General features: G+C 35.7%; 3 protein-coding genes across 4 annotated transcripts; 2 read left to right on the top strand and 1 right to left on the bottom strand.

Moving 5' to 3' along the window:
- Positions 1-46,667: 46,667 nt before the first annotated feature.
- On the bottom strand, positions 46,668-47,237 carry LOC138873073 (secreted RxLR effector protein 161-like). Its single transcript, XM_070151508.1, has one exon. It carries the CDS (start codon positions 47,235-47,237, stop codon positions 46,668-46,670), a length of 570 nt encoding a protein of 189 aa, XP_070007609.1.
- Positions 47,238-54,278: 7,041 nt separating this feature from the next.
- On the top strand, positions 54,279-57,452 carry LOC104217177 (zinc finger protein MAGPIE). 2 transcript variants are annotated; one of them, XM_009767343.2, is made up of 4 exons: positions 54,279-54,413; positions 54,590-54,715; positions 55,098-55,494; positions 56,343-57,452. In XM_009767343.2, the coding sequence occupies exons 2-4, from the start codon at positions 54,622-54,624 to the stop codon at positions 57,256-57,258; spliced, it is 1,407 nt and encodes a 468-aa protein (XP_009765645.1). In that variant the 5' UTR covers positions 54,279-54,413; positions 54,590-54,621; the 3' UTR covers positions 57,259-57,452. The 2 variants fall into 2 exon arrangements, with proteins under 2 accessions (XP_009765645.1, XP_009765644.1); XM_009767342.2 differs by having other exon boundaries at positions 54,279-54,715.
- An 11,356-nt stretch (positions 57,453-68,808) lies between these two features.
- Positions 68,809-69,577, top strand: LOC104223975 (uncharacterized). The gene is given in 1 exon segment (XM_009775522.2): positions 68,809-69,577. A coding segment is annotated over 1 exon segment (711 nt). The 5' UTR covers positions 68,809-68,866.
- Positions 69,578-72,089: the final 2,512 nt, after the last annotated feature.

Raw genomic sequence — 72,089 nt, 5'->3', positions numbered from 1 at the left:
GCGATCGGAGGTAGAAGAAAGATAGGCGGGAAAACCTACCACCACATCGAGCGAGTCAACGCCGTTAATAAGGACAAATGGTGGGACAACAAAATTGAAAGCATATTGAACTGGATGAGATATGAACCTGGCAAGGGACTTGGCAAGAACCTCCAAGGAATCACCAAACCTATCAAGCTGAAGAAACATGGCACCACTTTCGGTCTGGGATACGAGTATACTTGCGAAGAGATCAACAACTGGTCGCCACCATGGCACAGTCCTTACTACCCACTGGAGCAGCCGATACCCCATTTGGAATAGACTTACCAGCCAGCCGATGTCATATATGGGTCGGAAGAAGAGGAAGCACTGGCAACGATGAGGAATTTGTTCCTGGAAGACAATGACATGGATTGTTGTGTCATTTTTGAGGAGGAGGGGGAGGAAGGCCTTTCTATACAAGCCGTAAGCCGAGGAGAATGCCTCAAAAATTGGACCATCCAAACCACCAGAGCTCGGAAAGCCTCAGGGTAGCAAGGCTGAACAAAGCATCATGCACTATCTTTCATTTTTACTAGTTGATTTTCCTTTCGCATTTTTGAATTTTTGCAATAAGATCTTCAATATTCAAAACAGTTAGGGAATTTAGCAAAACATTTTCTCTATAAATCTTACTCTTATTATTTTTCTCCCATTACTTTACGCATACAACATTACTATTACTTATCTTGATGAACCAATAACTGTGACATGCAACGAGACAACGCAACAAACGGACATAGATTCAAAGGAAGATGACATACCAGAATAGATTGTTAAAGAGGTTGAAAATTTTGAGAATAGAGCTAAGTTCAACCTGGATGAGACCGAGATTGTTAACCTGGGAGATGCAGAGAACGTCAAAGAAACGAGAATCAGTGTCCACTTATCGCCATCAGAAAATAAGGAATACACAGAATTTCTAAGGGAATATGAAGACATATTTGCTTGGTCGTATGATGACATGACTGGTCTGAGTACATCTACTGTGGCTCACAAACTGCCAACCAATCCAACATGTCCGCCGGTAAAGCTAAAGCTCAGAAAATTTAAACCCGACATGACTCTGAAAATCAAGGAAGAAGTCACTAAATAGGTCAAAGCTAAGGTCCTCAGGGTAGTAGAATATCTGACATGGTTAGCCAATATTGTGCCGCTGCCGAAGAAGGATGGGAAGGTTAGATTCTGTGTCGACTACCGGGATCTCAATCGGGCCAGTCCGAAGGACGACTTCCCCATGCCGAACATACACATCCTGATCGACAATTGCGCCAAGCATGAGTTGCAATCATTTGTAGATTGCTTCGCTGGATATCATCAGATCTGGATGGATGAAGAAGATGCTGAGAAAATGGCTTTCATTATGCCTTAGGGGATGTACTGCTACAAGATGATGTCATTCAAGTTAAAGAATACAGGGGCCACCTACATAAGGGCCATGACTACTATCTTCCATGATATGATACACAAGGAGATTGAGGTGTATGTAGATGATATCATCATAAAGTCCAAGAAAGACACTGACCACATGGAAGATTTGAGGAAGTTCTTCAACAGACTGAGAAGATACAACCTGAAACTGAATCCCGCAAAATATGCATTTGAGGTTCCTGCCGGAAAACTACTTGGGTTTATTGTGAGTCGCCAAGGGATAGAACTGGATCCATCTAAGGTCAAAGCTATTCATGAACTGCCACCGCCAAAGAACAAAAAGGACATAATGAGCTTTCTGGGAAGACTTAACTACATCAGCCGGTTCATAGCACAATCTACGGTCATTTGTGAGCTAATCTTTAAGATGTTAAAGAAGGACGCCGCTACCACATGGACTGATGATTGCCAAAAATCTTTCGACAGAATCAAGGAATACCTATCAACACCACCAGTTTTAGTTCCACCTGAACCGGGTAGACCTCTATTACTCTACCTTGCAGTATTGGATGGAGCGTTCGGTTGTGTTTTGGGGAAACATGATAAAACGGGGAGAAAGGAGTAGGCTATCTATTACCTCAGTAAGAAGTTCACCTTGTACGATGCTCGGTATTCTCTGCTGGAGCGCACCTATTGTGCTTTGACTTGGGTAGCTCAAAAGTTGAGGCACTACTTCTATGCCTATACTACATATCCATATCAAGAATGGATCCCTTGAAGTACATATTTCAGAAGCCCATGCCCACTGGCAAGCTGGCCAAGTGTAAAATCCTGTTGAGTGAATTTGACATTGTCCACGTGATTCAGAAAGCAATCAAAGGACAGGCACTAGCAGATCACATTGCTGAAAATCCCGTGGACGGAGAATACAAACCCCTGAAAACATATTTTCCTGATGAAGAGATATCATTCATAGAAGAAGACATCGCAGAATCCTATGACGGTTGGAGAATATTTTTTGATGGAGCAGCAAATTTCAAAGGAGTTGGCATAGGAGCAGTCCTAGTATCAGAAACCGGTCAGCACTATCCGGTATCTGCCAAGCTCAGGTTCCCGTGCACCAATAACATGGCCGAGTACGAAGCCTACATCTTAGGGCTCAAGATGGCCATTGACATGAACATCCAAGAGTTGCTAGTAATTAGGGATTCAGACTTGCTTATACATCAGGTCCGAGAAGAATGGGCGACCAAGAACTTCAAGATACTCCCTTATCTACATCATGTGAAGGAGTTGAGAAAGAGGTGCACAAAGACAGAATTCCAACATGATCCTAGGGTCCAGAATAGATTTGCCGATGCATTGGCTACCCTATCATCCATGATACAGCATCTAGATAAGAACTTTATTGATCCCATTCCGGTAAATATCCATGATCAGCCAGCTTACTGTGCTCATGTCAAAGAAGAAGCAGATGGAAAGCCTTGGTTTCATGATATCAAGGAATACTTGGCAAAAGGGGAATACCCAGAGCTCGCAAACGCTATTCAGAAGTGCACGCTTCAGAGTTTATCCAATAATTTCTTTCACAGTGGAGGAATCCTGTACAGGAGGACTCCTGATTTGGGATTATTAAGGTGTGTTGATGAGCATCCAAGCTATTAGAGAAAATTCATGCAGGGACATGCGGTCCACATATGAATGGCTTTATTTTAGCAAAGAAAATACTCCGAGCTGGTTACTTTTGGATGACTATGGAAACAGACTGCATCCAGTATGTCCGAAAGTGCCATCGCTGCCAGATACATACAGACATAATAAAGGTGCCTCCAAATAAGCTTAATGCAACAAGCTCGTTGTGGTCGTTCGCCGCCTGGGGAATGGATGTTATCGAACCAATTGAACCCGCCACATCAAACGGACATAGGTTTATCCTAGTAGCAATTGATTATTTCACCAAATTGGTTGAAGCAACATCTTACAGGGCAGTGACTAAGAAAGTCGTGGCGGATTTCGTCCGCGACCGTATCATGTATCGGTTCGGAATTCCAGAGTCAATCATTACTGATAATGGCTCTAACCTCAACAGTGATTTGATGAAATCTACGTGTGAAACCTTCAAAATCAAACACAAGAATTCTACAACCTATAGACCTCAGATGAACGGAGCCATACAGGCCGCTAATAAGAATATCAAGAAGATACTAAGGAAAATGATAGAGAAGCATAAGCAGTGGCATGAGAAGTTATCATTTTCTTTATTGGGGTATCGCACCACAGTCTGCACATCAACTGGGACGACTCCCTATATGCTGGTTTATGGTACAGAGACGGTCATTCCTGCTGAGGTAGAAATTCCTTCCTTGAGGATCATACATGAAGCAGAACTTGACAATGCAGAATGGGTGAAGAGTCGTTATGAGCAGCTAGCTCTTATAGATGGAAAAAGAATGAACACAGTTTGCCATGGTCAGCTTTATCAGAACAGAATGTTCAGAGCCTTCAACAAAAGAGTCAAGCCGAGACAGTTCACACCGGAGCAGCTAGTGTTAAAGAAGATTTTCCCGCATCAGGACGAGGCCAAAGGGAAGTTCTCTCCCAACTGGCAGGGTCCGTACATGGTCCACCAGGTTCTAACAGGAGGAGGCCTCATACTTGCAGAAATGGACGGAGAAGTTTGGCCGAAGCCGATCAATTCAGATGTAGTGAAGCGATACTATATGCAACATTTACGCTTTCCTTTATGATGTAACTTGAACTATGCCTAACCTAATTCCCGTTTAAGAGGGGATACGTAGGCAGCCCTATGGGTTCGGTCACAATGCAATAAAATTTCCATTTCCCCGCTATTGAAAACTGGGGCAGAATTTTGAGGAGGACCCTCAAAATTCCAAAGCCGATTCCAGCCATTTATCATTAACAATCATCAGAAGCAGCAGCCCAGTAAACTGAGGTAGAATTTTGAGGAGGACCCTCAAAATTCTGGAGCAAGAGAAGTTGTGATGTCTTGAACCACGTCGTAGTCGTAGGTTTATCTAAGGAAAACTATTCTCGATTATGTATTTATGTTATATTTTTTTTACTAACTCATGCATGTCTGTTACCAAAGTTGCTTTGTTTAGCAATGCTACCTCAATGATACGTACAGTATCACCAGAATAGAGCCGAGCAAGTCAAGCAGAGCCAGCGGGAATACGAACTAACCTCTCCCCCTTTACAAAATTCACGATTTTCTTTGGATGCAGACACTTGAGTTGCAAAATCATCAAATATACTATACACTTACAAGACTCACATTAATCGAAAATACTACTCTCAGAACCGTCGCACTTACTAACAGCTGCTATTCGCACGCAATATCCCCAGCAGACACAGTATCCTCAGCAGTCGCAATATTGCAATCCGCTATCAGCTAAGAAAACTCTATTGCCATTTGCCATTTTACTTCCTGCATAAGGCTACCATTCTGCCTTCCGAGGTTAAGCTCTACCTCCATCTGCATTCTCTGTATTGCATAAGGCTAGCATTATGCCTTTCGAGACTAAGCTCTATCTCCATCTGCATTCTCTACATTACATAAGGCTACCAATCTGCCTTCCGAAGTTAAGCTTTACCTCCATCTGCATTCTCTGCATTGCATAAGGCTACCATTTTGCCTTCCGAGACTAAGCTCTGTCTCCATCTGCATTCTTTGCATTACATAAGGCTATCATTCTGCCTTCCGAGTCTAAGCTCTGTCTCCATCTGCATTCCCTGCATTGCATAAGGCTACCATTCTGCCTTCCGAGGTTAAGCTCTACCTCCATCTGCATGGCTGAAAGATCGCCACTTTATTTATATCTTGCATGGCTGAAAGATCGCCACTTCATTTACATCTTACATGGCTGAAATATCGCTACTTTATTTACATCCTGCATCGGCTAAAAGATTGCCGTTTTATTTGCATCTGCATGGCTGAAATATCGCCGCTTCATTTATACCTTGCATCGGCTGAAAGATAGCCACTTATTGCATTTCATTGGCTGAAAGATCGCCACCTATTGCATCTCATGGGCTGAAAGATCGCCAAATTGTCCAAAGGCGTCATTATTCAGAGGCACCATTTTCATAGCCCGAGAACGCCATTTCATGGCCTGAGGACCCCTTTTATCTTTTGCATATCATTATTCAAAGGCATCATAGTTCGAAGGCATCATTATCATAGCCCGAGAACATCATTTCATGGCCTGCGAATCCTTATCATACGCTTCATGGCCCAGGATGTCATGGTCTGAGGACGTCATCCTAACCGTCCAAAGACAACATTCATGGTCCGACGGGAACTTGCATCATGTTTAATTTTTCGCACAACATACTTGTGTTGCTTATTTGCAGGTAAACCGGCTAGCAACAGTCGTCTCATTAGGAGCGATCTCGCTCCAGTTCCCGCAGCCCTGTTAGACTTTAACCATCCATCCCAACCTAAATATCGCGTCCGTCTTTGAAGAAATCTCCATCGGCATATTCCGTCGATGGATCCTGAACTACATATGGCCTATTTCCTGTAAGACCAGGAATATATAGGCAGCTCAGGAACCAGATCCCGGTCAAGTTCTTCAAACTGTTTCGTTCGGTCAAATTGGTCATCATATCTTTACCCGACAATCCTTTCATCCTTCCCGGGTAAAGAGGGGCAGCTGTTGATACCCAATTTTTTCCTATGTATTTTTACATACAAATACTTTCAAAATAGCATATATATGCATATAAGTATGTCAAAGTGTTTCAATAATTTTCCTAATTTCTAAAAGAATTTTAAATTGATTTATTGCCCATTTTAGTAGTACAAAAACCAATAATTATTCCCAAAATTATTATTTTTGGTGAATATTTACTTTATTCTCATATTTATACCAAAATATAGCTAGGATAATTTTTATACATTTTTTACAAATTTATTTGGTATTTTAAAAGCTAAATTGCATATAATTATAATTTTAGCCTATTTTAAGATTAATAGCATTTTATAATTATGAAATTGGTTCCAATATTTTAAAATTAATATTTATATATTATTAATTGACTTAGTACCTTTAATTTATTCTCAGAAGTTGTTTTACTATTTTCGTAAAATAAAAAGGAAAATATTGGCTATTTAAAATCTGGCCCCATTTTATTTAAATATGTATTTTTAAATATGTATTTGTTTTTCTATTTTTCATAAATAAGATTTCAATTTCGTGGTATTCTCCATAGTTTGAGTATTCTCAACATAGTTTTAAGAAATTTCTAATCTCAAATTCAAATAGTCTTTCCCTTTCTTTCTAATAGTAAATTTTTAATAATTTAATATAATTTTGCTATTTTTTAGTCTAATATATAATTTTATTACGTTTTATGTGGCTTTTCATTAATTTGTAACTTTATCTAACATCATTATCACTACTATTCTTTATATAATATAGATAAATATATATAATTTTTTGTAATCATAAAATAAATATTTATTTTGTTTTAAAAATATTTCTAGAAAATTTTAAATTTTTTAAGTTTTAATAATATTTTTAAGTATTATATATTTACATTTATTTTATTTTTTTAACTTATGATTTACAAATTTCCTCACATTATCTCTAATTTATTTTTATTATTCAATATTTTAGTTTTTGAATTTATCTATTAGACTTGAGTTATGTGGACTTATCCATATTATGACTTTTCTCATCATAATATAAAATATCTTCTCATCTCTAATTTAAATAAATTTTACCCTTTTCTCTATGATAAAAAATCTGAATTTTTATTTTTTATCTATTTATTAATATATATATTTTTTGTAATCATAAAATAAATATTTATTTTGTTTTTAAAATATTTCTCAAAAAAATTAAATTTTTAAAGTATTGTATATTTACATTTATTTTATTTTCTAAACTTATGATTTACAAATTTCCTCACATTATCTCTAATTTATTTTTATTATTCAATATTTTAGTTTTTGATTTTATCTATTAGACTTGAGTTATGTGGACTTATCCATATTATGACTTTTCTTATCATAATATAAAAAAATTTCTTATCTCAAATTTAAATAAGTTTTACCCTTTTCTCTATGATAAAAAATCTGAATTTTAATTTTTTTCTCTATTTATTCTTTATTTTTAATATTATATTATTCAATAAGTAATTTTATTACATTGTCATGTGAATTTATATTACCTTGTTTGAATTTAATATCTATTTCTACCACACTCATTCTAATATAATATTGATAAAAATTTAAAAACTTTCTCATCTCAAATTCAAATAATTTTTATCATTCTATTTTCTAATTTGGACCGCATTTTAAAAAAGTATGTTATGCTTTCAAATTTAAACTAACTGCACTCAATTCAAATATTAATCATAGAAAAATATTTTCTTAATTATTTGAACACATTATATCTAAATGTTGCAGTAATATTTACGTATAAAATATTCGTTTGCGTGATTTATCAATATTAATATGACTTTGTTATTCTTGTTATTAAACTATTTTTTCTTGATTATTTAATTTTTTTTTACCTTATAAATAATTTGTTTACTTTATGTAAGATCTTAATTTGCTGCTTGAATTTATTTAATTTTTAAACTCAATAAATTTTTAATATCGTAAGTAAATTTTAGTTTTATTTATAGCTCCAAAGTACAAATAGTCATAGCTTATCTCAATTTATGTCTTTCTATATTTTTTTATTTTTTTATTCTAGTTTTTTAATTAATTTTTTACCTCCATATTTCTAGCTAATATAGAAGAAAATCTATGAGTGAATCAATATATATATATATATATATATATACACACACACATAAATATAAATATAAATATAGATATAAAGATTTGAATTTGTCTAAGATATATTTGGATTATGTATAAGATTCATTAAACTACTTTCATTAATTATGTTTTTATTTATAATTTTTAATTATTAATATTGTCCTAAAATTGTCAAGTGACTTCATTTTAGCTTGCCACTTGGTTTAACCACAATGCATACTACTCTCCTTTTAATATAATATAGATAGATTATAATTTAAATATAAGAAATTTTTATTTTTATTTATCGATCTTCCGTGTTATAATTTTTCGGTCTCATGTGAATAACGTCGTATAAGTAAAAGAATCTAAAATTGATCTCCCCTAAAAGCATAGTCTGTATAGGGTTTAAGAATTTTGACAAGTAATATGTAAAAACAAAGGGCAACGAGTCTTGCGAATAATCTATCTATCTATATCTATATCTATATTTATATCTATATCTATTTTATACTTATACTATATTAAAAGCACGAAGACCCTTAGTAAAATGTTGTTCGCTTTTTTTACCCATTATAATTGGATTTTAAGTTGAATATAATTGTAAATATCAAAAAGGTATTTTTGGGAGAAAAAAATGAAACTAACGTATTACAAAAAAAGGAGAAAGAAGAAGAGAATAAGTGAAAAATAACTTCTTCAATTAATATCCATCACAAATTGTGATTTTCGTAGGTTAAAAAGGGAAAATAGAACTTAAAAGAGAATAAGTAGGAAACATTTAATATCTCTATTAAAGAAAAGTCAAATTTTCGGTGGGTTCAAAAGGAAAACATTTAACAGAATAAATAGAAAACTTATTATTAATGAATATCCCTGTTAAAGGGCATTAGAAACGTGTACCAATTTTCATGAAGCTAAGGTTTAGTTTCTGCGTCGGTTAAATTTTTTATTATTGCTTTAAAAGGCAATTGTGACGACCCAAAGGGGTCATCACCTGTTTTCTTATTCTTTCCGTGCTTTTGAGAGCATGAAAACCTCATTTTTAGTCGTTTCGATTTGCGTGCGCAGTCCGGACGTGTAGCCGGAAAGCTTAACTATGAAATTCTGTGAAAAAAAATGCAAAAATTTGATATTAAAATGAGTAAATTTGACTCCGGTCAATATTTTGGGTAAACGGACCCGGACACGCGATTTGATGGTCCCCGAGGGTCCGTAGAAAAATATGGGACTTGGACGTATGCCTGGAATCGAATTTCGAGGTCTCAAGCCCGAGAAATGAATTTTTGAGTAAAATTATTTTCTGAAATTTATAAAGAAAAATTGAAATGATAATTGGTTAGAACGTGTTGGTATCGGGCCCGTATTTTGGTTCCGGCGCCCGGTACAAGTCTTATATGTAGTTTAAGATATTTCTGTGAAGTTTGGTTGAAATTGGACGTCATTTGACGTGTTTCGGACTTAAAACTCTAAATTTGAAAGTTTATGAAGTTTGAAGAAAAACTAGTGATTTTGAGGCTTGATTCGTTGTTTTTAAGTTATTTTAACGATTTGATCGCACGGTTAAGTTCGTAGGATGTTGTTGAGTTAGTGCATGTGATTGATTAGGAGCCCCGAGGGCTCGGGAGTGTTTCGGAGGTGTTTCGGAATGGTTTTGGACTTAGAAAGATTGCAGGTTTTTGGCTTCAACAGTTGCAGGCCATTTCTTCTTCGCGTTCGCGACGCATCATCCGCGTTCGCGAAGCTCTAAATTTTCCTTTCATCGCGTTCGCATTCCTGCCTCGCGTTCGCGTAGAGTCATTTGACTCTGAGGACTCAGCTTCCTTTTTTCCTCTTCGCGTTCGCATATACACCCTCGCGAACGCGTTCGCGTGAAGGTCCACGCCGGGACCCTCAGCCTTTTCTCTTCGCGTTCGCACTCTTCATATCGCGAACGCGATGGTCTGCCAAGTTTACCCTTCGCGAACGCGACCTTCCTTCCGCGAACGCGAAGGGCAATTTTGCCAAGTTATAATTTTTAATTTCAGAACAGTGTAGTTGCGGGATTTTCATAAAAACACACGAACTCCTTCTTCTCCAAGGTCCTTAGGCGTCCATTGAAGCTCTTTTTCACCAACACTTGTTGGGTTAGTAAATTTCAACTTGTTTTCTTCATTTTTCATCAATATCTATTGAATTCCTAAGCCTAAAACATGTAATTTAGGGTAAAAATTGGGGGAATTGAGTAGAGTTAGGACTTTTTACTTTTTCTTGATTTAGACCTCGTTTTGGGGTCGAATTTGAAAACAAATTATATATTCAGGCTCGTGGGTGAATGGGGGATATGAATTTGGTCTGAACCTCATGTTTTGACCAAGCGGGCCCGAGGTCGATTTTTGAGATTTTGGGAAGAAAGCTTGGAAATCTATAATTAGGCATTGGGTTTGTTTTGTTTAGGGTATATTGATATTATGAAGTCATTATTATATAGATTTAATTGAATTGGAGCCAAATTCGAGAGGGAAAGCGGTTGTGGTGGATTGATTTGGCCGTGGAAGTTGAGGTAAGTGTTTGGTCTAACCTTAGCTTGAGGGAATATGTGTTGAGTCTTATTTGCTACTTGCTAATTGTCGAGTGTGATGTATAGGCATGGTGACGAGTATCTATACATTGGAGTCTAGCATGACCGTGAGTCTTTATATTGCGAATATTCTTATTTTGTTGTAACTTCCATGCTTAATTGATGATTTCTATATGTTGTAAAGAGCATGTAAAAGGAGTTGTGATCTTTAAACTTCGAGGAGCATTGGCTCGAGTTGTAATACGAATTGTGAAGGAATATGAGATAAATGGACCCTTTGGAGCATTGGCTCAAGTGGTAAAGTAAATTATAAAGTAAGAAATGAAAGAAAGAGAAAGAGTTATTGATTTATTCCCTTGTCGGGATGTTTTGTTGATTTGTTGATCTTCTCCCTTGCCGGGATATTGAATTTATTGATATTGTTCCCTTGCCGGGATTTAACTGTTTAATTGTATTCCCTTGCCGGAATTTCTATCATTATTTGTTTACTTCCTTGTCCCTTATTTGAGATTGTTGTTTGGGCGAGTAAGAGTGATAAAGCACTGTGAGCACGTGATTTTTGCCCTATGAGAACTACTCCTAAAAAATTCAAAATAAAATGGTTTTTGCGTTGTTTGTAATTTAGGTGTATTTTGTCTATTTTCTATTTTAAATGAGAAAAATGCAAAAATATGTGTTGCATGTGCGTTTAGGATTTTATTTTGCAAATTAGGATTTAATTTTACAATTTAGGATTTAATTAAGCAAGTTTGTTTTATAAAAAATAGAGAAATCACAAAAAATATATGCTTTGCATTTTTAGCATTTAATGTCCGAATTGTGTAATTTTATCTTTATTTGATGTTTAGTTTCGTGTGATAGTTATTTTTAAGAGTCAATATTTTAAGTTAATTGTCGATTTTATAATTTAATTGGGATTTTTAGTTTTATTGTTGAAAAGAAAATTTGAAAAATAATAATTAAAATAAATAAGAAGAGGAAGATTCAGTTGGGCCAATTTGGCCAAGCAATCTTTACAGCCAAACCAGGCAAAAAAACAGCCCATACCCGCCCCAAATCCAGTCCACCTGCGACTCAACCAAACGACGTCGTTTCAGGCGTTTCCATCTGAACCGTTGATCTCAGCAGATCAAACGGTCCCAAAGCTTTGACCAAACCCGACCCTCGACCCATCACTCCAATACCCGGACCGCCCCAGCACTACCTCAAAACGACACCGTCTCCCTTAAATGAACTAATCCAGGCCATTGATCGTGCCTGATCCAACGGCCAGGATTAGACAATCCCCTCCGTATATAAACCTAACCCCTCTCCTCACACCTCCCCTAAGCCATACCCTGTTCATCGTCTCTTTCCGAGACGAACCCAAGCAACCCTCCCAAACCCTAGCCGCCCTGAAACCCCTTCGCTTGAAAGCCGGCGACAACAACGCCGGTGACCACCAAAATAACACCTCTGAACCTCCTAACCACCCTCTCCGCAAATCCCTTAACCGTTTTGCTCGAATCAGACTCCAGCTTCTCGAATCTTCAATCGAAGATTCGAGCAAACTTGAAACCCACCCCAACCAGTCCCAAATCCACACCAAGGCACCCCTTGACCACCCTCGTTACGGATCTGTTGACTGCTTGCCTCGAATCAACCTCCAACTTCTCGAATCTTCAATCGAAGATTCGAGCAAAAACTAGATCTACCCCAACCAATCCCAAACTCATACCAGACATGTCCTTGCCCTCCCTCGTCACCAAACCACCGTGGGTTTGGTTCGAATCTGGCTAGAAACACTTGAACCCCAAATCGAACCCCCAAGAACCTTAGAAAATCAAAGACTGAAATCTGTCTAAATCAAAGGAAGTTGGGTGTCTAGTGGACCTTAGTCGAAGTGTTCTCAGTTGAGAACACTCGATTAAGGTCCGTTCGACCTCAATTAAAGGTCCAAGTCAGGGTCGTCCAGTTTCTAAGTTATGGAGGTATTTTCCCTTTTCCTGTTTGTTTCCATTTTTGTGTTTGTTTGTTCAGTTTACTTTGTTTAAATGTAGCTTTATTGATTTTTCAGTTTTTGTCGATTGATTATGTCCTTCTTCATCAGACCTTTTATTTGGTCCAATTTCATCATTTGTTGTTGTTTGTTGTCGATTGTTATATGTCATAATTTGCATAAGCGTCGTCGATTAGTCCGGTAGGTTTGAGTGTTAGTTTAACATGATAGTAGTGTAATGTTGGTTTTGATTTCATGGTTCATGCTAGTCTGTTTCCCCTCCTGCTTCGTTTCTGTCCTAAATGTTGTGTTGAAACGAGCTTGTTGGTTGTTGAACTTAGTACTGAGCCTGTGGGTATATTCAGTTCGTCACATTGTTTTTGCTTGATCATTTGAAATGTTCTGAATTGCTTGGTCAATCGAACTGCTTCATCACAACTGCTATTTTGGTTGTCACCTAAACCTGTTGTGTCATGCCCTGTAAAGGTGTTCTGAGTCATTAATAGCCTTAGCCTTTATTTTGTTGCTATTTGATTCAAGTTTAAGCAATTGATAAATCGAATCCTATTGTCTAGGGTCTGAAATGAATCTGACAACTGATTTGAATTCAGTATTGGTATGATAATGTCAACTAGATAGTAGTGAGTCATAAGGTTGCATTCAGAACTTAGGAGTTATAGTTGTTAATTAGAATTAGTTTTAGATAATTGCTAGTTTGAACAGTTTTTAGAATTAAAAGATTTAATACAGTTGAATAATTGTATTAGGGCAGTAATATTAAGAGGTTTCAGGGGTGATTTGGGAATGAAACAGTTATGATAATATTTTAATGTTAGTGTTTTGTTAGTAGGATATTAATGTCTTTAAATTAATATGGTAATGGGGAACAAAAGGGAATGGGGGCTGAAAATAAGGAAAAGTTTTCCTTAGTGGGATTTTAAGTGGAAAAATTCAGATTTTTAGTGGGAGAAGGGAGTCGGGCAGTAAGTTGGAAAGGAGGGCAGGTCTGTATAAGGGGCAGAAGGAGGTCTGTAGAAAGGGGGGATTAATTTTTGAGAGTTTGGGAGTTGAAAAGAATAGCTACTATTTTTCATCGCCTCACTTAGGATCTGAAAAGGCTAGAACATTTCTTCTTTATACTTCTGCTCTATACTTGGGGAGGTTTATAGCTGCTGATTTTGTTGCTGCACTGCTGTTGCAACTTCTGTTGGTTACTACTGCTGCTGCTGACCCTCTTCTTCCTCTTCTTGTATTGTCTATACCAGGTACATGTCCTGAATCTCAAATCATGTAGTTGTTCAGTTGGAATGAAATGAAATGGAAGTATAACTTCATTGGAAGCTTTAGTTCTTGTCGTGTTTTATCATAGTTGATTGTAGTAGTTTGGACTGTAATTAAAATTGTTTTACAATGATTTAGATTGGTTTGGACTGTTAAACTCATGGATTGTTCGGGACATTTGATCGTCTGTTAGACATGTGGTAATTTAATTTCATGTGTAGTTAAGTTTTGAAAATTAGAAGTTATTCAAAGCATAAAGCGATCTTGTGATTCACAGTCCTCACTCGTCTTAATAAATGGCAGTGTAATCCCAGAGTCACATTGTTTTGTATTTAGTAATGGTAATTGTGAGTTAGTTTAGAGCTGGACGTGTAATTTGACTGTTGGATTTGCTTATCACTAATTAGCCTAGAATAGTTTGTTGATTAACTCTGTTAAAAGACATAAGTTTGAAAATTGATTCTGGACTTGCATTTTTAGTTGATAATTGGATATTTGAATGATTGTGGATAATTAGTTAAGGTTAAATGCAACATGAGTTAGGAAGTATTATTAACTAGGAACTGAAGCAAAACTGGGCTGAACGTTATTAGCATAGAATTAGTGTAGAATTTCAAACTCAGCATGTTAAGTGCATCACGTGTGTGATAACACAAAATTAGACCCTGAATTATAACACGGATACATTAATGCTGCTGTTGATCTCGCCTGATTTTTGCTAATGGGCCAAGTTGAGCACAAGGTGTGGCTCACGCTCTGCAATGGGAACTCAGAGTGGGCAGCATGTTCTCAAGGCCCAACTCGCTGGTTGGTTTCAATTCAGCAGGGATTGGGCCAATTACTTGAGCCTAGAATTGCTAAAGGATCCTTATTAATATGTTTTGTTTAAGTAACTCCAATTATTTAGGGCCTCTTTTTCTTTATTCTTAGGAACAAAAATATAGAAAATCGTAGTTGCTTTAGGTTTGTCCTGTAATTAATAAAATGAGACGAGCCTCGCAAAACAAAACACATAAATTGCGGGGCCCTCAATGAATATTGTGTTAAAATACTTAGAATTCAGGATGGGGCATTTAGCGAATTTCACGGCTTTCCCCAAAATAATAATACGTTAGACTCTTTAAGCACAACTTTAATAAAATTACGTTCCTAAACTCGGGTGCGCATTGATGCGACCCAAATCCAAATCTCAACGGAGTCGAAATGTGTCGCTAATCACGGGTACATTGATTGTGACGTGGTTCAAGATGCATTTTCACGACGTTGCAAATTCCTTTAAAAAATAATGAATGAGACGAGCCTCGACAAACAAGAATACACAAACTGTGGGGCCCTCGACGGACAGTTATTTCAAATACTTAGATTTTGAGACAGGCCGCATAGCGAACTTTACGGCTTTTCTCAAAATAACAACGCGTTAGTATCTTTAGGCGCGTATTTAATAATGTTATCTTCCTAAACTCAGGTGCACATTTATGTGACCCAAATCCGAATCTCAACAAAGTTGGAACGTATCAAAAATTGCGGGTACATTTATGTGGTGCAACTCGAGATGCATTCTCACGACGTTGCAATTCTTTCAATAATAATAATGAAAGCGATACACAGTTTAAATCTGCACATAGGCTCAACATGTATTAAACTCAGATAAATAAGCCGAATATGACAGTTGAGCGACCGTGCTAGAACCACATAACTCGGGAATGCCTAACACCTTCTCCTGGGTTAACAGATTTCCTTATCCGAATTTCTGGTGCACAAACTGTTAAACAGAGTCAATTGTTTCCTCGATTCGGGATTTAAACCGATGACTTGGGACACCATAAATCTCCCAAGTGGCGACTCTGAATTTTAAATAAAATAATCCTTTTTCGATTGTCACTTAAATTGGAAAAACTCCCTTTTATGCCCCTTTGCGGGGTGTAGCCGAAAAAGGAGGTGTGACAGCTCTAGCGACTCTGTTGGGGACGCCGAACCCAGAATCTCTGGTTCAGGGTTCAGAATTCGAGCTTAGATAAATTGTTATATTTAGCTTTATTTATCATCTGATTTTATTACATGTTTTGTCCTAATGTGCTAAAATGTTGCTTTTTACCGCTTTGATATTATCTGAACTGTATATATAAACTGCTAGTGCATGCTGGTCTTGACTTCTTTCTGTTAGTGTCATATCCCAAAATAGAACGAGGATTCGGAGGAGTTGCAAAACCGGATGATCTTTTGGTTACCGGTACGCAGTTCCCATCCTTGGCTCGAGTTGTCCGCTCGGGTAAGCCAGGTCTAGAACAAACACCCAAGATAAACCTAGTATAACAAAACCTCATGTCGGATCCCTAGTAGGAACGCTTATTTGCATCATGTGCACTTGACTTAGGGGACTCAACACAGGGGTTGGGTCCGTCTAGGACAAGCGACCTGAAATGAAAAGACCATCCTGCTGCATCCTGTTTATTTTACACATTTATTTGTTGCAGACTTGCATGCTGACCGACTTCTGAAAATACTGGAATATTGAGAAAAAAAAGAAAAAAGAAAAAGAAAATAGGAGTGTAGATAATTCTGAGTCACTAGCAAACTCTGCCAAAATTTTGTAAAAAAAATAATAAATGTTTTTTAGTGTAATTTGTTTAAACAAGTCTTGTTGTCAGAATTAGTTTATTGTCGTGGTCCGAACTACGCCGGTTTGATTCTCACCGGATGTGAGATACGTAGGCAACCCTCATCGGGTCCAACCTCCTCTTTTGTGAAAAATAGCCACTTTTGGTCATTTTCAAGGTTTTGTCCGGTTGGTAAAACACAGCCTTTAAATCTTCTTCGAAGTGCTGAAAGGCCGTATTGACAAAACCGGACTTTTATTTAAACGTGTGTCAATTTTAGTTTATTTTTTCTTTGAGTCCAATGAGTGTTAATCACCCCAAACAAACATACAGAATGAGCTCGGGTCCAAGTTTGCCGGTAACAGTTAGGAGCAAGATCCCTTTGGAGTTGCGCTTGTGGTGGAAGGATTTGGAAAAGTCAGAGCGAGATAAGATCATATTACATCTGGGAGGTCTCCCCAGTTTGTTGAACGTCAGACCCAGATGTGACATCATAAAGGCTTTGGTTACATTTTGGGACCCAGCCCATAACGTATTCCACTTCTCGGATTTTGAATTCACCCCAACCTTAGAAGAGATAGCAGGTTATATGGACATTACTGAGGGGCTAAGGCACAAATATCTGATTGCTCCAAGAGTCGTCAATTCGCACAAGTTCATGGATCTGTTGAAGATAAGCAAGGGAGTCCCGTACTCTAAATTGGATAGGGGTTTTTCTACTATGCAGTTCATATACCAGAGGTATAGGCATATAGAAGGGTTCAACGATCTGGAAAGCGGGGTTTGCAGCAGAGGGAATCAGACAAAATGGGATGAACATAGGCAGTTCGCCTTCATGGTAGCATTCTTGGGCATTGTGGTGTTTCCTCGGAAAGACAGAAATATTGATTTGAAGGTGGCTGGAGTCGTCAAGGTCCTAATTACCAACAACAAAAGCACGCTTGCCCCTATGATAGTGTCCGAGATATACCGAGCTCTCACAGCCTGTAAAGCCGGGGCAGATTTTTTCGAAGAATGCAATTTGTTATTGCAGATGTGGATGATCGAGCACCTGTGTCATCATCCTCAATATATGAGCTATAGATCTACAAACGAAGGTTGCATTGAAGGATATAACACGAGGGTTTCAGGGCTCAAATTGCCAGAAGGGTATGAAGACTGGGTATCTTGCCTTCGCACCATCATTGCAGCACAAATAGGGTGGACATTGGGTTGGCTTCCTGTTGAAGAAATTGTGTACATGCCCACCACGGGTCCTTACTTCCTCTTAATGGGACTCTGAGGCATTCAGCCTTATGCGCCTTACTCGGTGATGAGACAGTTAGGGAGGTGTCAGGTGGTACACCCAGATGAAGATCTCAGTGTTCATGCAATCGAGGTTAGCACCAACGGCCAATTTTATGAAGAAACCATTCGTTCTATATGGAATGAATGCCAGTATTTAACAGTAAACACTCGAGTGCACGACCTATCCAAAGGTAAAGTCTCACCAGCTTATATCGCTTGGTACAGGAAGAGAGATATTGTAAGAGATGAGCCAGAACGGCCAACCAAAAAACCTCACATTCAAGAGTTCGTTGAGGCGTCACAAGAACCGTGGGACTGGTTGGCCAAAGAGCGCGAATACCGAGCCGAAATAGGCAAGCTGATACAACAGGTTAAGGATCTGAAATTTGAGAACAAAGTGCAAGTTGCTGCCGATGAAGGAGAGAAGAACAAATTAGCTCGAGAAAGCAAGGTCCTCAAAGCTCAAATCCGGGAAATGAAAATAGCTGCCCGAAACCCGAAGAGAAGCCGGGATGATGAAAAGCTCATAAACGGTCTAAAAAAGAAAGTCCTCAAGTATCAAGAAGACCTGGAAAAATCTAAAGCTGGTCTAGCGAGAATCCAGGTGAAATGGATAAAGAAGGCAGAAGAGCGAGCACGGTCTATGCAACAAATGAAGAGGGACTACGAAAGGAGCATCGCTCTATTAAGAGAAACAATATCCACTCTCGAAGAGCGGATCTTCGGACAATCCCGAGATTCCAGAGCAGATAGGAAGCACTACTATGATCTACTGGCCCGAATGGAGAAACAGATGAATGAGTTCTAAGATCAACTCCTTTACGACGCGCAAATGCTGGGGACGCGGAATCAACAAATAGAGTGATTGCTTATGGAAAGGGACAGAATCAAGGGAAGAATTGACGATATCGGGCACTACATCACCATAAAGTGCCTACCTTGTGAGGATATGTCCCGTACCACCTTCTTTACTTTAATACTGATTTATATCCACCAGATCATGGAAGATTTGAAAGATCTGCAAAGGGGCCTTGCACCAAAACCCGCGGCGAGGCCAAACGACGCCCCGCGGGCACCAAAATTCAAAACTCTGAAACATTCATAGCTTGAGTCTATATTTTCCTTGTCTTCATAGTCTGTTGTCCGTCGGAGTTTGTATTTCCCTTTTTGGCATAAAAGTCTGTAGTCTGTATCAAGTTTGTCAATTTCCTTTCAAAAATGTTTTGTCTTGTAATAAAACATTTTGCTAGTAAAGGTTGAAAAAATCCAAAAATGGTGTCTTTATTTTCCGCACTTGTGTCAGAACTACGCACAGTCTGATTCATGCAGGGACATGATACGTAGGAAATCCACATAAGATTCGACCACCACTAAAAAAGGAAAGTTTGGAGGCACTTAAAAAAAGTCGGAATAACGCATGCAGTCAGAACAAAGACATGATAGAAATGGTTAAACTGCTTAGAAACATTGCATCCCCAACGTGAAGTTGCAATATGTGTTAAACTATAACGCTAACAAGTTTGTTATTGATCCAGAGATTTCGAAACAATTAGCTCGTTAGAACGTTCTGGCAGATTACCATTACCACACAAGATCTAAAGGGACCATTTCGGAAAGTATGTCTGGTTCGGACAAAAGTGTTGAGGAGGAAAAGACGGAGATGCAAATGATGAAGGAGGAAGTAGACAGGTTGAGACAAGAGATAGCTGGAATGCACCTAGCCTGGGCTAGGGGACAAATATCACCAATACCTCCCCCTACTCCTACCCTCTCACCGGCTCGGACTCCGGAACACCCTTCCACTGGTCCATCAACGAGCTTCCCCATTGCCCAATACTATCAGGGGAAACTTCCTATAATCCCCAAGCTCCACCACCTAAACAAAACCCTCCTCCACCAATTGTTCCTGTTTTCGTGGCACCTCCACCCGCCACATTGCAAAAATCATCCAATGAACCAGTGTTTTAGGTTCACGACAACCAATACTATCCTCCCGAACTCACCTTCAAAGCACCCAAGCCATACACTTACACCCCTCACCTTCAGCTCCCGGCGGAAACTGAGAGGCCGGCTAAGAATCCGGAGCAGGACGAAGTGCTTCGTAAAGTGAAAAACCTGGAGCAATCCTTCAGGAATATACATGGATTGGGCAGCCAAGTTAGTGTGGCCTACAAAGATTTGTGTCCCTTCCCCGATGTTCAATTGCCGGCAGGTTTTAAGATGCCAAAGTTTGATCTATATGAGGGACATGGTGATCCCATGGCACATCTACAAGGTTTCTGTAGTAAGATGAGAGGGGCAGGTGGAAAGGATGAGCTGCTGATAGTTTATTTTGGTCAAAGTTTAAGCAGGTCCGCACTGGAATGGTACACGAGGTAGGATCCTAGCAGGTGGTATACCTGGGACGATCTAGCACAAGCATTTGCAGGTCATTTCCAGTATAACCTTGAGATCATCCCTGACCGTCTCACACTGTTGAAACTTGAGAAAAATCCTGGAGATAGCTTCAGGGAATTCGGATTCCGTTGGAGAGAATAAGCAGCAAGAGTCGATCCACCAATGAGGGAAGGAGAAATGGTGGACTACTTCTTACAAACTTTGGAGCCAACTTACTTTGGTCACCTAGTGACTTCAGTTGGTAAATCTTTCAACGAAGTAGTAAAAATGGGCGGTATTTTTGAAGAGAGACTCAGGTCCAACAAGATAATGAGCTATTCGGCAATCAAGGCCACAACTCAGGCTATCCAAAGCGGCACGGGAGGTGCGCTCGGGAAAAAGAAGAGAGAGGAGGTCGCAACAGTCGAAGCAGGTACTTGGTCCAGATCCAGAGGTCCTTCCCCTCACTACCAACCCAGACCCTATCATCCAAATTACCCACACACTCCATACAACCCTCCATAACCCTATTATCTACCACAAGAGCCACATTTCTCCGTCCATCACGCCCAAACTTACACCCAGCCTCCGGCTCGCAAACAATGGCGTGTGTCGTTTCCCCAGAATACATATCCACCTCCACAAAACACATACCCACCTCCGCAAAGCACATAACCACCACCAAGGGCCTACAGGAATCATTCAGGGCCAGGCTTCCGCGGAAATCAGGCTTTCAGGAATGAAAGGGTGCACAGGCAGAGAACATTCACTCCACTGGGAGAAACCTATACTACTCTGTTCCACAAATTGAAGCAATTAGGCCTATTGAGTCCTGTTGAGCCCAAATTGCCAAATCCCCTTCCCAAAAATCTGGACCACTCGGTAAGCTGTGAATATTATTTGGGGGCTCCCGGGCATGATATTGAGAAATGTTGGAAGTTGAAGACTATCGTACAAGATCTTATTGACACAAATAGGATCGAGGTTCAGGCACCAGAGGCACCCAAAATCAATGAGAACCCGTTGTCGGTGCACCATGAGACCCACATGATTGAACTAGTGCACGAAGGAGGGAAGCCCAAGAAACCCTCACAAATGGTAATGATGATTCGTGCCAGTCCAAACGAAAAGCCGACCAGTGGAAAGGCAGTGGTACAGTTGGGAAGGGTAGATGACAAGCCAGTTGTGGTAATGGGGAAAGGATCGTCTGTTGTTGCGAAGAAGCCAGAGCCGGTCAAGGTAGTGCTACAGGGAGTACCATGAACACCGGTGTTAGTTGTGAAGGTGGACCGCGTAGAACCAGTTATTATCATGCAGTTGCCGATAACAAGTGAGAAAGTTGTGCCATGGAGCTACAGTCAAGTGACGGTGATGAATAAGGGGAAAGAGGTTGTGGAAGAAGTATGCGAGGCCCAGGGGTTAACTCGTTCAGGAAGGTGTTTTGCTCCCGCAGAAATGAGAAGGGCCAATCCTGTAACAATAAAGAAGCCAGTGACGGAGGAAGAAGCAGAGGAGTTTTTGAAGAAGATGAAGTCATAAGACTACTCCATTGTAGAGCAGTTGAGGAAGACCCCAGCCCAGATTTCGTTGTTATCCTTGTTGATCCATTCAAGTGATCATTGTCGGGCATTAATGAAGATCCTGAACGAAACCCATGTTCCGGACAAGCTCTCAGTGAACCATTTGGAGAAAATAGTGCACAAAATTTTCGAGGTAAACCGAGTGACATTCTCTGACGATGAGTTGCCAGTAGAGGGTACATAACACAACAAAGCACTCTATTTGACTGCAAAATGCGAAGACTCGGTGGTCACTCGAGTACTGATTGATAATGTGTCCAGAGCCAATATCTGTCCTTTGGCCACTCTGAACAAACTGAAAGTTGATGATGAAAGGATTCACAAGAACAACGTCTGTGTCCGAGGTTTTGATGGGGGTGGTACTGACATAGTGGGTGATATCATGCTGGAATTGACAATTGGTCCGGTCGAGTTCACCATGGAATTTCAAGTGATAGATGTGGCGGTGTCGTATAATCTTCTGTTGAGGCGACCCTGGATCCATGTAGCCAAAGCAGTGCCTTCTACACTGCATCAGATGGTCAAATTTGAATGGGATAGACAAGAGATTGTGGTATACGGGGATGACGGTACACATGCCGTTAGTGATGCCATTGTGCCCTTCATAGAAACCGACAATGACAAGGGCCCATGGGTTTATCAGGTTTTTGACGCAGTCTCAGTAGACAAAATTCCTGAGGGCGGGGGCCTTCCACTTCCCAGAATCGCGGCTGCGACCTTCATGATAGCCTCAGAAATGCTAAACAGCGGGTTTGTACCAGGAAAAGGTTTGGGGGTTGATCTGCATGGTATTGTCCAGCCAGTTTCCTTGCCCAAGAACCTGGATACTTTTGGGTTAGGATTCAAGCCTACCGCAGCGGATGTAAAGCGGGCCCGCAAGTTGAAGAAAAGAGTCTGGGTCCTTCCTAAACCAATCCCGCGCCTATCCAGATCATTTGTCAGAGCAGGTTTCAGAAAGTTGTCGGTCCCGAAAGTTCTCGGACCACTGATCGGGCCAGATGGAGATTTGAATGAGCGCTTTGAAAGATTGTTCGCTGATGTCAACATGATAAAAGCTGGAGAGGGTTCCAGTAAAGCATACATACAGTTTGTAGGGCCTAGGGCCAATGTCAACAATTGGACAGCTACTCCTCTTCCTACCCGGAGGGAGTCTTGGTAGTAGACTCTTATTTTTCTTTCTTGTTTTGGATTATTCCAGGGTTGTAATCCAGATTTTATTTTTATTTTTATTGTGTTCATCAAAGTATGAAACCTTGTTATCCCGTAATTCAATAAAATGAAAAGTTTCTTCTTCATTCCTTATTTTATTTTTTATTTTTTTGTTTTCTTCTTTTCTTTTTCTGTACAGTTCTCTTTATACTGGTCTTAATGACATGGCGTGCATAAGGAATCCTCAGCCCAGTCTTAAAAATCAATCTGATCCCGAAATGATAGTTCAAGAAGTAGATTGTGGTTACAAATCAGAATATGATGATGAGGATGAAGCCTTCGAAGAAATTAGTAAGGAGTTAATTCACTTCGAAGAAAAACCCAAACCCAACTTAAATGACACAGAAGCCATCAATTTAGGGGATGCAGATGATATCAGGGAAACTAAAATAAGCATCCACATTGAACCAAATATCAGGGAAGAACTAGTCAAAGCACTCATTGAATTCAAAGACATTTTTGCATGGTCGTACGATGACATGCCGGGATTAAGCACTGATTTAGAGGTTCATAAATTGCCCACTGACCCGATATGCCCTCCCGTCAAGTAGAAATTGAGGAAGTTCAAGACAGATATGAGTGTGAAGATTAAAGAAGAAGTAACCAAGCAGTTGCAAGCAAAGGTTATTCGGGTCACTCGATATCCTGATTGGTTGGCTAATGTGGTGCCAGTGCCGAAGAAAGATGGGAAAATCAGAGTGTGTGTCGATTATCGCAATTTGAATAGGGCAAGCCCAAAGGATAACTTTCCATTACCCAACATCCATATCTTGATCGATAACTGTGCCGGACGCGAGATCGGGTCTTTTGTAGATTGCTATGCGGGGTATCATCAGATTCTGATGGATGAAGAAGATGCGTAAAAGACGGCATTCATTATGCCGTGGGGGACTTATTGCTACCGGGTAATGCCATTTGGTTTGAAGAACGCTGGGGCAACGTACATGAGAGCAATGACTACTGTGTTTCATGACATGATACACAAAGAGATTGAGGTATACGTGGACAATGTGATCATAAAATCTAAGCATCAAGAAGACCACGTGGCAGACCAAAGGAAGTTTTTCCAAAGACTTCGAAGGTACAATATTAAGCTCAACCCAGCCAAATGTGCATTTGGTGTTCCATCTGGAAAGTTGTTGGGATTCATCGTCAGTCGGTGAGGCATTGAGTTGGACCCGTCAAAGATCAAATCCATCAAAGATTTGCCACCTCCAAAGAACAAGACAGAAGTAATGAATCTGTTGGGAAGGTTGAATTATATCAGTAGGTTTATTGCGCAACTCACGGCAACTTGTGAACCCATTTTTCGGCTACTGAAGAAAGATGCTGCGGTAGAATGGATGACAAAATGTCAGGAAGCATTTGACCAAATCAAGGGATACTTATCAAATCCACCTGTGTTGGTTTCACATGAGCCGGAAAGACCGTTAATTCTTTATCTAACGGTCCTGGAGAATTCATTTGGTTGCGTACTGGGGCAACACGACATTACAGGAAGGAAGGAGCAAGTCATCTATTATCTCAGCAAGAAGTTTACAGTATATGAGGTTAAGTATACTCAACTTGAGAAGACGTGTTGCGCCCTAACTTGGGTGGCCCAGAAATTGAAGCATTATCTGTCATCATATACTACTTACCTCATTTCACGCTTGGATCCACTGAAGTATATTTTCTAGAAGCCTATGCCTACAGGGAGATTGGCAAAATGGCATATATTACTCACAGAATTCGACATCGTCTATGTGACGAGGACGGCCATGAAGGCCCAAGCATTGGCCGATCACTTGGCTGAGAATCCTGTTGATGAAGAATATGAGCCATTGAGGACGTATTTTCCTGATGAAGAAGTGACTCATATAGATGAGTTGGAAATGACCAAGGAACCAGGTTGGAAGCTCTTCTTTGATGGAGCTGCAAATGCGAAGGGAGTTAGAATAGGAGTAGTACTTATTTCTGAAATAGGACATCATTATCCTGTTACGGCTCAGCTACGTTTCTATTGTACCAACAACATGGCCGAGTATGAGGCATGCATTCTGGGCTTACGGCTAGCTGCAGACATGGATGTCCAGGACGTCATGGTCTTGGTAGACTCAGACCTCCTGGTGCATCAGATTAAGGGTGAATGGGAAACAAGGGATTTGAAGCTCATACCATATCGACAATGTTTGCACGATTTGAGCAAGCGATTTCGTTCAGTGGAGTTCAGAAACATCCCAAGAGTTCATAAAGAGGTTGCTGATGCCTTGGACACTTTAGCATCGATGTTGCACCACCTAGATAAAATTCATGTTGACCTGTTGCATATCCAGGTTCGTGATCAGCATGCTTATTGCAACATGATAGAGGAAGAAATGGATGGCGAGCCGTGGTTTTATGATGTCAAGGAGTACCTCAGGATGGGGATATACCCGGAGCAGGCCACCGGAGATCAAAAGAGAACCATTTGTCGATTGGCCAATGGATTTTTCCTCAGTAGAGGAGTATTGTACAAAAGAACCCCGGATTTGGGATTGCTGAGATGTATAGATGCTAGTCAAGCCACGACAGTTAAGACAGAGGTACATGCTGAGTTTGTGGGCCACATATCAGCGGATATGTGTTAGTGAAGAAGATTCTTCGAGCAGGGTACTATTGGCTCACTATGGAGCGTGATTGTATCAATTTCGTGCGAAAATGCCATCAATGTCAGATACACGGAGATTTGATTCATTCTCCGCCAACAGAATTGCACACAATGTCAGCACCATGGCCATTTGTTGCTTGGGGCATGGATATCATTGGACCTATTGAACCGGCGGCTACCAACGGTCATAGGTTCATTCTGGTGACTATCGATTATTTCACTAAGTGGGTTGAAGCTAAAACTTTCAAGTCGATAACTAAGAAGGAAGTGGTAGATTTTGTTCATTTCCATATCATCTGTAGATTTGGAATCCCAAAGGTGACCATCACGGATAATGGTGCCAATCTTAACAACAATTTGATGAGAGAGGTATGTCAGCAATTTAAGATTGCACACCGTAATTCCACCCCATATCGCCCCAAGGAGAATGGAGCGGTCGAGATGGCCAACAAGAACATAAAGAAAATACTGAGAAAGATGGTAGAAGGATCCAGACAGTGGCATGAGAAATTACCATTTGCATTATTGGGTTATCGCACTACTGTTCGTACTTCAATAGGTGCAACTCCTTATTTGTTGGTATACGGGACTGAAGCAGTGATACCGGAAGAAGTTGAAATTTCATCCCTTTGGATTGTCGCTGAGGCTGAGATTGATGATGATGAGTGGGTCAAAGCCCGGTTGGAACAACTGAACCTGGTTGATGAAAAGAGATTGGCAGCTGTGTGTCATGGCCAGTTGTATCAAAAGAGAGTGGCAAGAGCATACAACAAAAAGGTGCGTCCCCGGAAGTTTGAAGTGGGCCAGCAAGTGCTAAAACGCATCCTCCCACATCAAGCTAAGGCAAAGGGCAAGTTCGCCCCAAATTGGCAAGGGCCATTCATTGTAACCAGAGTATTGTCCAATGGCGCTTTATGCTTAACAAATATTGAAGGGAAATGCATCGACATGGCTATCAATTCAGACGCAGTTAAGAGATATTATGTATGATTTCTTTTAGTTGTAATTGTTGTTTGTTTTTACTTGGCATTCATCGGAGAATGAAATGACGGAGGCAATTCTTTCTTCTATCCAAACATTGTAACCTTTGCTTCCCCTTTTGAGCCTTATTTGTTCTTTCATACCCCTCTTTTGGAATCAGTAATGAAAATGAAAGAAAGAGAAGAGAAAATAATGATAATAAAAACAGAAGAAAGTCACAAGAAAAATAAAAGATTTGGGAACTACGTTTGACCTGATTCCTCAAAAGAAGGATATGTAGGCGCCTCACGGCTCGGTCATAGTGTAACATAGTGCGCATAATGTAACATAGTGTAACAAAAAATAAAAATCCCCAAGCAAGAAAACTGGGGCAGAAGTTGTGTTTATAATTTTGGGAAAAGAAAGTTGATTCCAAGGATTGTAATGTTTTACCCATCAAAATTATTTTGAACCTTTTACCCTTTTTTCTTTTAGCCATACACAAAAACCCATATGATGTCCAAAAAAGACCTCCCGATCAGTATCCGAGAATTACCAAGTCATGCAAATGGAAGTCGGGGATAGAACCCCGATCCCCAGCAGAGAAGAGGATCATGAACTGGAAATGAATTGATAGCCGAAAAGAATCCCCAACTGAAAAATAAAATAAAATAAAATAAAATGAGAGAATCTTATCGGTGAAAACCTTCACAGGTACCATAAGGCGACGAAAGATGAGAGAAGTAAAACGAGAGAGTCTTATCAGTGAAAACCTTCACAGGCACCATAAGGCGACGGGAGTTGAGAGAAATGAGAGAGTCTTATTAGTGAAAACCCCTCAAAGGGCACTATGAGGCGACAAGGCAAGGTTGGCGGAAAGGGTCTGCATTTGGCAAAAAGTTGAGGGTTTGTTTATTCCCGGCAAAATGAGGCCGTCCGAAAGATTGATTGATACGAATAGACTGGGTTGATTAATCCGGAATGCACGACATGATCGTTGGGATCGGTTGTATCATTCAGATAAGTTTTTTTCTTTCTTTCTTCCCCAGCATTTGTTCAGAAAGATTTCTTCTTTTTCTATTTTTTGAAATCATCATTTTTTTATTTCTTGATTTAAAGACTTTACCTCCCCAGCAGTTTGTTTTTGAAAAGGATTTTCAGAGCTTGCTACCAATTGCCAAAATGGTGCAAAGCAAAATGTGAATAGGACAGGCCAAAGACAAGGCGACAAAGCGAAAAGAACTTTGTCGTAAGACCAAATGATGAATGGGTCTAGATCCCAAGAGGACCAAATTTCCAGGGGAAGTTGGGGAAAAACGGAAAAAGCAACAGTTAAAAGGTTATGAGGATCACCAGCAGATTTGCGAGATACAGGAACAACTCCGATAGATTCTCGACCAAGTTCCGCAATGGTCGAACAACACAGAGTGGGGAAGGAAGAGAAAAGAAAAACCATCCCCAGCAGGAGTATTCATCCTCAGCAAATAATATCATCCCCAGTAAGTGTTGTAATAAAACGCAAAGCAGGGAAGGGAGAAGGGAAAAGCCATCCCCGGCAGAAATGGCACGGCCACTCACAACGTTTTAAACTAACAAATTTTTCTTTGATTTGAAGCAGGGAAAGGAAATGTTATTGACAGCGGGAAGACGTGGCCACAAAGAAAATTATCAAACTGGGGCAGAAAATTTTCTCTCGTTGCGAAAATTTTCTTGAAATCAGATACCCACTTGGGGAAGATGGAAGATAACACAAGTTTTGAAGGAAGTGGAATCCCCCGCAGTTTACGGGAGAAAGAATACAAGTTTTAAAGAAAACAATCTTGGAAGAAGCAAGATAACCCAAGTTTTAAGGGTAGTAGTCTTTGAATCAATATCATCCCCACCATCGTTAAAAGGAGGAAAGTAACTAGTATCAAAGGAGGAAGATAATTCCCCAGCAGTGTTATTCCCGACAGGTTTCAGAGAAGTGAAAACACCAGCTTGAGAAAAGTAGTTCCAAGTGGAAGGAAGGCACCAGCTTTAAAGAAAGTAGTCTGTAAAGAAGGAAAATAACATAGTTGTGAATAAAACACTGGTGTTGTCCCCAACAGTTTTCGGAGGAATAAGACACTAGTTTTGAGGGAGGCAGTTGAAAGAAGATGATTCAAGTTAAAGAAGTCAGGAGCCCGCCTGGAGAATGGAGGTGTTGTATTTTAAGGAGTTGTTGAAGTCAAGAGCCCGCCTGGAGAATAGAGGTGTTATATGTTTAAGAATTTGTTGAACTCAGGAGCCCGCCTGGAGAATGGAGGTGTTACGTTTTGAGAAGTTGTTGAGACCAGGAGCCCGCCTGGAGAATGGAGGTGTTACCTTTTAAGTTGTTGGTGGAGTCAGGAGCCCGCCTGGAGAATGGAGGCTGATTTATTTTCAAAGTTGTTGATGAAGTCAGGAGCCCGCCTGGAGAATGGAGGCTGAATTATCTTCAGTTGTTGATGAAGTCAGGAGCCCGCCTGGAGAATGGAGGCTGAATTATTTTCAAAGTTGTTGTTGAAGTCAGGAGCCCGCCTGGAGAATGGAGGTGTTAAAATTTTTAAGAAGTTGTTGAAATCAGGAGCCCGCCTGGAGAATAGAGGTGTTAAAATTTGTAAGAAGTTGTTGAAGTCAGGAGACCGCCTGGAGAATGGAGGTGTTATATGTTTAAGAAGTTGTTGAAGTCAGGAGCCCACCTGGAGAATGGAGGTGTTATGTTTTGAGAAGTTGTTGAGATCAGGAGCCCGCTTGGAGAATGGAGGTGTTACCTTTTAAGTTGTTGATGGAGTCAGGAGCCCGCCTGGAGAATGGATGCTGATTTATTTTCAAAGTTTTTGATGAAGTCAGAAACCCGCCTGGAGAATGGAGGCTAAATTATTTTCAAAGTTGTTGTTGAAGTCAGGAGCCCGCCTGGAGAATGGAGGTGTTAAAATTTTTAAGAAGTTGTTGAAATCAGGAGCCCGCCTGGAGAATGGAGGTGTTAAAATTTTTAAGAAGTTGTTGAAGTCAGGAGCCCGCCTAGAGAATGGAGGTGTTGTATTTTAAGGAGTTGTTGAAGTCAGGAGCCCGTCTGGAGAATGGAGGTGTTACATTTTAAGAAGTTGTAAAAGTCAGGAGCCCGCCTGGAAGATGGAGGCTGAATTATTTTCAAGTTGTTGTTAGAGTCAGGAGCCCGCCTGTAGAATGGAGGTTGTTAAATTTGAAGTTGATGAAGTCAGGAGCCTGCCTGCAGAACAGAGGAATACATTCCAAGAGCAAGTCAGAAGTCAGTAATGCAGAGGGTCACAACAAAAATACCCCCAGCACGAATCCCACTTCAGAAATCAGAAAGAAGACTACAAGAGCAAATCGAAGATAGATAAGATTTTGTAATCATTAGTTTAGTCTAACTTCTGTTTTCTTTCTAGAAATGGCATCATAAGGAGGTCGCAAAGCAGTGGTAACAACATGCAACAGTAGTAACAGCAACATCGCAGTCCCAGGGTAGTCCTAACTACCAAAACTTCCCGAACTACATTAACCTGATTCACCTTTTAGCAAGGGATATGTAAGAAACCTTTGAAGCAAAGGTTCGGTTAAATCTTTTCAAAAAAATGCTTCACAGGAGTATTCCAACGGGCAAAAATCGCTCGTATCCGCTCACTTTATCTTTGCGCGAAAGCATTTTGTGTTTTCGGACAAAGAGGGGCAGCTGTGAGCACGTGATTTTTGCCCTATGAGAACTACTCCCAAAAAATTCAAAATAAAATGGTTTTTGCGTTGTTTGTAATTTAGGTGTATTTTGTCTATTTTCTATTTTAAATGAGAAAAATGCAAAAATATGTGTTGCATGTGCGTTTAGGATTTAATTTTGCAAATTAGGATTTAATTTTACAATTTAGGATTTAATTAAGCAAGTTTGTTGTACAAAAAATAGAAAAATCACAAAAAATATATGCTTTGCATTTTTAGCATTTAATGTCCGAATTGTGTAATTTTATCTTTATTTTTTGTTTAATTTCGTGTGATAGTTATTTTTAAGAGTCAATATTTTAAGTTAATTGTCGATTTTATAATTTAATTGGGATTTTTAGTTTTATTGTTGAAAAGAAAAATTGAAAAATAATAATTAAAATAAATAAGAAAAGGAAGATTCAGTTGGGCCAATTTGGCCAAGCCCAAATCCTTACAGCCAAACCAGGCCAAAAAATAGCCCATACCCGCTCCAAATCCAGTCCACCTGTGACTCAACCAAACGACGTCGTTTCAGGCATTTCCATCTGAACCGTTGATCTCAGCTGATCAAATAGTCCCAAAGCTTTGACCAAACCCGACCCCGACCCATCACTCCAATACCCGGACCGCCCCAGCACTACCTCAAAATGACATCGTTTCCCTTAAATGAACTAATCCAGGCCATTGATCGTGCCTGGTCCAACGGCCAGGATTAGACCATCCCCTCCGTATATAAACCTAACCCCTCTCCTCACACCCCCCTAAGCCATACCCTGTTCATCGTCTCTTTCAGAGACGAACCCAAGCAACCCTCCCAAACCCTAGCCGCCCTGAAACACCCTTCGCTTGAAAGCCGGCGGCAACAACGCCGGTGAGCACCAAAATAACACCCCTGAACCTCCTAACCACCCTCTCCACAAATCCCTTAACTGTTTTGCTCGAATCAGACTCCAGCTTCTTGAATATTCAATCGAAGATTCGAACAAACTTGAAACCCACCCCAACCAATCCCAAATCCACACCAAGGCACCCCCTGACCACCCTCGTTACGGATCTGTTGACTGCTTGCCTCGAATCAACCTCCAACTTCTCGAATCTTCAATCGAAGATTCGAGCAAAAACTAGATCTACCCCAACCAATCCCAAACTCATACCAGACATGTCCCTGACCTCCCTCGTCACCAAACCACCGTGGGTTTGGTTCGAATCTGGCTAGAAACACTCGAACCCCAAATCGAACCCCCAAGAACCTTAGAAAACCAAAGACTGAAATCTGTCTAAATTAAAGGAAGTTGGGTGTCTAGTGGACCTTAGTCGAAGTGTTTTCAGTTAAGAACACTCGATTAAGGTTCGTTCGACCTCAATTGAAGGACCAAGTCAGGGTCGTCCAGTTTCTGAGTTATGGAGGTATTTTCCCTTTTCCTGTTTGTTTCCATTTTTGTGTTTGTTTGTTCAGTTTACTTTGTTTAAATGTAGCTTTATTGATTTTTTAGTTTTTGTCGATTGATAATGTCCTTCTTCATCAGACCTTTTATTTGGTCCAATTTCATCATTTGTTGCTGTTTGTTGTCGATTGTTATATGTCATAATTTGCATAAGCATCGTCGATTAGTCCGGTAGGTTTGAGTGTGAGTTTAACATGATAGTAGTGTAATGTTGGTTTTGATTTCATGGTTCATGCTAGTCTGTTTCCCCTCCTGCTTCGTTTCTGTCCTAAATATTGTGTTGAAACGAGCCTGTTGGTATAAGTTAAACTTAGTACTGAGCCTGTGGGTATATTTAGTTCGTCACATTGTTTTTGCTTGATCATTTGAAATGTTCTGAATTGCTTGGTCAATCAAACTGCTTCATCACAACTGCTATTTTGGTTGTCACCTAAACCTGGTGTGTCATGCCCTGTAAAGGTGTTCTGAGTTATTAATAGCCTTAGCCTTTATTTTGTTGCTATTTGATTCAAGTTTAAGCAATTGATGAATTGAATCCTACTGTCTAGGGTCTGAAATGAATCTGACAACTGATTTGAATTCAGTATTGGTATGATAATGTCAACTAGATAGTAGTGAGTCATAAGGTTGCATTCAGAACTTAGGAGAATTGGTTATAGCTGTTAATCAAAATTAGTTTTAGATAATTGCTAGTTTGAACAGTTTTTAGAATTAAAAGATTTAATACAGTTGAATAATTGTATTAGGGTAGTAATATTAAGGGGTTTCAGGGGTGATTTGGGAATGAAACAGTTAGGATAATATTTTAATGTTAGTGTTTTGTTAGTGGGATCTTAATGTCTTTAAATTAATATGGTAATGGGGAACAAAAGGGAATGGGAGGGCTGAAAATAAGGAAAAGTTTTCCTTAGTGGGATTTTAAGTGGAAAAATTCAGATTTTTAGTGGGAGAAGGGGGTCGGGCAGTAAGTTGGAAAGGAAGGCAGGTCTGTATAAGAGGGCAGAAGGAGGTCTGTAGAAAGGGGGGGATTAATTTTTGAGAGTTTGGGAGTTGAAAAGAATAGCTACTGTTTTTCATCGCCTCACTTAGGATCTGAAAAAGCTAGAACATTTCTTCTTTATACTTCTGCTCTATACTTGGGGAGGTTTATAGCTGCTGATTTTGTTGCTGCACTGCTATTGCAACTTCTGTTGGTTACTACTGCTACTGCTGACCCTCTTCTTCCTCTTCTTGTATTGTCTATACCAGGTACATGTCCTGAATCTCAAATCATGTAGCTGTTCAGTTGGAATGAAATGAAATGGAAGTATAACTTCATTGGAAGCTTTAGTTCTTGTCGTGTTTTATCATAGTTGATTGTAGTAGTTTGGACTGTAATTAAAATTGTTTTACAATGATTTAGATTGGTTTGGACTGTTAAACTCATGGACTGTTCGGGACATTTGATCGTTTGTTAGACATGTGGTAATTTAATTTCATTTAGTGTAGTTAAGTTTTGAAAATCAGAAGTTATTCAAGCATAAAGCGATCTTGTGATTCACAGTCCTCACTCGTCTTAATAAATGGCAGTGTAATCCTAGAGTCACATTGTTTTGTATTTAGTAATGGTAAATGTGAGTTAGTTTAGAGCTGGACGTGTAATTTGACTGTTGGATTTGCTTATCACCAATTAGCCTAGAATAGTTTGTTGATTAACTCTGTTAAAAGACATAAGTTTGAAAATTGATTCTGGACTTGCATTTTTAGTTGATAATTGGATATTTGAATGATTGTGGATAATTAGTTAAGGTTAATTGCAACATGAGTTAGGAAGTATTATTAACTAGGAACTGAAGCAAAACTGGGCTGAACGTTATTAGCATAGAATTAGTGTAGAATTTCAAACTCAGCATGTTAAGTGCATCACGTGTGTGTTAACACAAAATTAGACCCTGAATTATAACACGGATACGTTAATGTTGTTGTTGATCTCGCCTGATTTTTGCTAATGGGCCAAGCTGAGCACAAGGTGTGGCTCACGCTCTGCAATGGGAACTCAGAGTGGGCAGCATGTTCTCAAGGCCCAACTCGCTGGTTGGTTTCAATTCAGCAGGGATTGGGCCAATTACTTGAGCCCAGAATTGCTAAAGGGTCCTTATTAATATGTTTTGTTTAAGTAACTCCAATTATTTAGGGCCTCTTTTTCTTTATTCTTGGAACAAAAATATAGAAAATCGTAGTTGCTTTAGGTTTGTCATGTAATTAATAAAATGAGACGAGCCTCGCAAAACAAAACACATAAATTACGGGGCCCTCAATGAATATTGTGTTAAAATACTTAGAATTCAGGATGGGACGTTTAGCGAATTTCACGGCTTTCCCCAAAATAATAATACGCTAGACTCTTTAAGCACAACTTTAATAAAATTACGTTCCTAAACTCGGGTGTGCATTAATGCGACCCAAATCCAAATCTCAACGGAGTCAAAATGTGTCGCTAATCACGGGTACATTGATTGTGACGTGGTTCGAGATGCATTTCCACGACGTTGCAAATTCCTTTAAAAAATAATGAATAATACGAGCCTCAACAAACAAGAATACACAAACTGCGGGGCCCTCGACGGACAGTTATTTCAAATACTTAGATTTCGAGACAGGCCGCATAGCGAACTTTACGGCTTTTCTCAAAATAACAACGCGTTAGTATCTTTAGGCGCGTATTTAATAATGTTATCTTTCTAAACTCGGGTGCACATTTATGTGACCCAAATCCGAATCTTAACGAAGTTGGAACGTATCGAAAATTGCGGGTACATTTATGTGTCACAATTCGAGATGCATTCTCACGACGCTGCAATTCTTTGAATAATAATAATGAAAGCGGTAAACAGTTAAAATTTGCACATAGGTTCAACATGTATTAAAATCAGATAAATAAGCCGAATATGACAGTTGAGCGACCGTGCTAGAACCACGGAACTCGGGAATGCCTAACACCTTCTCCCGGGTTAACAGAATTTCTTATCCGGATTTCTGGTGCACAGACTGTTAAATAGAGTCAATTTTTTCCTCGATTCGGGATTTAAACCGGTGACTTGGGACACCAAATATCTCCCAAGTGGCGACTCTGAATTTTAAATAAAATAATCCTGTTTCGATTGTCACTTAAATTGGAAAAACTCCCTTTTACGCCCATTTGCGGGGTGTAGCCGAAAAAGGAGGTGTGACAAGCACGAAGGTTGATGCCATGCATTGTTTGATATTGTAAGGAAAGAGTGTAAAGCACGAAGGGTGATGTCGTGCACTGCTTGATATTGTGAGGAAAGAGTGTAAAACACGAAGGGTGATGTCGTGTCGTACGATGTACCATTCCGTACTGATATTCATTGATTATACTGTGAGGAAAGAGAGTAAAATCACGAAGGGTGATGTCGTGTACATGATTATTTATACGATTGATTTGGTGAGGACGAGAGTAAAGCACGAAGGGTGATGCCGTGCAAGTTTGTGATTTCTGATTCTTATTGATATTCTAGCCTTGTTGTTTATTTCTTTATCTGAGATTACTTATTTGAAACTGTTATCTCCCTACAGCATGTTCCCCTTCCTTTATTAATTGGTTACTTCTTGTATTTCTTTTCCGTTGTATATATATATATATATATATATATATATATATATATATATATATATATATTCGAACTGCACAGGTTTACTTGGTTGTCTGGTTCTATCCTCGTCACTACTTCACCGAGGTTAGGCTGAGCACTTACCAGCACATGGGGTCGGTTGTGCTGATACTACAATCTGTGCTATTTTACACAGATCCAGGTTTTGGACAGCAGCAGCAGTAGCGTGGGAGCAGGCCTTCAGTCCAGTGAGACACCAAGGTAGCCTTGCAGGCGTCCGCAGGCCCGGCGTCTCCCCTATCTTTTACTTTAGACTGTTATCTCATTGCATTCGAGACAAACAAATATATTTCTTTCAGACAGTGTATTTAGTATTCTTAGATGTTCGTAAGTATTGTGACACCAGCCTTGGGTAGAGGCTTATGTTGAATTCTTCCGCATTTCTATTCAGCTTTTCATTAATTTAAGACTTCTGCTTATTTAGTTAAATCAATTGCTTTTATCTTAATACTGATAATTATTAAAAAGAATTATGTTGTTAATGATAAAGTAAGTAATGTTTGGCTTGCCTAACTCCCAATAGTAGACGCCATCACGACTCCCGAGGATGGGAAATCCAGGCCGTGACAGCAATTTTGTTGTCTTTTCTATATTGTCTATCATTTTTTATTGTTGCTTTAACTTGGAAAGGCTCTTGCTTTATATTCTCTTTTATATTCTTTTTAGTTTTCCATACGAGAAGTTTGATATTTTCATTAGGGTTGTTTAAGTCTTAATTTGATATTTTCATTAGGGTTGTTTCAGTCTTAATCATTGATTGTGATTCAAACTCCTTTATTGCTTATTAGTGCTTTTGCTTCTATTTATCATCTCTTTTTATGTTCTTAATTAGGTGTTGTCTAACTTTTGTGCTTTCTTTCTCCCAATTTAGGTTGCCGATTCTATATCGTAGAAGCTTTTGGATCATTGAACTAACACAACAAAGTATATCGAGGTAAATTATTATTTATTTTGGTCCTCATATAATGAGATATGAATCATGCCTTAGCATGTGAGTCCCTTAATCTTTTTTATTTTTTTCGTTTTATAGAATATTATTGTAACCTTTGGCAATTTTTCTTAGTTTAATTTGTTGTTACTTTTATTTTTAATTCTTCTATAGGATTTAGCAAGAATTATTTTCCATTTAAATCTTTTTCTTTTCACCATTCAATTCAATTTTTTAGGATAAAAGATTATGTTGATTAATACTTTGGGTTAAAAAAGGATTTATATTTAAAAAATATCTAAAAACTAATGTCGCATCAATATAATTTTTTTTGTATTTAATGTACCCTATTAAAGTCAAGTTAAAATTATCCTAGGTTCAAAAAAAAAGGGAACTACGCTCCTTTGTCACTTGGCCCAGTCCATCAAAAAATGGCCCACGTTTGAAGCTCTTACCTGATATGGCCCAGGTTGTACATAATCTGAAAATTATTTTTCATCAGTTAACCCACCCTATTTTTTTTCTTTTCTTCGTTCTTCTTCTTCCTCTTTAACGACTTTGCACCCCAAAATTTCTCTACCATTATATATATTCTTCAATTCTCCTTCCAGATTCAAAGTTGATAATCAATATTAAGATGAGAAGAAAAAATACCACTTAAGAGAATTATTATTTTTGGAGTCACCATTAAAGGTCATTCGAAGCTTCAATTTCAGAAATTGGATTTTTTCGATTTTGTTAGTTATTTGGATTGCGTGTTAGCCCAATTAATTGGAATCGCCAAGGGGATCTCAACACTCAAATTTGAAGTGATTTGGAGCAGATTGAGCTAGATTCGGGTTGAATTTCAGAAGATGCCCAAAGAAGAAGAAGAACCCCTGAAGCTCCATTAATAGGATTCATTTGTATAATAGTGTATAAGTAATGTATAATGGTGTATAAATACCTCTTATCCATTATTTTATACAAGGTTGATATATTATTTACAGGTTGGTGGATTTCTCACATTTCTTCTTCTTCTTCTTCTTCAACTACTACACCTATATACATAGTGTATCACTAACATTTTCACTACTGTGCTTATACATCTTTATACATTTTTATACAACTATATATATATATATATATATATATATATATATATATATATATATATATATATATAATATACATTTTTGTATAAAAATGTATAATATTGTATAAAAATGTATAAGCATCTCTGACGAACTTTTTGTACGATGTTCACTTGCAATTCTTGATTAAAACTATTCCAAATCTCCATTAAATGACTTCAGACTTTGTATACAGTCTACTTAGACTAATTATAATAAGTTCAAATAATACCCACTCCAAATTTCTCATAAAGTCATATTCAAAATCTAACAAGATTAGCATTAAAGAAGATGAGATTTTAGATTTCTCGCGTCTGTTTTTGAATTTTCATAGTTGTGATAGGTGTGGAGAAACTTGAGGAAAAGGGAGAATGAAAATATTTCACGCTTGAAGATATATAGCATAAAAAAACTGGGAAAAAATTCAGATCTAAGCTTATTGATATTTGGCTACACATTTGCAAACTTGTAAGTAGGCTAAAATAATGCAAGGTCAACTTATGGAGTGCATTATAATGTAATTTTGTCTAGAAAAAATTGTCACACCTCCTTTTTCCTACACCCGGAGGGGTGTAATGGAGTTTTTTCCAATTTAAGTGACAATCGAAATAGAATTATTTTATTTAAAAATCAGAGTCGCCACTTGGGATAATTTATGGTGTCCCAAGTTACCGGTTAAATCCCGAATCGAGGAAAGATTGACTCTGTTTTATAGTCCGCGAACATAGAAATTCAGGTAAGGAATTCTGTTAACCCGGGAGAAGGTGTTAGGCATTCCCGGCTTCCGTGGTTCTAGCACGGTCGCTCAACTGTTATAATTGGCCTATTATCTGATTTTAATACATTTTAAACCTATGGTTCAATTTTAACTTTAACTACTTTATTTAACTATTTTTTAGGGAAGTTTCAACGTTATTTAAAACACGTCTTGAACCACGTCACATAAATGCACCGGCAATCCCCGATATATTTTATCTAACATTGTTGAGATTTGGATTTGGGTCACATAAATGCACACTCGAGTTTAGGAAGGTAACAAAGCACCTAAAACAACTACGCACTTTCAATTTTGCGAGGGCCATGAAAAATTCACTAATGGCACACCTCGATTTTAAGGATTAATTATACGAGGGCCATGGGTTATGGATATTATTATAGAAAAAGTGTAATGTTTAACTTTATGAATTACTAACCAGATCAAAGGTATTGTTAAATAATCAAAAAATTCATGAACTTTAAACTTTCAATATCATAACACAAAAAACGTCACTGCCAACATTGTTATGATCTAATTACACATTTTTATTATCTTATCCATTTGCACTTACACTCTCATTTTAATTCTTTGCACCTATTGACTTACGTACTCCCTCAGATTTACGCATTACATATACAAAATCACACATTCATCAAGCCACACACCTTTCAACAGACGGAGAATTGAGAAAAACATATTCTCCCTCAGCGTTTGAACAGTAAACAACAATCGGATTTTTTGTGAATTTTTATAATCAGTCAAACAATTCAACAGGCTGCTTGAATTTGATATTTCAGAGCAAAAGCATACCCTTAATCATTGAGCTTAACCACACTTTATGACTAAAACAAGTATAGTAACTAAAAAATAATAATATTAATACGTCTACTATCCATCTTTTGCATTTGTAGTTATACATTGAATACATGTAAACAACAACTTTAAGTTCTCTTTTATGATAAGCAACGATCAGTTAACTTCATACAAAATTGAATAAAATAACATTTCTATTGAATTAAACATGGTTCATAAAGCGGACATCACCTGTATCTTTATACATCGTATCCAAACAGAATACTACTAAACTAAAATTACAGCAGAACTTAATGAACTAACATGCATAGCAATTCAAGTGCAGGATATTGCCATTACATTATTTTATAAGAGCTGATTCCCAAGCTCAGCACCCTGTTCAAATTGCCAATAATAAACTAGGAGGCATCTAAATGAGAAACTGAATTACCCCACTGATTTACAACCAGATGCAGCTCACAACATAGTATTTATTAACAACTAGCAGGATGTCATATATCATAAACTAGAAACTTAAGCAAGTAAACCAAGTAAGCTAAATCATGAACCAAAAAAAACTGATTACAACTACTAATCAAAGCTCCGAATGCCATCTTGATTCCAAATCAAACCATACATTATGTAAAATGCAGAAGTGTACCTGATGAAAACAAATGGAAACAAGTGAAGTGAGCTGAAAAGCGAAACAACAAGAGTAGAAGCAGCAGTGAAACAATAACAACGATAACAGGACCCCAGGACCAAAGCAGCTTATACCAAACTTCCAAATACCCAAAACTCAAACTATTCTTCCCAGATACAAGGATTTGTGATTTTTTAGAAGTTTATAGCTAAACAAGAAAGCCAGACAACCAGAAACAAAACCCAATTTGGAGCAATTTTCAACCAAACCAAAGAATTCAGTGTTCTTTTCAGTTATCTCTCTCAACTATCTCTTTTTTTCTTAATTCTCTTTTGTTCTTTCCATCTCCTTCCCTCTCTTCTCCCTGTGTGATCCTCTATATAGGCAGGAGAAAATGCCCCCTTGGATTCACAAATGCATTTTCAATAATTTTTAATTAACTCCACTTAACTTAGTTCTTTAAATTAATCAGTAGTGCATTTTCCTAAACCCTACCACTATGGGAAGCTTCCTAAATTAGGTGAGACTCCCTGCTAATTGCTTCAAAACTAAATGGACCAAATTAAACCCAAATGAATGGGCTGTTCTTTGAAATAAATGGGTCGGAACTGAACTCAGGGCCCAAACAGAATTCGAATTCTATCTCGACTACTCAATGAAAGACCAGACGAGTTAAACAACTAAACGAGTTTCAAAAAAACAATTCTAGCTAAATGACTGTTCTCCTTTTAAAAATGATTAGGGAGCTGTAATTAGACTACACTATCAGATTAGCAAGATTTAAATTAAACTAATTATACGACTGAAAAAATCAAAATTTAAACATGTTGTTAATGACAGAATCAAACAGACCAAACAAGAAAAATCACAGAACAAAACTTGGAGAAGAAAAACGGGAAAGGAACAGCACAACCAATAATCAATTTTAGCTAAAATTTGTTCCAGTTTTAATTTATTCAATCGGAAAGAAAGAGAAGAAGAGAAGAGGAGAGGAAGCTAAGAAGAACAAAATGAAAAATGAAGAAACTCACTGATTCGGCTTGACCTCGTGACTGACCCTCTAATTTAATCCCCAAATAACGTCATCTGCTTGTTCTTTGCCAAGAACAAGTGAACAATGTTATTTCAGGACTAAATAGACCTTGAATGTTGAGTAAAACTTTGAGGGATGCCTTTGCATGAACGAACTCGCTATAGCTTCTAAGGCTCGAACCCTAGATTTGAAATTCGAAGAGTCCAGGCCATGTTCGAGGGAAATAGAGTAAGGATTTGGGAAAAGGGGGTCTGGGTGGTTAAGGGGTGTAATTTTGGAGGTGTTTGGAGGTAGCGCCGCCACCCTAAGGCGGTGGGGGAATGATGGCAGCGCTAGGGTTTGGGGGTTGGTCTATGAGAGAGAGAGGGGTGTGAGAGAGAGACGATGAGAGGTGGGGGTTCTGAGGGGTGGGGTCGCTCTAGGTTTTTTATTAAAAGGGGGGGCGATCTTAGCCGTCGGATTGAATGAGATCAACGGATATGATGAAAAGGGGTTCAGGACGGCGTCATTTGGCTATGGGCGGGGTCAGATCGGGTTGGGGGCGGATCTAGGCCGATTTTGAACGGGTTTGGACGGGTATAAGGGTGTTTGGTTTGGGATTGGGTGAATTGAATTAGGATTGGCCCAAAAAATCTGATCCCCTCTATTTTTTCTTTTTCAATTTTAAATCCCCCTTTTAAAAATAAAATCCTAACTTAATCCCTAAATCAAATTATTCTACCAAATTAACTTAATTATTTCTAAATAATAATTACCACGATTAATTAAGTACCAAATTAAAAAAAAAACTTCCAAAATTCGAAATAGAAATGCAAAAAATGCAACATGACTATATTTTTTATCTTTTCTATTTTTTTGTTAAACAAATTAATGTATTAATTTATCTAAAAATATAAAAATTAAATCTTAAATGCAAATGCGATATTTTTGTATTTTTTATGATTTTAACAAAATTAAATGTGCACACAAGAAATGTAAATAATCAGGAAAATTCTACAATTATTCCTAGAATAGCAAATAATTAAATAAAAAAAATTAAATTTTGGGAATTCTTTGGAGTAATTCATGTGAGGCAAAAATCACGTGCTCACAAAAATAAGAAGAAATAATAAGCAGGAAACTATTAAATCGTCCATTAACCTAATTCATTTTTTGGTGTGGTCTTAAATTATTTCAAAACCAAAATTATAAATCTCTTAATTTTATGTGTGAATAGTGAAACTGGGAAGGAAGAACGATAATATCTTATTAAACTAAAATAAGTTTATTATTGGATATATATCAACATATGATTGAAAATTTTTATGTGGTAATTTTTTCTTTTGTTGAGTAAGTACAAAGGATCAACATTTATCACTTTCACAAACATATGCTTTTATTTTATAAATCAAATATAATATTTTAATACGATATTTATATATTATTTTAATATTTTTTCATTGAAATAGTGTACACGCACAACGCGCGTATCACAAGACTAGTCATAAAAAGATCAGAACAATATTCATATTCATCCAAATTGCTAGCTTTGCCCCATACTTCTTTCCCCTAAAAGATCCCTTGAAATAAAAAGTGAAGAAAAATGACGAAATTTGGAGTATGGTACTCCCTCCGGTCCACACTAAGTGGTCATTTTACTTTTGGCATACCCATTAAGGTAATACGAACTCCTGGAGAAAAAAAGATATATTTTAGTTAATTAACCTTAATTAATTATTATGTAGACACATTGGAATATGTAAATAAGGGCAAATTTTGAAAAAATAAAATTAATTCCTTCTTGATTATGTAAATGGATACTTATTTTGGACCAAAATAAAAAGGTAAAATGGTCACTTATTGTGGACCGGAGGGAGTAATTAATAAATATGAGGTTCTACTCCCTCCGGTTTACAATAAGTGACTAGTTTACTTTTTTCATTTTGGTTCAAAATAAGTGTCCAGTTAGGTAATCAAGAAAAAATTCAATTTGTTTTTACTCATTTACCCTTATATGCATATCCCCAAAAAGTTTTCTCACTCTTCACTATAACTACGTGACCAATATTTAATAAGGGTAGTTTAGTCATACTAGGTATTTTTGTATAGGATTTAGCATTTTCTTAATGAGCGTACTAAAAGGAAACTGGTCACTTATTGTGAACCGGAGAGAATATAAAGGTTTATATTCTCCATCTTTTGATAAGTAACCCTTTTGGCTTTCCCTAATAGGTAGATTCCCAGATCCAAATCTCTTTTTTTATTTTAGATATGTAACTTTAGATTTAAAAGTAAACTGAATCTTCTTTTACCAGGTAACTTTACTTATTAATCATTTTCATTTCCTCATAAATTGCAATATTATGTCGTGCATCTATTTCTAAAACTTGCATTATATTCTTTTTCTCATTCCAATTTCATTGGTTCTTGTTTCAACTCTAAGAAATATAAGCAGGCCCTAATAAACAAGTGGACGTGAAACTCATTATAGTATTTTCTTCTTAGGAAATTTCAAATTCATTTATTTGTATTAAAATTCTGTAAGCAATTTGTCTTATTGTATATGTTGAACTAAATTACCACACATGCAATTACATCATATCCCTTTAACCAAAAAGAAAAATTGTGCCACATCTATTTGGATTTTCTTCATAGTTATGCTAAACGACATATATTCCATTCCATATTCTTGGTTATAAACCTCATCGATCAGGGTAACCGAATATTAAAAATAAAATAAAATATAGGACTAGGTATACAGCAAAATCTCACATGAAATTTGACTGAGTTTTCGAGGATGGTTGATTAGGAACATGGAGACAAGGCTAATTCTTGAAATTAGGAAATACTTTAAGAATTTTAATATAGGATTTAGAGATTTAGTATTAGGATTAACCTCCCTAAGCTACAAAAGGTAAAAATAACTAGACATCTCTTCAATTTCAAAGTAAAAGACAAGTAAAGAAACAAACATACCCTTGGTGACAACCTTTTACTTTTCCCCACACCCTTCTCTTTCAAATCTTAATCTTATACAACCACTATTATTATTATTATTATTATTATTATTATTATTATTATTATTATTATTATTATTATTATTATTATTATTATTATTATTATATATATACACACTTACATAGTTCAAAAAGTTTCGTATGATCGGTGCATTTTATTGTGTTATACCAAATAATTAACTTTATTTTTCTGGTTACAATTAAGCCTACCATTTTTTGAGGGATTACCATATAATTATCTTTTAGAAGAATTAACTCAAATAGCCGTCCACCCAACTACCTAAACTAAAAATAACCGATGGAGGTATAATATATATATAATTTTGTATTATATGTGTATAATTATGTATAATCAGCGTATAATATATGAATATGGCTAGAAAAAGTTAACAATGAATATCGCCGGCTATTTTTGTAACGATCTCTATTTTAAATGACTTAAAAGTGTAATTTTTTTTTAGGTTATCAAATATATACAAATAAACTCTTATTAATTTTTTTTCTTTCTTTTTTTGGAACCCAATTCAAGATAGACGAGAAAGAGATCTTGGGGAGGAGCATGTACCTAAAGTGTGAAGAGGAATCTAATTTTTTTATTCGGCGCGGGGGGGGGGGGGGAGAGGGATTTAGTAATTAGCTGGACCTTGAAAGATGAAGCTTTTGAGAGTGTGGGAGAAGGGAAGAATATTCCATAGGCAAGAAAGTTCAAGAGCTAAATTCCAAAGATTATATAATAAACAAAGATGGAAAGTAAATACATCATTAGATTATGATTAAGGGTTTTGTTTAGCAGGAAAAGTCAGCCCACAAAGAGACGACTGCTCATACTTCTAAAAATTCACTGCCTTTGTCAGTTCCGTGTCTTTTAACCCTTCTGTTTGGCCAAGCTTATTTTGGGTCAAAAATACTTTTTTTTTATTAATAGCACTTTTAGCCTCAATTTAAGGTATTTGACCAAGCTTCTGGAAGGAAAAAAAAAAGTATTTTTGAGGAGAAGTAGAAGCATTTTTGGAGAAGCAGAAAAAAATAGTTTCTCTCCAAAAGCACTTTTTTGAGAAGCACTTTTGAGAAAAATACACTTAGAAGCAGTTTTTTAAAGCTTGGCCAAACACTAATTATTGTTCAGAAGAGCTTTTCAAACTAATTAGCCAAACACAAACTGCTTCTTGCTAAAAGTACTTTTGAAAAAAATATTTTTGAAAAAAGCACTTCTCAAAATAAGCTGATTTTTGCAGCTTGGCCAAACGGGCTATCAATCTTCTCTAAGCTCTACTTTTTAATTTCTAGTTCTACTATACTCCGATTAATTAGTCCAACACTATATGTTATATATTCAACCCTAACCATGCGCTAGTCCTATACCAGTCAATGACAATTCTGTTAGAACTCTGTATTCAAAAATCAGTAAATGAACAAACGTTAGTTTAAAACAAAAGCAGAAAATTCCGAGCCCACAAATTTCTTGTGTTTTCTTAAGGAATTTAATCCCCTCACAATGCCCGAGGTTGCGGATTAATTCCTTCCAGGATAGAATGGAATAACTATTCTGTGATAGCGGCACTTCAAACCACAGAATTTCGTCGAGCTCAAATGGCGGAGCAAATCACACAAAATGCTTACGTTTTTGTTTTGGAAAACAATGCAGAATGTAGAAGTTTGAGGGGAGTGATTTCAGATTTTTTTGGTGGTGGAAAATGAGGCTAAGCCCATGTATTTATAGCCAAATTTGGCACTGTTTCTGAAAAGGTTTGCAACCTTTCAGAACAGCCATAAAGAAAACGGACCGGACCGGACCGGGTCGCGGGTCATGGGTTATTACGGATTGAATTTCGTTAATTAATTAAATTAATTAATTGAAAAGAATTTGTCCAAAAAGATTAATCAATCAATCGTTGACCAAATCTAAATCCGAATTCGAAGCCGAAGCCGAGCGCGTGACGACGACAACGGCACGAGGTACCACTTCTTCTTAACTCTTTAAGATCTAGAAGATGAGCTTCTATATATATACACAAAGATTTTCTTTCCTTCTTCCAATGAGAGACAAAGTGCATTAGTAAAGTGAACTAATTCAAAATTTCACTTCCCTCCATTTATTTTCCCACCATTTTTCATTCATACCTCCATTTGTTATTAATAACAGAACCCAATAATCTCCCACATGAATGCGGAATGGCTATCCGAAACAAATATGCATGAAAAAAATTGTGTGTGATTCGCAAGTAAGGATTAACCGCATATGTATGGATAAGTAGGTTTTCATTTGAACTTTCCGCAGTGAACATATGTCGGATATACTCGATCAATCGCTAGATTTGATATCTTTAAACCGTCGAACTTTGGTGTATACCTAGACAGCTATATGTCACACAATCAACCCTTAACCGTCTTTGGTTCTCATTGTTGTGTTCGTTTCAGCCGCGAACACAGTCTGGTTTCATAAGTGCGTAGAGAACTGGCCTTACAACATTCTCCTTGAAGTGGCTTACACTTCACACTTATATAGGTGATTCCTAAACGTGTTATACCCTAGATACACTATTTAATATGCCCCATATCAAACTTAGAAATCATTAAAAAGTCCTAACACTTTATCCTTGGTACTGAACATTGTCTGCATCATGAGAATGGACCAAAATTTTATTTGACAATGTTGAACCGTCACTAATGACTTTGTTTGATCTCCTTGAACCTAGATCTTGGGATCTCCAGTCTTCTAGGTAGAGTTACCGTCATAGTGACTTGTCCTCGGCCATAGTCCCATTCCCTTTGATGATTTCTCAACCGCCGCTCTAGGTAGGTCTTTTGTAAGCGGATCGGATACATTATCTTTTGACTTTACATAGTCAATTATGATAATTCTACTAGAGAGTAGTTGTCTAACGGTATTATGCCTTCGTCAAATGTGACGAGATTTCCTGTTATACATAACGCTCCCAGCCCTTCCTATTGTTGCTTGACTGCGCAATGTATGCATACAAGTGCCAAAGGTTTGGGCCAAAAAGGAATGTCTTCTAAGAAATTCAGGAGCCATTCAGCTTCTTCACCGGCCTTGTCTAAAGCTATAAACTCAGACTCCATTGTAAAGCGAGCAATGCATGTCTGTTTGGACAACTTCCAAGACACTGCTCCTCCACCAATGGTAAAAACGTATCCACTTGTGGATTTTGTTTCCGTTGATCCGGTGATCCAATTTGCATCACTATATCCCTCAATAACTGCGGGATGATTATTGTAATGCAATGCATAGTCTTGAGTATATTTCAAATATCCCAAAACTCGTTTCATTGCTATCCAATGAGCTTGGTTGGGATTACTTGTGTATCGACTAAGCTTGCTTATTGCACAAGCTATATCAGGTCGTGTACAATTCATAATGTACATCAAACTTCCCAACACTCGAGCATATTCCAATTGAGATTTGCTTTGACCTTTATTCTTTACGAGAGTATTGTTTAAATCAATTGGCATTTTTGCTTCTTTAAAGTCCAAATATTTAAACTTTTCAAGAACCATTTTAATATAATGAGATTGAGACAAAGCTAGACCTTAAGGAGTCTGTAGGATCTTAATTCCCAAAATTAAATCGGCAACTCCTAAATCTTTCATATCAAATTTACTAGTAAGCATGCGCTTAGTAGCATTTATGTTAGCAATATCGTTACTCATTATCAACATATCATCCACATATGAACAAATAATGACTATTTGATTTGGAGTATTCTTAATGTAAACACATTTATCATACTCATTGATCTTGAAACCATTTGACAACATTGTTTGGTCAAATTTTGCATGCCATTATTTTGGTGCTTGTTTTAGTCCGTAAAGTGACTTAACAAGTCGACACACCTTCTTTTCTTTTCCGGGAACTACAAACCCATCAGGTTGTTCCATATAGATTTTTTCATTTAAATCTCCATTTAAGAAGGTCGTCTTTACATCCATCTGATGGATTTGAAGGCCATACACAGCGGCTAACGCTATTAACATCCGGATAGATATAATCCTTGTTAACGGCGAGTATGTGTCAAAGTAATAAAGACCTTCTCATTGTCAAAGCCCTTTAACAACTAATCTTGCCTTATATTTGTCAATAGTACCATCAGCTTTCATTTTCTTTTTGAAAATCCATTTAGAACCCAAAGGTTTATTTTCCGGAGGAAGATCAACCAATTCCCAAGTATGATTACTTAATATAGATTATATCTCACTATTGACTGCCTCTTTCCAATATTGTGCTTCCGAGGAAGACATTGCTTCTATGAACGTTTGAGGCTCATTTTCTAATAAGAATGCTAGAAAATCTGGTCCAAGGGAAGTAGTTGTCCTTTGATGTTTACTATATCTTGGATTTTCCTCATCAAACGTACTTTCCTTTGCTTCTTCCCGAGGTCGCTTAGATTTTTTATTGAACGACTCACATTCCATTTTATACGGATAAATATTCTCACAGAATTCAGCATTATCCGATTCAATTACCGTATTAATATGAATGCCGAAATTTTCTAATTTATGAACCAGAAAATGATATGCCTTATTATTTGTTGCATATCCTACGAAAATGCAATCAACGGTTTTTGGTCCAATTTTTACCCTTTTGGGTTTGGGAACTTGCACTTTAGCCAAACACCCTCATACTTTAAAATATTTTAAGTTGGGTTTCCTTCCTTTCCATTTTTCATATGGAATGGATTGCGTTTTGCTATAGGAAACTCGATTCAGTATTAATTAGTTGTAAGCATAGCTTCCCCCCCCCCCACAAGTTCTGAGGTAAACCAGAAATTATTAACAAGGTGTTTATCATCTCCTTTAACGTTCTATTCTTTCTTTCCGCAATTCCATTAGATTGCGGTGAGTAAGGGGCAGTTTTTTGGTGAATAATGCCATTTTTCAAACATATTTCTTCAAAAGGAGATTCATATTCGCCGCCTCTATCACTTTTTATCATTTTGATCTTTTTATTTAATTGCGTTTTAACTTTATTTTTGTATTGCTTGAATGCGTCTATTGCTTCATCTTTACTATTAAGTAAGTAAATATAGCAATATCTAGATTCTAGTATTGTCATCAATGAAAGTTATGAAATACTTTTTTCCACCGCGAGATGATATTGACTTCATGTTGCAAATATCCGTGTGAATTAAGTCTAAAGGATTTAAATTCCTTTCAACTGACTTATAAGGATGCTTAATATACTTTGATTCCACACATATTTGACATTTCGAGTTATTGCATTCAAACTTAGGCAATACTTCCAAATTAATCATTTTTCGCAAAGTTATGAAGTTGGCGTGGCCTAAACGTTCATGCCATAAATTATTTGACTCAAGCAAGTAAGAAGAAGCTGAAATTTTATTCATATCAATGGCAATTACATTGATTTTGAAAAGGCCCTCCGTCAGGTAACTTTTTCCTACATACATTTCATTCTTACTAACTATAACCTTGTCGGAAACAAAAACATACTTAAAGCCATTCTTGACTAGAAGTGATGTCGAGACTAAATTCTTTCGCATTTCAGGAACATGAAAAACATCTTTTAGAGTCACAATCTTTCCAGAAGTCATCTTCAAAGCTATCTTGCCCGTTCCTTCAATTTTTACAGTAGCGGAATTAGCATAAACACTGTCTCGTTGGGTCCAGCGGGAGCATAAGAAGTAAATAACTCCTTGTTAGCACAAACATGTCGAGTTGCTCCCAAATCAATCCACCATTCTCTAGGATTTCCGACTAGGTTGCATTCTGAAAGCATGGCATATAAGTCGTCTATTTCATCATTATTCTCAATCATGTTTGCTTGACTTTTCTTCTTGTCCTTCTTTGGTGTGTGACATTCAGTAGCCTTGTGTCCAACCTTTTTACAGTTGTGGCAATTACCTTTGAACTTCTTCTTGCTTGGATAATTCTTTGGTCCAGAAGGCTTCTTTCTCTTTTTACTCGTTGAAGCTTCCTCAACAATATTTGCACCCATTATTGTTGAATTTTCACGAGATTTCTTCTCAGCAGCCTTTTTGTCCTCTTCAATCTATAGACGAACAATAAGGTCTTCAAGCATCATCTCCTTGCGCTTATGTTTCAAGTAATTCTTAAAGTCCTTCCACGGCGGAGGCAGCTTTTCAATAAATGCCGCAAATTGAAACGCTTCATTTATAACCATACCTTCAATCATAAATTTATAATTAGTACAATAATCAATATCTTGAATAAAAATATTGACTCGTTTTATACCTTCAGCAAGGAGGTCATGAACAATAACTTGCCATTCTTGGACTTGCGTTATGACAGATTTACCATCAACCATTTTGAAATCCAGAAATTTGGCGGCCACAAACTTCTTTAGTCCCGCATCTTCAGTCTTGTACTTCTTTTCAAGAGCATTCCATAATTCTCTTGATGTTTTCATGACGCTATAAATATTGTACAAGCCGTCTTCCAAGCAACTTAAAATATAATTTTTGCATAAAAAGTTAGAATGCTTCTATGCCTCAGTGACCACAAAATCGTTCATTTTCAGGAGTTTCTTCTCCCAGAACTGGAACGTCTTCGCTGATAAAGCGTTGTAAACTGAGTGTGGTCAGGTAGAAGAACATTTTCTGCTGCCAACGCTTAAAGTCCACACAGAAAAACTTTTCGGGTTTTTCTGCAGGTGCCATCGTCGGTGCAGGAGTTGTGCGACTTGAAGACGCATTTGTCGTTGCAGCAGTAGTCCCAACAGAACCATTCTGTTGTTCCGCACTCGTTGTCCTCTTTCTGTAAAAGAAATTGACAAACAGAATTAGTATCTCGGTGAAGTTTTTATATCTTCAAACCAAATATAAATAACCGAGTTTTTATATCTCGGATTGAGTAGAAAGTCACAAAGACTTTAATCTCAAACTAGTGTAGAAAATTCGAAGATTTTAATCTCCAAAACCAGAGTAGAAAATCAATAAGATTTTAGTCACCCAAAGCAGAAAGTAAGATTGAATACAGAAATAAAACGTTAAATTCCTTAAGCTTGTTAGAACTCTATATTCAAAAATCAGTAAATGAACAAACGTTAGTTTAATTAAAACCACAAAATTTCGTTGAATCACCAGGTCGCGGGTCATGGGTTATTCCGGATTGAATTTTTGTTAATTAATTAATTTAATTAATTAAAAAAAAATTTGTCCAAAAAGATTAATCAATCAATAGCCGAAGCCGAAGCCGAGCGAGAGACGACAACGGCGCGAGGCACCACTTCTTCTTAACTCTTTAAGAGCTAGAAGATGAGCTTCTATATATATATACAAAGATTTTCTTTCCTTCTTCCAATGAGGGACAAAGTGCATTAGTAAAATGAACTAATTCAAAATTTCACTTCCCTCCATTTCTTTTCCCACCATTTTTCATTCACACCTTCTTTTGTTATTAATAACAAAACCCAACAAATTCTTTTTACAATAAAAAGTTAAATTCCAAAACCAAAAACTCCCAAGGATATTTTGTTTATTTCAAATCATCTATCTTAGTGGGCATTTGGACATAAGAATTTTGAAATTCCGAAACAATGTGAATTTATTTTTCAAGTTGAAAATGATAGTTGAAAATTAGAGTTATGTTTGAATATAAATACAATTTGGAGCTGTTTTTGAATTTTTGCAAATGTTTTGAAGTGAATTTTTTTGAAATGACAAATTGAAATTTTCATGGTCAAATGTTGAATAAAAAAAAACGCCAAACGGGCCTTTAATTCAGTTAAATAAGCCACTCTTGAGTCAACGCATCTCTTGGAGTGCAATCTTTTTTTAAGCTCTTACGTTAAATGTTTTGTGCATCGAGCTACTCTTTGACTATTTATCTTAAAAATATATTGGACTTCTTTGATAGTAAATTCAACACATCTCTTGGAGTGCCCCTCCCTTCTTCTTTTTTTCTTTTTTTTTTGCAAAATCTCACATCTATTGTGTAAGAGACTCTCACTTGGTACCACTAAATATAGCGAGAATTAAGAAACGAAATTATCAATATATGTGATTCTGAAATTCAAGTATACGAAACTTGTACATATATTTAGGAAAGCAGATGTAAGTGAAATCATTGAAAAGTTGCAGACAGAATATATGAATATAAGGCTCAAAACAGTAAATCCTTGATACCAATTAAGAACTTTGTGTCGCCTTCGCTTTGAGTAGAGATGAGAATTTTAGAGCACACATTATGGGTGGAGTTACGTCCCAATCTGGTATCTCAACTATTTTTGTGTCAGAAATAGATATACCACAATATTAGACATTCCTTTAATGAAAACAAAGATGCTTTAATTCACATCCATAAAAAGAAAAGCCATAAAGTTGCCTTTACTAACCTCATCTACCATTCAACAAAAATCATCCAACTATCAAACTACTACTAGTACTATATATCCAGTTTGAACTAATTCTTTGAATGAAAAAAAAAAAATGCTTTAACACATTTGGTTGATCAATCAAAAATACTTAGAATCACTAATCGTGCCACTGTCATAGACATGCAACGGCCGATCTCGGCCCATAGTGGCCTGCCACGTCCGACCTCAGGCCATAGACATAGACATGTCACGGCCGACCGCGTACCATAGTGGCCTACCAAGGCCGACCTCGTGCCATTGACATAGGCATGCCACGGCCGACCTCGGCCCGTTGTAGTCTTCCACGGCTGACGTTGTGTCATTGACATAGGCATGCATGCCACAACCGACATTGGCCTATATTGGGCCTGCCACGATCGACCTATATATACGTTATATAAATATACAGTTGCTAGTCAAATAATATATAAATAATATTTATTATTTATAGAATATGTATATTACACATTAACATATAAAAAAACATATATTTACCAATTATTATTCGGGGAGCGGCTATAATGTGTAAAATATTTGAAGAAAGGATTGGCTCAATTATACTATTTCCTTAGTATTAGGGGTGGGTAAGAAATCTACTGTTTAAGTTCATGGTGGGACTGCTTCTGTTCATAAGGACGATTATTCCCTTTTATGTTTGTTTGTGTGAATTCGTCGTTTCCTTTGGATATTACCTCATTGTTTTCGACAGTTGGGCACGTGCATGGTTTTTAACATCAATTCTTATGGATACAAAATCAACTCTTGAATCTACTCATTTATTCTTTCCCTTTTTAATTTCTCAATTTCGCTCTTCTTTTTACTATAACATAATGTATGGGAAGAGTCAATGCTGTGTCATTTAGTCTTTGATCACTTTCAGCTTGGAGCCATTTGATTTACTCAACCAGTTAAATTATCTAATGGATTAATTTACTGTGTTCTAAATTCATGACAAAATTATTTAAGGACTTTTATATATATCCTTAGCTTGCAATCTTTATGGGAAAAGCTTCCCACTTTCTTTTCAATAGCAAAGAAGCTTTTATTAAAAAAACATCTTAGGAAATAAAAGAAGTGGAGTATATAGTACTATTTACTAACCTATAAAGATTTTCATAATTGTCACTAAAAGAAAGAAAGATATATGCATAAACTCTTTAACTAATGGCAAAATCCAACTACCACTTAAGATGGGGTGTTTTTCTATTAATGAGATATCCTCTTATGAATAGCCTTACAGATCCACCATTTACTTTTTCTAATCAATATAAATAGATTATACATAGTTATACACAGTATTATATATGAATATACATATATTATATATTCGTCGGTTATTTTTAATTTAAAAGATCAAGTGAACAGCTATTTGGGTTAATTCTTTTTTTTTTCATTAAGCTTCTTCTTCCACTTATAACTACTAGTACTTAATTTCCTAAACTAGTACCTTTCCATGATACAATTAATAAATCAGTCCTAAGTAATAACATAACTGATATTAAACAAAATAGAGAGATAGAAGTCAAAAATTAACAAATTAGGAGGGCATATATACATGTTAAACAGAAAGGATATGCAGGATATATAGTTGAAGTTTGTTTTGCAGTCTGAAGAATCTTAAAAGTCATATCTTTCCAGCTTCCATGTGTCCAAAAGAAAAGTTTAAAAGGAGACAATAGCACTTTGTCACCTACATTTCAAACTTACTATTCTTATAAAAGAAGACCATATAGACATTTATTCATAGAGAGGTTTCTCCATTCTAAAGCCAAATATAATGATTTTACCCTCAAAATTTAACCCATCGTACAAATTAAGAAAACTCATTTTGTAACTGTCAAACTGATCAAGACATACATATCATAATATACATCATTAAGATTAAAAGGACCTGCATATCTATGTGGGGTTAAGGCAAATATTTGAAGCATGTAATATATACTAATAATATAGTATTTATGAATTAATAACATATTAAAAGAACAAAAAGCAAAACAATTATGGGATAATCATTCCAATGGAAAGGTATGGAGTCTTCACTTTCTCCAGTCCTCATCATATGTGTCATCATGCACCTAGTTTTGTGTTTTTTGCCAACCCTCACCCCTTTTCAATATAACAAATTATTTTTTAAAAAAAATAAAAGAAAAACAACCTCCTCTTTAACTTTCACCTTTCACCACCTCCCATAAGATACAAGTAATATTCAATTCCGACAAGAAGCAGTTAAAAGACTGCAGTATATGAGAATGTGTGCGTGAGACAACTAGAGAGAGAAAGAGATCTAATATATTTATCTTCCTAGTTCCATGTTATTTAGAGCAGAAAACTTAAATCAAGTAGTCATTCTTATTTTGAGCTCTTCTCTTAATTCTACCAAGAAAGAGATCTAAAATATATTCAATCCTTTAAACTTCAGATTTAAATCTCAATCCTTCAAACTTCATATCTAGTTTTCTTCCCACAAAAGGATCAAGTTAGCCAGCTTACTCTTTTAGTGAACTTGTTTTTGTAGATTGACTCCAAGCTAAGGAAATTAAAAGAAAGATGACAGAGGAAGTAATCTTAAGTGGATTTAACTCAATTGAAGGATCCAATCCTCTCCCTCTCAAGAAAAAAAGAAACCTTCCAGGAAATCCAGGCAAGCAAACCCTCATTTTTTCATTATCAACATAGTATTATTTTGTTGTGATGCCTTTCTATAGCTCAAAAACAACCTCTCTACCTTCACAAGGTTAGGATAAGATTTGCGTACACATTACCCTCCTCAGACCCAGCTGTGGGATTACCCTGGGTTTGTTGTTGTTGTTGCCTTTCTGTAGCTTTACAAGCTACCGTCATGTATATTCATGAATATTCAAGAACAGCAATAACAAACCCAGTGAAATCCCACAAGTGAGGTCTGGGGTAAAGTGTACGCAGACTTTACCCTACCTTATGCTATTCATGAATATTCATGTTTTTTCCTTAATTCTTTACAATATAACTTAAGAAAGTAATTAATCTTGCTATTATCTTTACAGATCCTGAAGCAGAAGTGATTGCCTTATCACCAAAGACACTGATGGCAACCAACAGATTCTTATGTGAAATTTGTGGAAAAGGTTTTCAAAGAGATCAAAATCTGCAACTTCACAGGAGAGGACATAATTTACCTTGGAAACTAAAGCAAAGGACTTCAAAAGAAGTGAGAAAGAGAGTTTACGTTTGCCCTGAAAAGAGTTGTGTTCACCATCACGCTTCAAGAGCTTTAGGAGATCTCACTGGGATAAAGAAACACTACTGTAGAAAACATGGAGAAAAGAAGTGGAAATGTGAGAAATGCTCTAAAAGATATGCTGTGCAATCGGATTGGAAAGCTCATTCAAAAACTTGTGGCACTAGGGAATATAGATGTGATTGTGGTACTATTTTTTCAAGGTAAAAACTCGTTCTAACTCTCGAAATTCTAACCGCATCGCATACTAACTGCTTATCATTTGGTATGGTTAATTATTTATTCACAAGGGTTTCATTAAAGTTCCAAAAGAAGAAAATTTAAGGACACTATTGAAGAAAAATATTAATTACCTTATGTGTGTAAAATGAAGGTTTGTGATTGTGATTTGTTTGTCTTCTTCATAACCTGCAAATAGTGGAATTTGTGGAAATTCTTCTTTGTTTGTTCTTTGGTGTCTTTTTTTAGTGGGTAGTTTACTGAAGACAAAATAGTTGCTCGTAATCAAAAGTCATTCTTTAGCTTCTTATCTTCGTAGGTTAATATCTTTCTTTACTATGGTACTACTAGGGTCCTATAGAGTAGTGCACCTTCTTTTTTTCCCCTTTTCTACATTTTCACATTCATTAAAAAGTCTTTCTTTTGTTTTTCTTGTTCGTTTTATTTGTCCTAATGAGTTATTTATGTTTTTTGGATTTTAGCTTTGATATCCTTAGGTTAGTATCTTTCTTCATCTTGGTACTAGGGTCCCAAAGAGTATTTTTTTTTTTTTTGTTTTTTTTATTATTGTTTTTTGTTATTTAAGACATTGAAACAACCTCCTACAGAAATGTAGGGTAAGACTGTGTACGATAGATTCTGTGGTTTGGCCCTTCCCCGAACTACGTGCATAGCGGGAACTTAGTGTACGGGTTGCCCTTTTACTTTTGTTTTTTGCCATTAAGTTCCTCCACTCTCACATTCATGGAACAAAAATCTTTATTTTGTAATTTTTTCTGTTTTTTTTTTGCCCTAGACTTAATTTGATCTTATGATATTTTGAATTGAGCAGGCGAGACAGCTTCGTGACTCATAGGGCTTTTTGTGATGCATTAGCTGAGGAGACAGCTAGAGTTACTGCAGCATCAAATATGCACAACCCATTGGCTGGAAACAACATCGATTACCATTTCATAGGTTCCCCCTTAGGTCCAAACATGGCACAACATTTCTCTTCTCTTTTCAAGCCAATTTCAACCAACAACGAAAACTCAGACCCAATTATGAGAAGAGATCAACTGTCACTTTGGAATATGGGGCAAGTATCTCAACAGCAAGAAACAATAGGTAACAATAATCTCCAAGAAATCCATCAAATAAGTCCTCTAATTCAGACTTCAGCTGCAGCTGTTTATGACACAAATACCCTTCTTGCACCACGTTCAAATCCTCCACCAGTAAATTACAACCATGTTAACTGGCAACAATTAACAAACACTTCATCTGCAAACATAAGCGTTCCTTCATTGTTTAGTACCCAACACCAATCTCACCAGCAAATTACACCTTCTTCTACTGCTAGTATGTCAGCTACTGCTTTGCTCCAAAAAGCTGCTCAGATAGGAGCAACAACCACAACTACTGACCCATCATTTCTTGGAAACAATTTTGGGATGAATAATTGCAATGTCAAGAACAATAATGTTCAAGTTCAAGAAGTGAATAACAACAAGTTCTGTGGATTTTACGTTACTACTACAAATAACTCAATCAGTACTAGTCTTGGAAGTGAAGTAGATCAAGGTTCAGTGAATGATTTCTCTACTTTGAACCAGCTGCAGATGTATAATCCTCCTTCAAAACGACGTCACATAATAACTCGTGAAGATAGTGTGACAGGAGGAGGAGTGGGAGGGCAAACTAGAGATTTCTTGGGAGTTGGGGTACAATCAATCTGCCACCCTTCTTCCATCAATGGATGGATATGATTAAATTGGGTAATTTTATTTTTCATATTAATATTTTGTTTTAATTCGGCTTACAGTCTGGTGGTATCGGTGAAAGCCTTCCAATCAGTAGGCGTGAGTTCAATTCTCACTGTTTCGTTCTCCTTTCTCCTTATCTAATCCCCAATGTAATAAAGTTTATTTTTAAATATTTTGTCTCAAGAAAGCTAATATGATACTCTCTCCCAATTTAGATATTTAGATGATGTAGTTTGACTTGACACAATATTTAAGAAAAAAAAGACTTTTGAAATATGTGGTCCTAAAAGCTTAAGGAGGCGAAAGTTTTGTGGGATCATGATATTTGTGTGTCTATAAAAAAAATTCATTAAAAGTATTTGTTTTCAAATATAGAAATATGTCATTTTTTTAACGGATTAATAAAAAAAATATGTCATTTAAATTGAAACGGATCGAATAATAAAGTGGGTTTGGGTGTTGGGTGGGTTTGGGGGAGGGGGGTGGAGGGAAAGATGGGGGATTTTAGTATTTGCAAACTTTGCAGAGAAGAAAAGGTAGCAATTGAGTGGTTGAAGAAAGTTAAAAAGTTGCTCTGCAAAAAATGTTATCAAAGAGCTCAAGGAGGAGATCCATGCATATTCTGTTGAACCCTCTTTAAAAAGATGGCTTTAATTTTTTTAATAAAAATTAAAGTGGGGTGCTTAGTGGGGGCAATACAGATAGCCCTTTTCAACTCCATTATTGCTAGCTTTCATATTTGTTCTAGTTATTATCTTCTCATCTCAAACTGCTTTTCAAAGATATTAAAATTAATGGCAAAAAGCCTTGAATCTAGCTAGCCCAAGTACCCATGGCAGCTTAAAATAAGGTTATGTAACTTCTTTTTGTTTAACCATGCAAAGTTAGCAACTCTATTAGCTATATATTTGTAGTAAGTTGCATGCAAGGAATAGATGTTCATTTAAAGTTTTCTGTGATCCCACCCATAAAAGGATTTGAACTTTTCTTTTCTATTTTTTTTTCCCTTCCCATAGTTGTCTTTGTGCCTAATTTTTCCTCGTAATTATATTAGGGAGAAGTACACAAATAGCCCGTACTTATTTTGTCTTAAAATTTGAACTAATAATTTTGATTGTGTGTCCTTAAAAATTTGAACGATTGACTAATTTCTAAATAGCAGTCCTCAGGAATGGCTACCCGATATCATTTCTACATTATATTAAAAATTCTTTAAGGTCACTTTTGAAATGGTTAGGTTGACATAGTGGGTTTTCTGTTGAGATGCAGTTCTAACTTGATACATCGTAAGCAGACTCCAGAAAATTAATAAGCGAATTCATGATTTCCTTCCTATCAAAGAAATCAAAATAAGAAACACAACAAGGCAGTGCAATTTGGGCATGCCAAGTTTTTCTAGAAAAATGTGCTGGCTTTCTTAATTTAAAAATTTATAAATCAAAATAAGCAACACAACAAGTCTGCTAATTTTCTCGGTGTCAAAGTAAGGTAGTGCAATTTGGGCATGCTATGTTTTCCTAGAAAAATGTGCCTGCTTTCTAAATTCAAAAAATTCAATTTAAGGATTAACACCGGGACTTGTTTGTTACGAGGGATAAGGGATAATTAATTTAAGGATTAAATTTAAAATGAATTTATCTCATATTTAGTTGGTATAAAATCTTGGTATAATTAATTCCGAAATTAGTTATTCCGTAATTGTAGTATTATTCTTATTCCTATAGCAGCGTGGGATAATAATTTCGGAATAACTAATTACGAAATAATTAATTTTAGGATAACTTGTTTCCTAACCAAACAATCGGTCAGAGAACTGTTAGTAACCGTCTATTAAGGGCACAATGGATGATTAAATTAAAGTAGCAGCAACAGAAAAGAAGCATCAATTATGAGGAGAAAACAAAAAGAGATACGAAAATATATTTAATGATTTCTTTTTATCAGGATAAATTCTTATGGATAGATTAGTTATGAGAATTTGTGTTGGTGAAAAATAGCAATTGTATTCAAGGAAACAATCAAGGTACGTTCAAGTGGACTTGAAAGAAAATCTTGCTTCAAATAGCCTCTACAGTTTCAATATACTATCTTCGTTAAAAAAGAATGAACCTATTTTCTTTTTAGTTGGTTTCGAAAAGAATGTCTCATTCTAAATTTAGAAAGAATGTAACCTTAAACTTATCATTTTTACTCTTAATGAGATGATTTAGAGTCACGCAAATATTTATGGATTGTTTTAGAACACAAATTTCGAAAATATCTTCTCTTTTTTCTTAAATTGTGCATCCAATTAAATAGCTTCAAAACAAATTAAAACTGAGTGAGTATTGTTTTACATCATTAATGTTAGTTCTTCGTCCACATATATATACTGAATGTTCCAAATTAAACTTGAAAAACCTTAATATGGTTGCGAATTGCGAAAGGACAATTATTCAAAAGACAATGAGTGATGCCAGGCATGATATCAATGTGTTCATGTTTGCCTTTTGACTAGTGCTGAGTAAAAAGAAAAAGTAAGTGTCTCAATCATGTACAAGCTAAGGACGTGAGATGACAAAAGAACAAGAAAGCCTGGGGTCTCTACTCGTGCACAGAATCCTTATAGGTAATACATGTGCATGTTCAAGAAGTTACTGAGGTTTTAGTTAGTTACCTGGCTTTTCTTTTTCAGCTACGAATATCTGTCAATGTTCAGAAATCTGAATCTTCCTCTTAGTTACTTTCTGCAATTATTTTGATGTTTTAGGCATCAAAGGACTAGCTAACTAGGCTATATCTAACACCATCTTTTTTGTACTATGCTTCTTTACTTCTTTTTGTTGGGTTTTTCTATTTGTTACGTATTTTCTTGTTTGGAGTGGCTTGTATCCCGTTTGTGCACTTGGCTCCCCCAACTTTTTTTCTTTTTTTTTTTGGTGCTACAACAAGACTACGATAATCTTCAAAAATATACATAGGCGAGAGTAAAATAGTTTATTCCAAACAAAAACATAATCAAAATAATCGGGGTAAATTGTTATATATGATGTTGACCACAAACATGGTGTGCTTTGATAATACTAATTAGCTTGCATTATCCTCCGAACAAAGAATGACTCTTGAATTTTTTAAGTTTATTAGTACTTTATTAATTATTTTTTACAAAGTTACATCTAAAGATGACCCATTAATGCACTAGATTATAATTCAAAGAGATCTGTCACATTACGAGAGGCTATTAGCTTGTAAGATTAGGATTTACTGGTGAATAAATTCGAACTATTCATCATAGTTAATCTACTGTAAATAAATTCCTCTCTTTTTCCCAGGTCTTGGACCAACTTGCTTCGATTATCATCTGAAAGGGAAAAAACAAGAATTCTTATTAATGGTTTTATAGATAATTAGTAAACATCGCGAGCTAACCATTTTTCAATCTTGTAATCTATATCTATATCTATATATATTAAAGCTATAAAGTTGCCATAAATAATTGATTATGTAGTTAAGCCAAGTGGCAAACTAATAAATATCAATAGTATATGGTAACTTTATTCTATATTTGATTATGTTAGTCAAATATATATATAAAAATTTAAATTTGAATTAAAATAAAAAAAATATCTTTTATTACCATGTTATCATACTTAATTCGGTTAGTGATCATATGCAATTATATTAGGAACTTTTGTTATCTTATTCAGATTATGTAAATTCCACTTCGCCTCTAGCAAAAATAAATAAATAATACTCCATATAACTATAAACTCTTTTACATTTAAAATCTTATAATTATAATTCTTTAAAACACTATAGTTAGATTTGAATAAAGCGAATTTCTTTTAAAATAAATATAATGTATAAGGTACACGTCTATGTTTATAACAAAAAAAAAGTTTAAAAGTTGATAAAAATTTACTTGCATATATAATGAAGTAAACTTACATGCTCGAGAAAGAAACATTACAAAAATCAATCAATATTCAACACAAGTTGTTTTTTTTCTTTTTGAAAAATATTTGTTTGAAGAGTCAATTTATATAAAGGACATCAAACAAATAACAAAACTTTGACTATATAATTGATTAATTTCTATTTAACACCTTCTAAGAATTGAAGGATATAAGCCGACCTCTTCATTTAGCTGCAGTCAAATCAATATTGCAAGGGTATAGTATTTTTTTTCATAGAAAAATATTAGTTTTGAATCATTAGATTATGTGAAAGATTTGTTTCTCGAATTCAAAAGGAGGGATATTGGTTTCTAATTGATAGTTTCTATAGCGATTTTCAAGTGTAACGAAAAGTATATTTAAAAAAATTGGTATGACGTGAAATAGTTATTTTTAAAATGTAAACAAATTATTTCGAAATGGGATTATTTTTTAAATTATAATGTAATTTTTAAAATAAAAGATAATATATTTTTAAATTTTAGTAGAGAGTTTTTAAAATAATTATAATAGAGGTCATATCATGGATAAAATCAAGAAACCAAAATCTTATGAATTATTACATAAATATCCGGCCAGATTTATTATTTACTTTTTATAGCTAATATACATAGATGATATACCTATTACACACGATTATACACATGTTACATATGAATTATAAATAAATTACACATTCTCAATTTTTTAGTTTAAGTGGTTGGGTAAGCTCCTTTTTAGGTTGATAAGATAAAGCCAAAAGAAAAATATGACAAAATTTCAACCAAAGATTAAAAATATAAATAGAGTTCTTATGTAGACAATTTCTATTAAAACTCATCATTTTATTACGAAATAACTTAATTTTGTGTAACAAAAGAAAGATAAACATAAAAAAATAGGATAAAAGAAAATAAATATAGAAAAAATGTATGAAAATTTTAAAAACCAGAAATAAGAGACGACAACGAATTTCTTCTTCTGTTTCATCTTTGTTGAGTGTAAAAAATTTGGAAGATGTTCTCATCGATTTCAAATATTTTTTTCAACTCAAATACATAGATTATAAGATAAGGATATCTTAGAATATTTTTTTTATTTACATTGTGTGTCGTTTTTAAAAAAATCACTATTGCTAACAAAGTGATATGATATTCGAATTTGAATTTAATTATAATTTAAGTAGTTTGCATTGAGGTTAAGCCAAGCATGGTGAAAAAATTGCTTAGCAATTTTAAGACAATATATGCAATGTTATATAATAACAATCAATTAATCTAACATTTAATGATTCAAAGAACAAAAAATCTGTATATGTAAGGGTATTCAAAATTTGAAATTTGTGGTTAGAGATATCGATAAACTCAAAATGGAGTCATACTGAAATAAAATTTACCGACTAAAGAATCATTTAAATTTTTTACTAGCCGATTAAAGTAAATTTTAAATTAAGGATAATATCTTCACTTGCATCATTATAAAAATAATTATTTTATTGAAATATATATAATGTTGTAGAAATTGAAATTTTAAAATAGAAATATTTTTTTAAAACATAATAGCATACCAAATAAGAATTTAAGTAGTAGTAAAAGAGTCACGCCGTAACCAAAGAATCATTCATATTGTGCCAACCTTTGTGCTTTTCCAGAGCTCATAAATATGAGTTATTATTTCGTGACTATTTTTAGGTTCCAATGATACCAATAAAAATGGTGCAAAAATAAAATCATCACTACGAGATTTGAGAAAATGTTAGCCTTTTTTCATGTAGTGTTTCATAAACAATATCTAATGATTATCTATAATTAACTAGATCGTTTAAATTTTAAGGTTATTTACATATAATTCAAATAACTCACATATTTAACATGGTTAATGTCAAATATCAAAATGGAGTCATACTAGAAAGAAAATCACTCGCTAAAGATTTTTTAAAATTTTAGATAACCGACTAAAATGAGTTTTGAATTAAGGATAATATTTTCACTTACGTTGTTCATATAACTATTATTGAAAAATAAAATTTTAGAAACTGAAAATTTAAAATAGAAATAATTTTAGAATATATCAACACACCAAATAAGAGTTCAAGCTGTAGTAAAAGAGACAAGTCGTATCCAAAGAGTCCTTCATTGTCTCAACATTTGATTGTTTTGCCATAAATATGAGTTACTATTTTGCTTTCTGACTATTTTTTTTTATCCAATGACACCGGCGAGAATGATACCAAAAAAAGAAAAATAGAATTATAACTAGGAGATTTGAGAAATGTTTAATCATTTTCATGTCTTAATTAATATCCAATGATTATCTATATTTATCGAGAAGGTTTAAATTTTAAGATTTTTTACGTATAATCCAAATAACTCAAATATTTAATATGGTTAGTGTCCGCGCATCTGCGCGGGTGCTAATACTAGTATATATTAAAGCCATAAAGTTACCATATATAATTGACTTTGTGGTTAAGCCAAGTGGCAAACTAATAAATGTCAATAGTATACGGTAATTTTATTCTATATTTGACTATGTTATATATATATATATGGTAATTTTGAATTTATGTATATAAAGTATTTGAATTTGAATTAAAATTTAAAAAATTATCTTTTGTTACCATGTTATCATACTTAATTCGGTTAGTGATCATATGCAATTATATTAGGAACTTTTGTTATCTTAATTCAAATTATGTAAATACTACTTCGCCTCTGGCCAAAAAAAAAATCTCGATATAACTATAAACTTTTTTACATTTAAAATCCTATAATTATAGTCTATAGCTCGATTTGAATAAAGTGAATTTCTTTTAAAATAAATGTAATATATATGGTACACGTCTATGTTTATCCAGATAACAAAAAAAGTTTAAAAGTTAATAAAAATTTACTTACATATATAATAAAGTAAACCTACATGTTGGGGAAAGAAACATTACAAAATCACTCAATATTCAACACAAGTTGTTTTTTTTTTCTTTTTAAAAAAATGTTTGTTTGAAGAATCAATTTATATAAATGGACATCAAACAGATAACAAAACTTTGGCTATATAATTTATTAATTTCTATTTAACACCTTCTAGGAATTGAAGGGTATAAGCCGAAACCTCTTCATTTAGCTGCAGTCAAGCCAACATTACAAGGGTGTAGTATTTTTTCATTGAAAAATATTAGTTTTGAATCATTAGATTATGTGAAATATTTTTTTCTCGATTTCAAAAGGAGGGATATTGGTTTCTAATTGATAGTTTCTATAGTGATTTTCAAGTATAACAAAAAATATATTTTTAAAAAAATTTGGTATGGCGTGAAATAGTTATTTTTAAAATGTAAACAAATTATTTCGAAATGAGATTATTTTTAAATTATAATGTAATTTTTAAAATAAAAGGCAAGATATTTTTAAATTTTAGTAGAGAGTTTTTAAAATAATTATAATAGAAGTCATATCATGGATAAAATCAAGAAACCGAAATCTTGTGGATTATTACATAAATATCCGGGCAGATTTATTGTTTACTTTTTATAGCTAATATACATAGATGATATACCTATTACAAACGATTATACACATGTTACATATGAATTATATATAAATTATACATCCTCAATTTTTTAATTTAAGTGGTTGGGTGAGCTCCTGTTTAGGTTGATAAGATAAAGCCAAAAGAATAATATGACAGAATTTCAACCAAAGACTAAAAATATAAAAAAAGTTCTTATGTAGACAATTTCTATTAAATTAAAACTCATCTTTTTTTTTACGAAATAACTTAATTTTATGTAAGAAAAGAAAGAAAAACAAAAAAAAAAGATAAAAGAAAATAAATATAGAAAAAATGTATGAAAAATCTAATGACCAGAAATAAGAGACGACAACGAATTTCTTCTTCTGTTTCATCTTTGTTAAGTGTAAAAAATTTGGAAGACGATCTCATCGATTTCAAATATTTTTTTCAACTCAAATACATAGATTATAAGATAAGGATATCTTAGAATATTTTTTTATTTACATTGTGTGTCGTTTTTAAAAAAAAATACTAGTACTAACAAACTGATATGGTATTTGAATTTGAATTTTATTGTAACTTAGTAGTTTGCATTGAGGTTAAGCCAAGTATGGTGTCGAGAAAAAATTGCTTGGCAATTTTAAAACAATATATGCAATGCTATATAATAACAATCAATCAATCTAACATTTAATGATTCAAAGAACAAAAAATCTGTATATGTATAGGGTATTCAAAATTTAAAATCTGTGGCTAGAGATATCGATAAACTTAAGATGGAGTCATACTAGAATAAAATTTACGGCCAAATATTCATTTACATTTTTAGATAGCCGATTAAAGCGAATTTTAAATTAAAAATAATATCTTCACTTGCATCATTATAAAAATAATCATTATTGAAATATATATAATGTTGTAGGAATTGAAATTTCAAAATAGAAATATTTTTTTAAACATAATAGCATACCAAATAAGAATTCAAGTCGTAGTAAAAGAGTCACGTCGTAACCAAAGAATCGTTCATATTGTGCCAACCTTTGTGCTTTGCGAGAGCTCATAAATACGAGTTATTATTTCGCTTTGTGACTATTTTTAGGTTCCAATGACACCAATAAGAATGGTGCAAAAATAAAATTATCGCTATGTGATTTGAGAAAATGTTAGCCTTTTTCATGTAGTGTTCTATACACAATATCTAACAATTATCTATAGTTACCTGGAAGGTTTAAATTTTAAGGTTATTTACATATAATTCAAATAACTCACATATTTAACATGTATCAAATATCAAAATGGAGTCATACTAGAAAGAAAATCACTAGCTAAATAATTTTTTTAAATTTTAGATAGCCGATTAAAATGAGTTTTGAATTAAGGATAATATTTTCACTTATATTGTTATAAAAACAATTATTATTGAAAAACAAAGTTTTAGAAACTGAAAATTTAAAATAGAAATAATTTTAGAATATATCAACACACCAAATAAGAGTTTAAGCAGTAGTAAAAGAGTCAAGTCGTATTCAAAGAGTTCTTCATAGTCTCAACCTTTGATTGGTTTGCCATAAACACGAGTTATTATTTTGCTTCCTGACTATTTTTTGGACCCAATGACACCGGCGAGAATGGTACTAAAAAAGAAAAATAGAATTATAACTAGGAGATTTGAGAAATATTTAATCATTTTCATGTAGTGTTTCTTAATTAATATCCAATGATAATCTATATTTATCGAGAAGGTTTTAATTTGAAGATTTTTATACGTATAATCCAAATAATTCAAATATCTAACATGGTTAGTGTCCGCACATCTGCGCGGGTGCTAATACTAGTTAAAATTAATATCTTGGAATTTCACATGTCAAATTTGAAACTCCACGATAGTCCTATTTTTCACTTACAGACATGGAAAAGGTCTATTTATAATTTTTATCCGGTAAAATTTCTAAAATTTATGTAAACACAAAAATAAAAAATAATTAACTTAAACAGTTGTTCACCCAACCATTTAAACTAAAAATAAATGATGGATATATATATATATATATATATATATATATATATGTACTAGTTTCTCAGCACACGCGTTGCGCGTGTACTCTATCTCAATAAGTATTATGTTTTTAAACAATCACATAAATGTTGATATTAAAAAATTTGTTTGAGTAATAAAGTAAAAGTTAAAAACAAAAGTATGTAAGTACAAGAAAATGATAATTGTTGTTACTGATGCAGGGCTTTATCTGCTGGATATTATTATACTTTTCATCTTTTTCGTATTTTCTATATTTCTTATATTGCTGTTATTTTATGTTATTTTATTATGAGTCTATTAATAATACTAATATATCGTCTCTTGTTGCTTTCTTGAGCCGATGGTCTCCTGGAAACAGCCTCTCTGCCCCTCGGGGTAGAGTAAGGTCTACGTACATATTACCCTCCCCAGACCCCACTTGTGGGATTATATTGTTGTTGTTGTTGTTGCTTCTTATTTATCCAGCCTAATAAAGGAAGAAACTTTACCGGATATGTCCTCAATCATCTTAAATCTAAATTGATATATTCAACTTAAAATTGTTCAAGTTTTTTGTATGAATTTTCTTGAAAAAGTATTTATTCATAAATACACAAATGGTCAGCTAACTGAAAGACGTCTTTTTTTCTTTCTCACAAGCAAAATGCATAAAATACAAATTGTCCTTTTTTTAATCTATAAAAAGTTATTTCCAATATATTGAAGAATAAAGCATTATTGCAAAATAAAGTCTAACTGTTATATCTTGATTAGTCTACTCTTTTTACATTTTGAGGAGAGAATTCTTTCTCTATTGATACACACAACCATGCATCTGAATATTGTTTTTTATGAAGGCAAGAGTCTATGATTGTTAATATTATCCGAGAAACAGTGAAAATATGAAAAACATGTTAATATCATATTACAATATAAATGTTTAAGTTTTCGTGTGTGTCTATACACAATTAATTATTATTTAAATTTGGACTTTTTAAAAATAAGCTTAGTTCGATGCAAAAAAATATTTTAAGTGTTTATATTTTCTATAGATATTTTAAAGAGAAATATATTACAAAAATACTCTGCCTATCTCTTTTCTATTTTTTTCTTTCATATTATATTTCTTTTACTATTTTATTTTCACTTAAAATAGCAAGTGCTTTAATATTATTTAGATTTCTGCACTAAAATATAATATAATAGCTTGCTAATCAATTCACTTTTAAATTATTTTTAATTTTTATTACGGTTTCTTTACTTGAGGATCACTCATATATTCTAAATTTCAGTCACTTATAAGCACCTTCGTAAAACTATACATTCACTTTCTTTCTTCGTAACAACTTAACTTTATCTTTTAATAAAGTACATTTTGTTTGTAAAATAATAAACAAGTATAGTTACATAAACTCTCTTGCAGTAAGAATTGCCTAATAAAGATATGCTACATACTATTTATTAAGGTGTTTTATCATGCCTTTACCCTTAATAAACAATGCAAGTTGAGCATATCTTTCTAAAGTTTGTAACTTTTTCATATTGACTTTTTATAGTTTGTAAATTTTCATTCGTAAATATATTTAATACAAAACAATAATTTTGATCTTTAACAAATGCATGAAAAAAATACCCCACATAAATTATTATAGTTTCTCTTTTTTAATCACCAAAATAAATCAAGGAAATAAACTAAACCAAAAACTTAATATTATGGTAATAGATACTAAACAAAACCAATATATATGTAAAGTACAAGAAAATAAGAGTTTTATACGGAGGACATTAACTTACCGATCAAAGAAAAATATTTGATGCGTGATGGACTCCTCCATTTATTTGCTTTTTTATTTCCATATTTGATATAAGTAAGAATATTTAGGATATTTAAAAAGGCATTTAAATCATTTAACTTTTTAACTAAGGACTTTTCACTTTTATAATAATATAAATAATAATAATGAATCTATAATCTATGTATACGAAAAAGTAAATAGGAAATCCGAGCAGCTGTGTAAACACTCAGGTCGCGGCACAAAATCCCCTTTGTCTGAAGAAGGCCTAGCCCACTACTGGTATGTTCCAGAAGTTTGGCCCATTAACCCACTGACATTTAATTTCAGCTCAAAGGTAAAGTGCAGTTTTTACTGAGAGAAAATTAGAGAAGATGAAGTTCACAGACTCGCCAGTGATCGATCTTCAAGTGCTAAATTCTCAGCTATCTTTCCACCAAGACAATGGATCCATGCACGTAGGTACCAGCGTATGGCCCTGTTCACTTGTCCTCGTCAAATTCGCCGAACGTTGGCATCCTCAAACATGCGCCGTTACTCCGAATCCCTATTCCGACATCCTTAACTTCCAAAACAAACGCGGAATCGAACTCGGCGCCGGTTGTGGAGTAGCCGCCATGGGCCTCTTCTTGCTGGGACTGAACAACGTCGTTATCACTGATATCGCTCCTGTTATGCCGGCCCTAAAACACAACCTTAAGAAAAACAAGCCCGTTTTGAATAAATCTTTGAAAACGGCTCAGTTGAATTGGTCCAATCAAGACCAGATAAAATCTCTTAACCCACCGCTTGATGTCGTTGTTGCTACCGATGTGGTGTACTTGGAGGAGACGGTGGGTCCATTGCTCTCGACTATGGAAGCTTTGCTGGGAGAGAACGGCGTCGTTTTGTTGGGTTACCAGCTGAGATCTCCTGAAGCGCATAAGAAGTTCTGGGAGCTTAGCGGAGACATGTTTGATATCGAGAAGGTTCCACACGAGCATTTACATCCGGAGTACGCGTACGAGGAGACCGACGTTTATATTTTCAGAAAGAAGAAGAAACAATAGGACTCTTCGTCGAATTTGCGTTGTCTTGACAGGTGATTATTTGACAAGCTTGATTTTTGTTTAATTGTACTTTGCATTAGCGTGCGATCTTTTGTAGTGTTAATTTATTTGTTTGACTTTTTAGGAAAATTTTCCTCAAATTGGAGGATTAATGTTGAAATTATTGAGTATTGGGATGCAGTGTTCCAAATGGAGTGAATGATAATGAAGGTTCATATAGCTGACCCCGGCTAGTTTGGTATTTGTTGTTGTTGAGGAAATAAAAAGAGTTGGGGTTTACGAAAAATTCTACTTTATAGTAGATGTTCATACTTGTAGCGGTAAGAGATATTGGCCTCAAATCAGGTCCTTATTTCTTTGATGTCAACTATTTTTTTTCGCCTGATGACAAATTTTATTGCTTGATGGTTTCTCTAGAATTTGACTCCTTAACAAAGTGAGCACTATTCCCTTTATAAGATAACATATAATGTACAATCTTCCACAAGCATTGAAGGGAACAAAAATATATAGGTTCTTTTGTCTGCTATATGTAAATGAAGCGCACCTCCAACTTTCAAGTCTCAACAGTGTTGCCTAAGAACTTTTCACTGGTTGTTGTTTTAGGTGCAAGTGTAATCACTCGTCCTGCTTAGACCCTCAAAAAAGGAAAAGAAATAAAGAACTAAGCCTCGGCAACTTTTTGTTGTAAACCACCATTTTCCCCTGTTAAGATTGATGGCAGAGTTCTTGCCCTGATACAACTGGATTTTTGTACATGTCCCTTTTCTCCCAAAGCTGTACCAACTTCTCTGGTGCCTAATTCTGTGGCTCTTTTTTCATCTTTTTTGTTTTTCTTGTTTGCATTGTTGTTAAAAATTACCTCCAAACCATTATGATTTTACAACATGGCGAAAACCCAATATTCTGAGATTTGAGTGACCAGATTAAAAAATAAGAACCCTACTGATACTCTTTACTAAAATGCTTGAGACTGAGAGAGCCGTTTGAGTCTCTTGACCTTATTACTGCTTCCTTGTCTGATGAGGTCTATCTAGCTTTAAATAGGAAACCAGCCTCTGTTGCAGTCTGAAGTTTAAGGTGAATTATTTCAATCTGCAGTTTATATTTATGTTTGCTATATAGTTTGATCTCCTATTATTTGAATTTTGAGATCTGATCTTGTAGGATAAGTACTGGAATTTATCTGAGTTGGGATGGCCTTTAATTTCACGCTGCAGCTCCATTAAGTCGCTATAGACTTAAGATATAACTTGATGTCCATCGGTTGTCCGGGGATTTTGCTTTTCTATAACCTACTTCGTATTGATGGTGCACCTCACCATTTGTTTCTTCTAGTGAGGTCTTGATTTCGTTGGTATTATCTCCTGCCATCAGTTCAGAATCGTTGTTCCTCCAACTGCTCTGGAGAGCACAAGAGGTCCGTTTTCTGTAAAAAGAAATCCTTGATTGATTGATTCTTACACCATCTCAAACTCATTTCAAAAAGCATTGCCTGCTAATCACGCTCAACTCTAGTCTTAAAAAGGATAAGCGGTCGCTGCAAATATAATCCGGTCTAAAAGTCCGGAGTCGAATCCCACAGAAAACTAAGGCTTAGCTATATCTGTTTAATATCACTAAAAAAACAAGTTTGAACAATTTTCTAAATTATAAAGATTGAGATTTATATTTCTAACTAATTAACTAGCAAATACTAGAAAACGGTAAAATTATCAACTAACGAGACAAAGGGTTGAAGACTAAATTAAGAAGGTCTAGAGCTATGATTTCCCCAATTGTCGGAATCCTTCTAGCTATGTTCCTTATAATTTTACCAAGTTATTCTCTACTGATCGTGAGCACTTTAGATATCGTAATTCTCCCTCAAACAACTACAATAATTTACTAGACATATTCTCTCGAACTACGCTAGTTGGCTTTATCTAACCGCTCATTATGACCACGTCAAGGCTTTGTTATTTCTAAATCTGCCTTTAAACCAACTGTATTGATTTTTCACATACGTTAGGAGTGACGTTTTTCAACAACTACCTAAATATGTACTCTCTCGAGAGCACTACACACTAAATAGGCACAGTCAATTGATGGTCATTCAATCAACAACAACAAACACGTAGTTGAACAAGTAGAGAAATCCAACGGCTAAATTATATAAAAACATAACAAAGAATTTATCCTACAAAAGGTTCTATCAAAACCCTAGATAACAAATTAGCTATTCATAATAGTATGTAAAACTACAATACTAAAAGTCATAACCAACAATGAAAAAGAAGAGGAAGGAAAAATTCGTAGAAGAATTCTCCGCCTTGCTCCTATTGTGTCTCTGCCTCCTTAGGTCGAATTTGTGTCAAAAATTGGTCTCCTCCTCTCAAAATACCGTTTTTCCATGTATATATACCAAGTAGGGTCGGGCCCAAACTATTATACCTTCTCCTACGCGAAAAAGAACAAGTTTCCAGGCTTGGACGTTCGCGGCCCGGGCACGATACGGGCTACCGCGCCCGGTACTTTCCTAGTGTACTGCCTCAGCCCGCCTCAGGTC

The sequence above is a fragment of the Nicotiana sylvestris genome, chromosome 7 (assembly GCF_000393655.2).
Source record: "Nicotiana sylvestris chromosome 7, ASM39365v2, whole genome shotgun sequence".
Taxonomy (NCBI): Eukaryota; Viridiplantae; Streptophyta; class Magnoliopsida; order Solanales; family Solanaceae; genus Nicotiana; species Nicotiana sylvestris.
This window is presented reverse-complemented; position numbering and strand designations above follow the sequence as displayed.

Coding starts and splice junctions, on each gene's coding strand:
- LOC138873073 (XM_070151508.1), bottom strand. CDS start 47,237: ATGGTTCTTGAAAAGTTTAAATATTTGGACTTTAAAGAAGCAAAAATG.
- LOC104217177 (XM_009767343.2), top strand. CDS start 54,622: ATGACAGAGGAAGTAATCTTAAGTGGATTTAACTCAATTGAAGGATCC. Junction 54,716..55,097: donor AAACCTTCCAGGAAATCCAG/GCAAGCAAACCC, acceptor TTATCTTTACAG/ATCCTGAAGCAGAAGTGATT. Junction 55,495..56,342: donor TGTGGTACTATTTTTTCAAG/GTAAAAACTCGT, acceptor TGAATTGAGCAG/GCGAGACAGCTTCGTGACTC.